General features: G+C 36.3%; 2 protein-coding genes and 2 pseudogenes across 2 annotated transcripts; 2 read left to right on the forward strand and 2 right to left on the reverse strand.

Moving 5' to 3' along the window:
- Positions 1-4687: 4687 nt before the first annotated feature.
- On the reverse strand, positions 4688-6610 carry LOC130463063 (protein FAR1-RELATED SEQUENCE 11-like). Its single transcript, XM_056832087.1, has 5 exons — positions 6469-6610; positions 6128-6249; positions 6010-6017; positions 5268-5410; positions 4688-4950 (listed from the first exon to the last, which is right to left on the reverse strand). Exons 1-5 carry the CDS (start codon positions 6608-6610, stop codon positions 4688-4690), a joined length of 678 nt encoding a protein of 225 aa, XP_056688065.1.
- A 20863-nt stretch (positions 6611-27473) lies between these two features.
- Positions 27474-48857, forward strand: LOC110777236 (uncharacterized; annotated as a pseudogene).
- Positions 48396-53036, forward strand: LOC110777235 (putative disease resistance protein RGA3; annotated as a pseudogene).
- Positions 53037-53318: 282 nt separating this feature from the next.
- Positions 53319-59549, reverse strand: LOC110777233 (transcription factor SRM1-like). The gene is made up of 2 exons (XM_056832088.1): positions 59272-59549; positions 53319-53796 (listed from the first exon to the last, which is right to left on the reverse strand). The coding sequence occupies exons 1-2, from the start codon at positions 59547-59549 to the stop codon at positions 53319-53321; spliced, it is 756 nt and encodes a 251-aa protein (XP_056688066.1).
- Positions 59550-72089: the final 12540 nt, after the last annotated feature.

The raw sequence follows: 72089 nt of genomic DNA on the forward strand, positions 1-72089 counted from the left end.
GCAACGAGACTGTTGTATAGTGTGATGAACCTCCTATTGTTGATGCTATCGCTGATCCAACTCAGCAGACCAATGCAGGTGCAACTTTAACTTTAATATTTCAGTTTACTATATATTGAAAAGTTAGAAATATCAATAAAAACTTTAACCTTTTTACATTAAATGATAAGAAATCATTTATTCTACTACAGACCCAACTCTGGAGGTTGATGTACAACCAAACTTATCTGAGCAGCCGGCTGCACCTTTTCCAAGTGTTGCCCCTCTTCCAAGTCATGAAACTGCTTCAAAAGAATTAAAAGTTTACGATCCAACCATCGGTTACCATTCCATTATTCACTCTTCTTTTTGTAATGGCAAGGCTAAAGTTGGAATTCCATGTGGTAAGGTTAATGTTGAACCATTCCTTGTCGGAAATTTCATGCGTTTTTACAAGAGGAACATGAAACGTATGCTTGAGTTGTATCAAGAAGTTGCTGATTATTGCCTTCTGGATGATTCTTTCGTAGTGGATGCAGAGTAAGTCTTTTAATTGTTTTATATAATGTAACTTAATTTTGACCAAGTGAAGGCTAACGTTTAATACATAATCCTAACTTTAAGTACAAAAAGCATAACTTTAACTTAATAAAGCATAACTTTGATTTTTGATTTTTTTTTTAGGGAAACTTTGGTCTGGTTTGATCCAGTACATATGATACAAAAAGAGGATATGTTGTCACTTGCTGAAGATCAAGAGATCTATCTGTCCATTATTGAGTGTTGGGCGTTAATGATAAATGCGAATGAAATGCGGAATGCCTCACCTCCTTCCAAATTCTGTTTTGGTGTCCGCCAAAGTGTGAGTTTCTTAAAATTGTGTAGTAGTTCAGTAAAAGTTAAGGTATTTTTAGGTAAAGTTATCAAATATTTATTAAAAGTTATGAAATGTTTATGTTGTACTAATTTGTTTGTTTTCTTTTTTAGGAAATTCTGGAACTTCTTTGTCAAGATTCAACTAACGCGGATGCTATGGATCAGCTTCTGGTTTGTTGGAAAGAGTGGACTGATATTCACAACACTGGCTTTTACATCACCTGTGTTGAACTGGTCAGTTACTACTTGTGCATCACCTCAAAATTTAATTAAGGATTCTAAAGTTAAAGTTAAGGATTCTAAAGTTAAAGTTGAGGATTCTAAAGTTAAAGTTAAGGTTTCTGAAGTTAAAGTTTAGGATTCTAAAAAAAAAAAAAGTTAAAGTTAAAGTTGAGGATTCTAAAGTTAAGTTAATATTTTTGAAGTTAAAGTTTTTGATTCTAAAGTTAATATATATATATATATATTAACTATCTTTAAAACTAACTTTTAATTTTAAAAGCTTAACTTTAACTGCTAAAGGTGTTACTTTAACATTTTACCTTTCTTCATTTGATGTGTGTCTTCTAATCGGTTCTAAAGTTAAAGTTAAGGATTCTAAAGTTAAATTTGAGGATTGTACAATTAAAGTTAAGGTTTCTGAAGTTAAAGTTTAGGATTCTAAAGTTAAAGTTTAGGCATCTGAAGTTAAAGTTTAGCATTCTGAAGTTAAAGTTAAGGTTTCCGAAGATATAGTTTAGGATTCTGAAGTTAAAGTTTACTTTCAGTAGTCTAAGTTTTGTTTTTGTGTAACTATTAACTTCATAATATGTTTATATTTTTGTAGGTTTTTGTTCCTGTTTTTCGAGAACGCCACTTTTTCCTATTGATTTTGATTGATTTTTTCTTAGTGATTGGAAAGTGGTGAATTTGAGAAACAAAACAATGCAACACGTGGACAATCTTGTGTATAATGAAGCTCAAATCATTGACTTTGAAAAATTTTCAACAACTCTGGTAATTTCTTCCTGTCAAGTTAAGAATGTTGAATTCCCGGTTCAACTTATTTTTTTCTGTTGTAAACCACTAAATGTGTTTAATTTTGTTTTAAGTGTGATCTCCTGGGTAGTTTCCTTGATGAGAAAGGCCATAATCATAAAGGTGATATTGGAACGTACGCCATGGAGGAGGTTGAGTTTGATTGGAAGAATCCCAAAGGTTCTGACCTTGATTGTGGAATTTATACGATGATAAGTATGTTGACATTTGAAGGGATCAAATGTAGCTGTCCTGATTTGAAAAAGGTTAGATTTTTTCGAATCATAACTTTAATGTCAAAATTCCTAACTTTTACTTTTAGAATCATAACTTTTACCCTAATTCCTAACTTTTAGAATCATAACTTTTATGTCAAAATTCCTAACTTTTACTGCAATTAGCTTAACTTTAATAAGCTTAATTTTTTTTTGAAACTTTAAAGTGATGCTGATAATGCTATTCCTTTTTTTTCAAACAATATAGCCCCGCAAAAGGATTGTTATGCGTGCTGAAATATGTGCCACACTTGTGCTATCAGACATGAATGACAAACGGCCATAAGTTCTCAAGAATGTTGTTGATTTCAATCCCAAACGAGCAGTTGTCCTTCCGGATGTGTTGTTAAGGAGGGAGAAAAAATTGGCAGAGCAGAAGAAGGGTGAAAAGTTGAAGAAAGAAGCTGCTAAAAAGAAGGAACTTGAGAAGAATGCCAATGAGAATGAGCAACCAGAGAAGAATGACAAAGAGAAAGAGCAACTGGAGAAGAATGACAAAGAGAAAGAGCAACTGGAGAAGAATGACAATGAGGCAGAGGGCGACAAAGTACCGTTGAAGACTTTTATTTCAAGCAAATATCTGAAGAGGAAATTAAATGTTTCATCTGACCCACAAAATGACGAACTAGCAGTGAAGAAACTTGCTCTTGTCAAACGGACGACAAAGAAACCTACAGCTTGAAAAATTAATATTATTTTACGTAACTTTTATTATATAAAGGTTAACTTAAGTACAATAATCCCTTTTTTTGTGTATGTATGGGATATAATATTGGCTTTTGGTGATGTTCAGTAGAAGTTAGAAAACATGTATTCAAATTTTTTGATTCTATGCTAAAAGTTAAGCAATTTTGACTCAACGTTTACTGCCTCAAGCCTGACTTTTAGTATAAAAACGATAACTTTAACAGATACCTTTATTTTGAGTTTTTCCATATGTGAAAAGTTAGGAATATCACAATTAAAGTTAGCCCTGTTGTTGTTATAGTTAAGAAATTTTAATATTAGTTTACCTAACTTTTATTACAAAAAGGTTAACTTTAAGTACAAAAATCTCAACTTTAAGTATGATATTGGTTTTTGTCTATGTTACTCCAACTCTTCATTTTACATGAAGTATCCGTGTCGTACCCTCGACACTCCGACATGGGTTCAAACACTCTAAAACTTCATTTTCGACTTAAATCCTGGAAATTTTTCACAATTTAGCCAGGTCAGACACTTGGACACGTACCCGTGTCCAACACTAGTACCCAAGTCAGTCTAAGTAACATGGGGTTTTTGGTGATTTTTAGTAGAAGTTAGGAAACATATATTAAAAGTTGTCAATTTTATGCTAAAAGTTAAGCAAATGTAACTCAACTTTTACTGCATCAAGCTTGACTTTTAGTATTAAAACGATAACTTTAACTTATTGTACTTAAAACAGCTACCTTTCTTTTGAGGTTTCCCATATGTGAAAAGTTAGGAAAATCACAATAAAGTTAGCTCATTTGTTGTTATAGTTAAGAAATTTTAATATTAGTTTACCTAACTTTTACTACATAAAGGTCAACTTTAAGTATATACATCTCAACTTTTACATTTTTACACAAAAGGCAGATCAAAAAAAAAATACACTTGAGGTAAAAATCATACTTCACTAAATTTTAATGCATATATTTGAACTTTCAATGTAAAAAAAAAACTTTTACTAAGTTCTCAAGTCTAGTAAACTTATCACAAATACTATTATGATTCAAATGAAAATATAAATTCTATTTTTGATAAGAAACATTAATTGAATCAAAATAATCTCAAATTTGGAGTTATTGTTCCAAAGTCAGCTGTTGGAGGCGCTGCAGTTTTCCCCTTCTTCTTTTTGTCAAGCGGTCCTCGTTGTCTTTTGTTCCTTCCTTTTGTTGTGCAACGTGCAGGATCCAGCACCATAGGAGGTTCAGTTGCTGTGTTTGTTGCAGGTTCAGAACTTGTTGCAGCTTATTGTACACTTGTAGCACTTGCTGTTGTTGCATTAGTACCTATAAACATTTAACTTTTACTTATAAAACCCAAACTTTTACTTATAAAACCCAAACTTTTACCTATAAAACCCTAACTTTTACATATTTTCCTTTTTCAGCTAATGTGAGTTCCAATCTGTTTTTATTTCAAACATTGTAGTTTTTTGTTTTAAAGTTGTAGTTCTGTATGTTTAAGTTATGAAATTTGTTCAAAAGTTAAGACAGACTTCCCTCATCTCCAACCTAACTTTAACTGTCAATAACTTAACTTTTATTAAAAAAAACAATAACTTTTACCTGTTGGTGCTGTATTTGTTTCCGGTGCTCGTGATGTGCTTGTTTCAGGTGCTGCTATTGCACTTGTTTGTGTGGTTGAAGCACCTTCAGTTTTAAAAGATTTAATGATTCTAGAAGTTCATCAACCAGAGACACACTAGCGGCATAACCATTCTCCATAAGGGTTCTTGTCTCCTCATTTGATTGGCTTTTCAAGATAGGGTTGTAGTATTTCCTAGCCATGGTTTGGCGCCAAAGTGTGTACTAGACCTCTTCCGGCTTTTCATTTTCTAATTTGTTCCAAACCGATGACTTGGCAGATTTTGTCCACCTCTTTTTTATGTACTGTTCTGGAATCCGGTTAACCGAATGAAGGTGCAATATCCTAATGTAGTGGTAGCACAACCATCCCGAAGCTTCAAAGTTTTTACACGTACATGATACTATCTGGCTCTCGTGGATGTATGTTACTCTCTGTGCAGACCAAGGTTCTTCATCGATGGACACAACATAGAACTGAGTATTACCTGCATTAGTAGTAGTATATTGTAAAGTAAGGAAAATCAATATAAAAGTTACCCCTGGTGTACTTAAAGTTAAAAAACTTAATTTTTCAGGTTACATAACTTTTAAAACAAAAAACCTAACTTTAACTTTTTAGCCCTAAAATGTTAACTTTAGCTTCTCATATTCAGTAAGATGGAAAGTTAGGAAAATATGTATAAAAGTTAGCCCTGGTGAAGTAAGTTAAGAAACTTTATATTTCAGTTTACCTAACTTTTACAACAAAAAGACTAACTTTATAATTTTTTCAAAAATGGAAACTTTAACTTCTGATATTTACCTTGTGTCCAAATTAATTTTTTTGTTGTTGCAATCGAATATCCAAATTCCTCCTCAAAGTCTCTGAATAGTGACAACGTGTAAACTTCTGATGCATGTTTTAGCAATCCAGATAGTGGTAAAGCCGATGATGCAACTGATTTACTACAAGAGAATTCAGCTTATTGTTTTTCTGTACTTCTCCAACGATGTATTGTTCCTTTGAAAAATCTATAGAAATCAGTTAAACTTGTTGTTCTGTTTTCTCTAAATCCGATGGCGTAATTAGTGCTTTCACTTCGTTGTGAAGACAAAATCCCAGCTGAAAATAAGTCTTTACTTAGGGTAGGGCACCATTTTTCTCTCTAATCGTATACGTACATTTGTAAACCATTCTTCCCCTATCAACTCATATGCTTGCAGCATTGATCTCCAATTGGTTTCAAATTCAACTATTGTGACACACTTATACAAGAAATAGTGGAATGTCTTCTTAAAAGTTGGATCTCGTTTCAATGCCCCAAATCTTATAATAGCAATTTGATGCAAATGCCATACACATTATATGTGTCTTGCATCTGGAAAGACCTGCATATACAACCCAATCTTAAGTAAAATGTTTTATTCAAGTTTTCCTAAATTTTACTACATCAATCCTGACTTTTAATACAAAAAGGCAAACTTTAATTTTTGTACTCAAAACTGCATAACTTTAACATTTCAGGTTCCCCTCAAGTTAATAGTTAGCAATATCAATATAAAACTTAGTACACTGTAATAAAAATTAAGAAAAGGTCTTTACCAGTTTAACTAACTTTTGGTAATTACATTATAACTTTAGCACATAAAACTACAACTTTAAGAATATATCTTGGATTTTACCTGACTGATGACATTGTTCATTGTTGCATCCTGATCTGTAAAGATTGATATTGGACTTTTTCCCCCCATTGACTTTTTGAAAGTTTGTAGAAGCCACACAAACAACTCAATCTTTTCATCTCCTGTGAATGCACAACCAAACAGGCAATTGTTCCAGTGGTTGTTTATTCCAACTATTGGAACACAAATTAGGTTATACCTGTTTGTTCTATACGTTGTGTCAAAAGCCACTATATCTCCAAAAATTCCATAGTCTTCCCTCATCATAGAGTCCCTTCAAAACAAACTCCACAATTTTCCTTTTTCATCCTATCTAAATCTAAAAAAGAAGTTTGGGTCACCTTCAAGCTCTAAATACATTATGTCGGTTACTTCTTGTGCATCATCTCCTTCTATTTGCTTCATTTTTAACCTTGTGCAGTAATTTAGATGGTCTTTCTTCAAGTGCCCTAAATTTTCTTCACCTCCAGCTTCAATTGCCATGTAGTTAAAAGAAGCCGTGGATGACAGACCTTTCAGTTGTGCATAAAAGAATGTAAATAAAATAAAATTTTAGGCAAAAGGTTTTATTTAACTTTACTCAAAATTTACTTCTTCAGGCCTGACTTTTTGTACAAAAAGGGTAACTTTAACTTTTTTTTCTTTTAAAGTTTTAGTTCTTTATGTCAAAGTAATGGAAAATGTTCTAAAGTTAAGACAAAATTCCTCATCTCAAACCTGACTTTAATTGTTAATAACTTAACTTTAACTGATAAAAGTCTAACTTTTACATTTTTACCTTTCTTCAGCAAATGTCTGTAAGGCAATTTGTTTTATTTCACACCTTGTAGTTTTCTGTGTTAAAGTTGTAGTTATGTAGGTTAAAGTTAAGGAAATTGTTGTCAAAGTTAAATACTGTCTTCATTCATCTCTAACCTAACTTTTACTTTAAGAAGCTTAACTTTAACTGAGATGAGTGTGACTTTTATATTTCCAACTTTTTTCATCTTCAAAGGTGATTGCAGTAACACAAGCATGAGTATCAAAACAATAACTTTTACACAGAATAACATTTTTACTACTAAAAATGTAAGTTTAACTATCATAATGTAACTTTTACCAGATTTTTGCATAGTTTCAATTGCCTCCCCCTTCTCTTCCGTTATTTGCCTTTCAGATCTATGAAAGTAGTGCCATTGACTTCTAGTTAAGCCATGGTTGTGAATTATCACGTGATTAACAACCGCATATATGCCTTCAGAACTCATTTTCACCCTCAAGCATGCCCTACATCGAGTTCTTGTGATTGGAACTTGCCTTGGTTTTCTCTCTTTTTTGGGCACAACAGGAACAACTGTATGCACTTTTTTCTTTTTGTTCTTTCCATTGTTTGTTACTCCTACTGCTGAACAAAGAAATGTCTTTTCAAGCACGATTATTGTCCCAACTTTGAATCTCGTGTTTCCTTTCCTTATGGAAAATCCAACTGCACTAGCATGTTTTTCGTAGAAACCTAGAAGTTCCTCCACTGTTTCTGCATAACCCATCAGCGTTCCAACAATATCTTGATCAGGTTCTGTTATTGCAATTATTAAAAATCAGCAGAAATTTTAATCATAAAACCCTAACTTTTACGCATAATACTATAACTTTTACTAAAACAAGGCCAACTTTTACTAAAGCAAGTCTAACTTCTATGCATATAACTATAACTTTTACTAAAACAAGGCTAACTTTTACTAAAACAAGGCTAACGCATAAAACTATAACTTTTACTAAAACAAGACTTATCTCTATTAAAACAAGGCTAAATTTTACGCATAAAACCACAACTTTTACGCATGAAACTATATCTTTTACTAAAACAAGGCCAACTTTTACTAAAACAAGTATAACTTCTACGCATAAAACTATAACTTTTACTAAAATAAGGCTAACTTTTACTAAAATAAGTCTAACTTTTACGCATAAAACTATAACTTTTACTAAAACAAGCCTTATCTCTATTAAAACAAGGCTAACTTTTATGCATCAAACTATAACTTTTACGTATAAAACCACAACTGTAAATTCTCTAATAAAATCATGTTAAAAATCTAAGCAAATATTCTAAACTTTACATTTCACATACTTAACTTTTACTCTGAAAATCTCAACTTTAACTTTGACATCTGTAACTTTTTCAAACACCAATATTACAGCCAATCCAACACATTTACATAACTTTTACAGGAATATCTCTAAGTTTTCCATTCATAACTATAACTTTAACTTCGAACGTATAATTAATTTTTCCAACGCATAATTATTCATACCTTCATAATCAGAAATAATTTGTTGTTCTTCAGCTTCGATTTTGTTATTTGACTCTTCTTCTTCACGTTCCTCCGCAAAGCATTATTTTCTATGCAATTGTTGGGAACGTCCTCCATTGTTGCATCTTGAATATCAGGTTCAACCGGAGCTTGAATTCTTTGAGTTGATTGAATCACACTTCGAATTAGTTCTTCCATTAGATTTCGATCTCTCACAATTTTGATCTCTTGCGATTTCAGAGATTTCGATCTCTCACGATTTCACAATTTCGATTTCTCTTGTCTAGGTTGTTTCTCTCCCCTCTTTCTACATTTCAATTTCGATTTCTTTGGTGTATGTTCTTTCTCTCTCCTCTTTCTGCGTTTTTTTTCCTTCTCTCCTCTTTCTGCGATTTTTTTTCTTGTCTTTTCTTGTTTGCGCAATCTGTGGACTATGGACCGTGGTGCACATAGAGCATGGTGCACCAAAAGAACATACGTGCATAAGCAAAAGAACATGACACTACGGAAAAAGAACATGCAATATAATATTTCACTTTTTTGTTATAAAAATAATATATTATTTTACTATTTATTAAAAACCTAAATAAAAAAAATCATGTTCTTTTCTCGTAACCAGATGTTCTTTCAATTATATACTAGTGTTCTTAAGATGCACCATGTTTTATGTGCGCCATGGTCCACCTTCTAAATTGCGTTGTTTTGCGAGACTTTTCTTTCGCAGGCTCATTAATTCGCACGTGTGAGAGTATTAATGTGCACCTGTTGCACCCAAGACCTTTTGAATTAACTTTGGCTATAAAATTAAGAGAGTTCCGACCGAAAAAGTGAAAAGTGAGGTCTCAAATCTCCATGACCACGATTATGGAGTTAATGTTAGCTAAATAAGTAATTGGAACGACTTAACTGGATATTGCGTAATACGAACTGAACTATTTGTCGCGTCGTGGCCGGACCACTGCTCTAAAAGACAATTCCGCGCTACCTCCGATGCAGTAGAACTCTTGTGGTTGCCCTCCAGGGTTTACACGACACCAAGGATTGTGTGCACTCACAAGCCTCGGTTGGAGACCAGAATATTTGCCTAGAAAATATAAGAAGAGTGTTTAGAATTTGAGAGAGAACAGTAGAAGAGAATGCTTTCTGATTGTGTTTTGAGAGAAACTGTAGAGAGTCATTTATAGGGAAGCTGCAACACCCATAAACGGCTAGTAGTGGGAGGTTACGGGATTAGTGGGCAGTTAAAACGGCTATTAAGTGGAGTTAATGGGGCAGTTACGGAATTAGTGGTTTGACTAATTATTTCTGACCGTTAGAAAATAATTAATCCCACCACTTACCAAGTACCAAGTACCAAGTACCAAGTACCAAGGCCCAAGGCCCACGGCCCACGGCCCGGCCCGCGCGTGCGCGTGTGTGTTGTCTGTCCACCCATGCCACTCACATGCTTTCTTAACAAATGATTCCCTCAAGTCCCCAAATATAAACATATGATTTGTGTTTTTCCCATGTGGGACTTTTCATATTCCCACATTTTCCCACTTCCCACTCATTTTCTTTTGTATTCTCACTAGGATTTCCAACAATCCCCCACAGGTCCGAAGATGAGAAGAAAAAAAAAGAAAAAAAGGAATTGAATTTCTGGGCAAAACAAACAATTGAATAGGTGTCAATGTCTTGCGACTTGAATTAACACTTAGTGACATTCAAGCTAGAATCTCTTTCCTACCAAGTGACTTTCGTTTTGAACTTAATAGGAGGTTAGAAACTCATTACTCAAAGCACACAATTGAACATGTATGATATTCTGAATCTCCACCAATAAAAGTGACGCATTATACTGGCCATACGTCCAAAACCCTGGATGCTCATAGGTGCTCTAGAGAATAGCCCATGCAATTCTCATAGGAAGTGGCCTCACTTCCACACCTAAGTAGGTGAATCCCATCAAGTGTGAGCTACATCACACCACCAATAATATGGATATGGGTTCATTAAGAGCCGTATGCTCAACCTCGTTCAATAATAGCAAGCACATCATAAACATCTAAGGGATGGACAAAAAATAAAATGTGTGCTTCTGAATTATTACATAATGTTCCCCTTTGAACTCATAGTGAGTAGGAGTTCATTACCTTACAATTCATCCAATGGGCCTCAAGCCCATCCCCTCCGACGTTTCCAAAACTAGTTTCTTACATAGGCCTTTCGTTAACGGATCCGCGATGTTCTTTTCGGACTTGACATAGTCCAGTGATATCACTCCACTTGACAACAATTCTTTGACATCCTTGTGCCTCAAACGAATGTGTCTTTTCTTCCCATTGTAGGCTTGGTTGTTTGCCACGGCAATAGCAGATTGTGAATCACAATGAAGTGCAACTGAGGGAGCTGGCTTCCCCCACAGTGGAATATCTGCCAATTCAAGAGCAATAAACTCAGATTCCATAATAGACATAGCAATACAAGATTGCTTACAGGATTTCCAAGAAACAGCTCCACCCCCTAGGGTGAAGATATAACCACTAGTGGAGTTGACTTCATCATTTCCGAATACCCAGTTGGCATCACAATAACCCTCCAATGCTCCTGGAAACTTGGAGTAGTGCAATCCCCAATCCATGGTACCCCTTAGGTACCTAAGCAATCGCCTTAAAGCACCCCCAATGCTCATTGCTTGGGTTATGAGTGTACCTGCTCAATCTACTTACAGAATAGGCAATGTCAGGTCTAGTATAGTTCATGAGAAACATAACACTACCAATAATTTTAGCATACTCAGATTTACAAACATGATCACCTTTGTTTTTCTTTAAATAAATGATTATATCATAAGGGGTCTTGATTGGATCGACATCAAATGAATCAAACTTTTTAAGAATCTTTTCAACATAGTGAGCTTGGCTGAGACAGATGTCATTTGGAGTTCTAATAATTTTCACTCCCAAAATCACATCTGCCTCACCCATATCTTTCATTTCAAATTTTAAACTCAAAAATTCTTTTGTTTCATTCACTCGATCCAAATCAGTACCAAAAATTAGCATATCATCCACATAAAGACAAATAATCACACAACCAGAAGAATCATGTTTATAATAAACGCAAGAATCACCTTCATTTACATGATAGCCATTACTAGTCATTGTCTTGTCAAACTTGTCATGCCATTGCTTAGGCGCTTGCTTAATCCCATACAATGACTTGACCAGTTTACAAACTTTGTTTTCTTGACCTGGAACAACAAAACCTTCAGGTTGAACCATATAAATCTCTTCATCTAAATCACCATTCAAAAATGCAGTTTTCACATCCATTTGATGCACAACAAGATCATGAATGCATGCAAGAGCAATTAAGGTTCTAATGGTTGCAATTTTAGTTACAGGATAGTATGTATCAAAATAATCAATGCCATGTTTTTGAGTAAAACCCCTTACCACAATCCTGACCTTATACTTGTCAATGGATCCACATGATTTCAACTTTTTCCTAAAAATCCACTTACAGGTGATGGGTTTACAACCTCTAGGCAGATCAACCAATTCCCAAGTATTATTACTTAGGATTGACTGAAGCTCGCTATCAATGGCCTCTTTCCAGAAAACTGCATCAACTGACCTCATTGCCTCTTTATAGGTTCTAGGGTCGTCTTCTAGAATAAATACATACACAAAATCATCAGTAATCAAGAAAGGTCCAGTTAGGAAAGTAGTAACAAAATCATCACCAAAAGTTGTTTCCTTTCTTGCCCTTTTGCTTCTCCTTGGCTCTAAATCAGACTCATTATTAGTAGTGGAAGAAGGAGCAATGGGTAAAACATTAGAAGTGCTAGAAGATGGTACATCATTAATGCAAGAGATTTTCAAAGGAAAAGTGTTTTCAAAAAACTCAGCATCTCTTGCTTCAATAATGTTACCACTTGCATAGGAGTTGTTAGCACCCTTAACTAGAAAGCGATAAGCAGAACTTTGATAAGCATAACCAATAAAGATAGAATCAACCGTTTTGGGACCAATCTTGTCCCTTTTGAAACTAGGTAAGGCAACCTTTGCTAAGCACCCCCACACTTTCAAGTATTTCAGGCTTGGTGCTCGACCTTTCCATAGCTCATATGGGGTCTTGTCCAGTTTCTTATGAGGCACCCTGTTCAAAACATGACAAGCAGAAAGAATAGCTTCCCCCCACATATTATCAGGAAGCCCGGAACTAATAAGCATTGAATTCATCATAGTTTTTTCAAGTTCTATTTTTCCTTTTAGCAATCCCGTTTTGTTCGGGTGTGTAAGGAGCTGTTTTTTCGTGAACTATACCATTCTGTTCACAAAACGCCTTAAGGGTGTTAGGGTCAAACTCACCCCCTATCACTCCTAAGTCTCTTGATTTTCCTGTCTAGATGGTTTTCAACTTCAGCCTTGTACTTGAGGAACATCTCCTCGGCCTCATCCTTAGACCTGAGAAGATAAACCATGGTGAATCTAGAGCAGTCATAAACAAAAGTAATGTAATATCTTTTACCACCCCTGCTTTCATAGTTTTTAAAATCCCCCAAGTCACTATGAACAAGTTCTAGTACTTCTGTCTATCTATCTATTGATTTAAAGGGTTTCTTTGCAAATTTTGCTTCAACACATACTTCACATTTTGCAAAATCAGTTTTAGAAAAGCTTGGAATCATGTTCATTTGTTTAAGTCTTTTAATTGAAGCAGTATTAACATGACCCAATCTAGCATGCCATAAATCAATAGACTCAGCAATATAAGCAGAAGAAGTACTAGCTTTCTTATTCATAATTTCAATGGAAACATCAAGAGTAAACAACCCCCCATTACAAAAGCCCTTTCCCACAAATTCCCCATTGTGAGTAATAAGTAGTCTATCAGAATCAAAGGACAATTTCAAACCAACTTTCATAAGTAAACTACCAGAAATTAAGTTCCTACGCATTTCTGGACCATGTAAAACATTAGTTAAAGTGAGTGTTTTTCCAGAAGTGAGAGTGAGAACGATCTTCCCTTTGCCTTGGACAGTTGCGGAAGCAGAGTTACCCATGAATACATTTTCACCATCAGTTTTGTCATAGGAGGTGAACATTTCTTTGTTGGTGCAAATGTGCCTGGTTGCTCCTGTATCAACGATCCATTCAGCAACATCACCTGTCAAGTTAGCTTCTGAAACAACAGCAATAAAATTGTTAGGATCAGCAACTGCTTCAACAAGGTGAGCTTGATTCTGATCTGGCTTCTTCTTGACCCTGCAATCCCTGGACTTGTGACCAGCCTTCCCACATTCAAAACAATTACCCTTAAACTTATATTTCTGGATTTTCCCTTGAGGCTTGAACTGACTGCCCTTCCCCTTAAACTTATCAGAATAGAAATTGCCCTTAGGTTCAACCAGATTAGCTTTAGCAGAACCAGAAAATATAGATTGACCCTTATCCTTAATACGGTTCGCCTCCTCAATTTTTAGGTGACCTACGAGTTCCTCTAGGGTGATGTCTTTCTTCTTATGCATTAACTGGTTTCTAAAATCTTTCCATGAAGGTGGAAGTTTTTCAATTAAAACAATAGCAAGAGTGATATCACAAATGTTCAAACCCTCAGCAGCCATAGCAATGCAAATATTCTCATATGCATGAATCTGATCAATAATAGGTTTATCATCCTCAACTTGAAAGCCTAACCATTTACTAACACAAAAACGTTTAGTACCAGCATCATCAGTTCCATACTTTTTCTCTAAACCATCCCAAATATCCCTAGCATGATTATAGCCCATATAAATATCAAGCAAAGCATTCGACATATGATGCAACAACATTCCCTTACATGTTCTATCTGAAGGAAATAATGCCCTTGGTCCAAGTATGCATTCAATGTTAAGTCTAATAAATGCGGTTCAGTATTAATTAACAAGTTAATAATTCAGTGAGATCAAGTGAGCTGAATGCCTAGCTAGAGGCCGCTTCAGTTCAAGTGGAATTAATGATATTAATCCACAGCTTACTCTTGACTGAACCCGTAGGGTCACACAAATAGTACGTAAACGGATCAAGTATTTAATGGCATTAAATACTCCATCTATGGATATTCGAAATCGACGGATCTTGGTTTCAGTGGGAGCTGAGATCGTCACAGGCAAGAAATGAATACTCCGGAAACGATGATATTGCCGGAAACGGAAATATGGATCGTATCGGAAATATAAATATTATCCAAGTCGTAGATGTTGCCGGAAACGGAAACATGGTACGTATCGGAAAATATTATCGGAAATGGAAATATTGCCAGAATCGGAAATATTGCCGGAAACGGAAATATTGTCAGAATCGGAAATATTATCGGAATCGGAAAATAATTCCGGAAACGGAAATATTAAATATTTGTTCGAAACGGAAATTGATTCCGGAATCGGAAATATTAAATATTGTTCGTATCGGAAATGAATTCCGGAATCGGGAATTTAATCGGAAGCGTATCGTACGAATTAGCATCGGACGAGGCCCGCTAGACGAAGGCCCAGCACGAAGCCAGGCCGTCGCCCAGCGAGCCAACGCGCACCATCGCACGCCAAGCCTCGACCAGGCCCAGCGCAAGGCCAGGCCCACCCAAGGCCTTGGGCGCGCGCGCGAGAGCACAGCAGTGGGCCGAGCGCTGTGCGCCTAGCGTGGGCCGCAAGGCTTGCGCGGGTGTACGGTGCTCGTGCAATGCTTGTGCGGGAATCCTGAAGCAATCGGGATTCGAAGTGTGATTAAATCCTAAAACTATTAGATAATGATTATTTAATTAGAGTCCTAGTAGGGTTATAATTAAATAAATTAGTATCCTAATAGGATTCCAAAACCCTTTCCATAACTCTATAAATAGGTGCCTAGGGTCACATATTTTCATAGATTATTCAAGTATTCAAAGTGAGTTTTTGAGAGAAAGTTCAGACACATTCCTTGACTAAAAGTGCCGAAAATCTTTAGTACCTTAAGGGCGATTCTAGTTGGTCAATCTTAAGGCGGATCCGGACGTGCTGTGGACTATCTACGGAGGGACGACACTTGGAGTCCTAAAGACTTGTTCTTGTTCGGTTCGGGCGCAGCTAGGGAAGGCACGCAACAAAGAGTATGCATCTAAATTATGCTATATGATTATGTGTAAATAATATGTATTCCTGGCTAAATGGTTTTTCCGCATGATTTATGAATTGTCATATGTATCATAACCTAACAGTGGTATCAGAGCCTCTTATTATTTTCATAATCTAAATTGCATGAACATGGTTAAATATTACAAATTTGCAAGAATTAAAAGGGGTGATTAATTTTCGTAATTGTTAATTAATTGCAAATTGCGTTTATTTAATTATACGTACGCAGTTTTTCGGCAGTTTCTTCGTTACTCATCCAAATCGAGTGATTTTTGTGTCAATTCCGCATGTAAAAGGCATTCTAAAATTTTGACAAAATTTTTCAGCCGAACCCAGAATTCTCAAATTCGAAGCTTAACTATGACTTTTCGAAGGTTTTAGTTTTTCGAATGCAAAATTTCGTAAATTTAAGATGTTAAATTAAATATTTGCGATTCTTGTTGATAAATCTTGAATTTTTGATTGACCTACTGTATATGTTTAACAAGTTTGAATGCCTAGCCTTGTTAATTATGCAATCTAATTTGTAATTATGATTAATTAGTTGAAAATTAGAATAATTTAGAATTAATTTGATTTTCATAATTAATTATAATTTAATTAGAAACCTATGATTAAAAACCACCATAAAAATTGTAAATTTATGATAAATTTTGAATTTTTATGACCTAGGCTTGAATCCATGATAATCGGAAATCAATTGAATAATAAATTTTCGATTTTTCGCCCTAAAATTATGAAATTAATATTATTTATTAATTTGTCATTAATTTTAAATATAAATTTTAAATTTTTTATGCGATTCGTTCATATAACTTGCACGCACAAAGCAATGGACGCTTCGTGTTACCCTTAAGGGGTGTTGTATAGTGCGGGCATGCGACGACGAGCAAGGGAGCTCGTCGCCCATGCGGCACGAATGCAATGAGCAAGGGCAAGGTGCACGAGCACAAGGCAGCAGCCCTGCCTTGTGTCGTGGGCCACGAGCTATGGACGAATGGGCATGGGCGAAGGCAAGGCACGGCAGTCGCGTGTGGGCAGCAAGCGAGCTGCGCCACAACGCGCACTGCCTCGCGCAAGCGCGCGTAGCCTCGCGCGCAGCGAGCGCAAGCTCGCGTGCCACGAGCGCTGCGCCCAGCGTCGATCGCGCACAGCGAGCGATGGCTCGCGTGCATCGAGCGCTGGAGCGCGCGCAGCAAGCGCTGGCGAGCGCGCACAGCGAGCGATGGCTCGCGTGCATCGAGCGCTGGCGCGCGCGCAGCGAGCACCACTTGTGCGATGACTTGCGATGGGAAGATGCAGCAGCTATGCGACGAGCGCATGGGCTGCGCGCACATGGCCAGCGATGGCTGTGTGCGTGTGGCCCATGGGCGTGCGATGCGTAGGGTGTTTGCATTACGATTAGATCTTTTTGAATGTTTAGTTTGAAATTTTCAGTTTACGTAATTTTAAATAATTTTAAAATTAATAATTTAAATTATTTTCTTGGATTTTAATTTTGAATATTGTAATTATAATAAATTTTATTTATTCTAATTATTTTACTAAAATTAAAATCATGAATTAATTTAAATACGACTGAAATCAAATTAAAATTTTGGATTCAATTATAAATTTATATGGGCTTTAAATTTTAATTAAATTTGTATGTTTCCGGTTAGACTTGAAATACATTTTTATGTTTAAAATTAGTAAAGCATATGAATTTATTGGTTTAAGTGGGAGCCCTTTTAGTCGTAAACTCTTGATTAGGTTTACAAATCCTTAAGGTTAAAACAACTTGATTAGAATTAATAAGGACTGAATAATTGGTAGATTATTGGTGCCCTTGATTAATTGCTGCAAATGTTTACGTGATGCATAATGTGTTATACTAACCAGCTATGTGGGCCATTCATGATAATGAATGGGTGAATGGTATATATTGTATATGTACTGTTTTGCAGGTTATGAAGTGACTAGTATGGCCCAAATAGGATAGAAAATATGGTCTGTGTACCATTAATTTGAATGTAATTGGTCTAAAGTACCAAAGTCGTTTTTCAATTCAAATATGGTCTGCGTACCATCAAATAGTTGTAATTAGTTTTAATTATAGCTTATCCTATTTGAAGAAAATGGTGCCTCCCACGGAGATTTTCAAGACGGACTTTGAAGTCAATGCTTCAAGATGAAGTCGGGCCATACTAGATCACATTTATCTTATGCATGCTTTAAGTTATTTATTGCTTTAAATATGTCTTAATTATGCATGAGATTGTGGCTTGATTATGTTGCATGATTAAGGATTTTAGTTCACTTAAAATCTAACCAACATAGTAAGAGCCTTAAGTTCCAAACTTAAAAATTGAGTTAAAAGGTGCCATGCCAAAATATTCACTTGCTTGGATATCCTTTACATCAATCTAGTAATAGTTTTCGCTCAGCGAGGTGTTACTTATTGGTCCTAAAGGGGCAAGGTACACAAATAATTGTGAGTACATGTTAGTTTTGGTGAAACTCAACGATATAAGTAAGGAGTCCTTTTATGTCGTGGAAAAATCGATAGGTTTACCTAATAAGTTCTTAGATGTACCTATCAACCAAGAGTAGTTTCTAGACTATTAGCAAAAAGGCTTTTGCTTACCTAAAATGTTTTAGAATTGAGTCGACAAACTGTGCTTAATTCTTCAATGGTTTTAGGGTCTTGGAATCATTTTATTCACACCTGCCGGAACACATAATTCGAATAAAATGCTAATGACTTGTTTAAATTGCATGATTGCTTTCATTTTCAAGTTATTATTCATGATAAATGTTTAGACTTTGCATGCTTCAATGTATGTTTTAAATTAAATATCTTGCACTGCAATAAATCCTTTTAGAAAGGTAACAGTAAATTTCCTCGATTGGTAGTGAATCCAAGAACGATTCACGGAAATGAGAGAAAGTGAGCAATTTAAAATGTACGTTTCTTATAGCGACTTTTATGGTTGTTTTCGAACATCAAAATCGAATGGCAAACCAATTGGTGCTTGTGAATTCAAAATACAATGTAGTTTTGAGATCATAAAGCATTGAGCTTAAAACGCTCAGCTTTACCAATGGTTAACAACCTAATATCTTTGTCAATTTAATTCTCGAATGAGTCTAGTCCCTAGACATTCGAATAAATCGATGCTTAGAGAGCTTTAGAAGCTTCTGGAAAGATCATCTAGTTGAAGCAAAATATTCAACATAAATTAAAATGGTAAAAACCTTGTTGGTGACATTGGACATGTCTAACAAAGTATAAAAGTCAACACTAAAGAAATCAATTCTTAAGACTATAAGAAAGGGTACAAGAAATAGGAAAACGAGGAACGAATGAAAGGAATTTACGATTCCGTTTCTACCTATAAGTTTATGTTTAAAGAGAAGTGACCTAGCAATCAAACTTCCTTGGTATCATATACCGCTTGAGGTTCTTACTTCGGTAATAACTCAAACAATGGAAGCTAGGATACACTAATGACCTACAAGTGGGAAATGAAGCATGGCAATGCTACATTAGTTGTAGGGTCATCTAGTTTGTTTTAAGTCCTTTCAAAGGCTGGAACTTAATGGCTATTTTGTTCCATAATCAACATACCTAAATTTCTGTTTTCAAACACAGAAAGACTCACATTCAAGAAAAACAAAAACAATGTTTGTTTGTTTATTTGAATGAAATGGTCAATTACAGGTTGAGTCAATATGCTTGATTAAAACAAACAACTCTTTAAAGAACTTTACTAGGTTCAAATCAACCCCTTGATTTGAGTTCCACTAATCTTTGGCATTGTTGCTTAGACCATATCAACAAGTTAACATTCAAAAGCTCTATTTTTATAGACTTTTGAAAGTTCATTGATTTCTAGATCAATTTAAGACGACTAGTCTTACTTATTGAAAGTAACAAAAGATATGAACTATTGTTAGAACTCCTAGACAATAGAGTTCAAAGCTAAAGAAAGATTTTATGACTTTATTATTTCACATGGATTTGAGTGAATATAGGTTTATTTACTCAAATGTGATATAAGTTGAATCTGTTTGGCTAGTTCAAAGATTCAGAAGTATAAAATCCACTTGGCAAGAAATCATAAAGATCTAGGTTAGATCATGTTGATGATTACTTGAGACCAAATATGATCATCAATGATTGTGTGTTGTAATTTCACAATCTAGGTCCATAAGATATGGCATATCTTAGTTGGAATAATCGAAGTCAATTAGTACTTGATTCAATCAATGATGGATCATAAAGACTTTTCCTATAATTTCTAAAACAAAATGCTCAACTACCACCAAACTAAACCAAATTCGTCAAAGCTATTGAAAAGTAATTTCAAAATAACTTTTCATAAAATATATCTAAAGAGTTGCAAAACTCAGTGTGAGCTTAGTGTTTGTCATTCGACAAACTAAGGCTCAAGTATAGATATATGTTTCATTATGATTTATTCAAATGAAACACAAGGGTATTGTTTCTACCATGAATTTTTGAGAACATAATGTTTGTTTGCTCGAAATAATGTCCTTTTGGAGATTCGTTTCCAAAATGACAAGTGGGAGAAAATAGACCTCGAAAGTCTTCGAGGCGAACAACAAACATAAACGGACATTCCGGAGGCTTTTTCGAAGTGCTTCAGAAAATCCGAACTTATTCTTTAAGGACTTTAGAAGTGGCTTTAAAGAATAGACATCTCTTAGAAGACTTTACAAGTGCTTCAAGGAGAACAGAATATTCAAAGGACTTTCAAGTGGCTATTGATATTCTATTGTTTGATGTTCTATACCCTAGTAGGCATAGAGTTCAAGTCACTGGAACTATGAGATTCTTCTATTGGATAGTGAAGAAACATGGAGTTCAGGTCATTGAAGCTATGCGATTCTTCCATTAGATAGTGAAGAAACCTACAACTTGCAGTCAAACTATTATCATGTAGATTAATGAGTTTGTGACTTGTAAGAAAGCTATGACGAAACCCAGATTCCCTAAAATGGTTAGAGGCCATATATAGACTCAAATGTTTTAAATGGTTAGAGGCCATAAAACATACTCAATGTTTTGATGACAAAATTGAAATTTTGTTGATTTGCAAGAATAGTTTCACACCTATTGGTTGCAAGTTTGTTTTAAGGATAAAAACCATCAAACATGGAATTGTGTTCACACACAAAGCTAGATTAGTTGCTAAAGGTTACAAGCAAATTCATGGCATGGATTGTGTTGAAACCTCATGCAAAATCATAATGCTTAAGTCTATAATTCAAGCAATGATTGCATATTGGTACATATGGCAATTGGATGACAAAACGTATTCCTCAATCAAATGTTGGAAGAAAACTATGTACATGGTATATCATAGGATTTGTGGATCCAAATAAATGCTTGAAAGAGAAAGCTAGCTTATAAAATCTAAGTACAGATTTAAGCAAGCAATTGGGAATTGGAATTGTATTTTAAGTGAAGCTAATAAGCATTTTAGTTTCATAAAATATACATGATTCTTATAGATATATAAGAAGTTTAGTGGGAGTACTTAAAACTTAATTGGTCCTATGTGTATTACACACATATCTCTCTATTGTGAAACAACATTCAAATGCTAATGACTTAGATTTGAAATTATTCATCAATGATGGACCATGGCGAAACTTAGTACATACTGGGTATTAAGATCTATTTACAAAGATCTTATGATATTGTTTTGGATTAAGTAATGGCATTTACTAAATCAAACACGAAAGTCTCCATTGGAGATATTCGACCCATGTGAATAAATTTAAGTAAAGGATGTTTGAACTATGTATAAGCATTTACTAAGTTAAACATCAAAGGATCTAAATAAGATTCTTAACCTATATTATATGTCAAAGAATTTAGCTGAATTTAGTATCTACTGAAACTAGATAAGCTAAAGTTACATGAATAGAATTCAATTGGGAATTATTCTGCAAAAGAATTTATCATGTATGATATAATATGAGGATCGCCAAAAACGTATCGTATGACTTTAGCCATGACGAACATATACCAATCTCTACTGATCTAAGTAAAGATCAACTAGATTGAGATCAAGAATACTTATGGTACTTGAAAAGGTACATAGGAATAGTTCTTGATTCAAGGAAATAAAGATATGCTAAATATTGATGCTACACGCATAAACACTGGCAAAGGATCAAGCAAGACCCTTTGGAGTTAACCATTGATAAGGACGAGCTATAGAGCATCGTGTTTTGAAATGGCAACATGGGTTGGAGACCATGAGTTGTTGCGTGGGAAATTAAAATAATAATTTCTATGTTCTAAGATATAGTTGGAGAATCTTCCACATATCTATGAACTGCCTGGATAGGTAAATCCAAACAAAGCATCACTAGCAACCTATACAGTTGAAGTAAAAGTAATTATTGCCTAAGAAGCAATAAAACAGGGTTGTTTAAAGTTCTTCACTGAACTTGGGTAGATCACCTATCTGCTGGCTTGATGGTTCTTCATTGAAAAATGCGTAGAACCACTCTTGAAGCAAGAAAAACGTCTGCTAACTTGATGGTTCTTCATTGCAAAATGAGTAAAACCACCATCGTAGTAAGAAAGACTAGATCACATAATAAACAAACTCGAAAAGATCTTATCATCATATCTCGAAGAACATTCGATGAAAAGGATATTAAGATTGGCAAAGCATGATAACTAAACCTATGCAACAAGTGAGAAGCAACACTCACGTTGTAGCACTGGAAATCAAGCATAGCTTTGAATTCCATGAACTGTTTTAAAGATGGGTTTGAGGCCCATGGTTATAAAACAATGGGGTTGAACATTTATCATATATGAAATGTATTTTCATATTCCATTTAATCCTGGTTTAGTATTAAATGATGAGTCCCTTCAATTTGACGATATATTCAAGATAGACTGTCAGGACCAGTCCTGTGACTAAGAAATGTCTATCAAGTGAACTTGAATGTCAAAGGTTGAAAATGGTCCCTAGTCGGAGTTTTCTATAAAATTGGACGCATAGAAAATGTTAGACGACTAGAATGCAAGATGACTAGTAGTTCTGTTTCTTGAACTATGTGGACATGGCAATGTCATAATCATTTGCATAGATACTTACTTTGGGAAGACTAGTATCGGAAAAGACCTATGAAACTTTACTGTAAGAGATGAAAATCTGTCATAAGTAAATTTCATTAAAATTATTAGACACTAAATCCTCAATACCTGAGTGATTTGAGATTACTTGTTTGAGAACTGGTTACTTTGACGTTGACCAACCGTCGCACCGTAAAAGGAGGCTATAAAGGCAACGCTCAGGTAATCACCTATCAAACGAAGTCTAATCTCAAGATCGCAAGATTGGGATTGTCCTCCCATAAATCGGGATGAGATGCTTAAAAGTTGTACAAGGCCACTCGGAGAGCTAGAAACTATGAAATGCATGGCCGTGCTCGGATGAATCATAGTCTATGATTATCTGTTTATTTGATCAGTTGAACTCTGAAACCGAGAAACACCTCTGGACATAATAAGGATGACAACTCTTACCTTATGTTCAAGAGCAAGCATCGAGCGACAAAGGAATTAGGAAATGCACACTTGTCCCTAAGGACAAGTGGGAGACTGAAGGAAATAATGCCCTTGGTCCAAGTATGCATTCAATGTTAAGTCTAATAAATGCGGTTCAGTATTAATTAACAAGTTAATAATTCAGTGAGATCAAGTGAGCTGAATGCCTAGCTAGAGGCCGCTTCAGTTCAAGTGGAATTAATGATATTAATCCACAGCTTACTCTTGACTGAACCCGTAGGGTCACACAAATAGTACGTAAACAGATCAAGTATTTAATGGCATTAAATACTCCATCTATGGATATTCGGAATCGACGGATCTTGGTTTCAGTGGGAGCTGAGATCGTCATAGGCAAGAAATGAATACTCCGGAAACGATGATATTGCCGGAAACGGAAATATGGATCGTATCGGAAATATAAATATTATCCAAGTCGTAGATGTTGCCGGAAACGGAAACATGGTACGTATCGGAAAATATTATCGGAAATGGAAATATTGCCAGAATCGGAAATATTGCCGGAAACGGAAATATTGTCAGAATCGGAAATATTATCGGAATCGGAAAATAATTCCGGAAACGGAAATATTAAATATTTGTTCGAAACGGAAATTGATTCCGGAATCGGAAATATTAAATATTGTTCGTATCGGAAATGAATTCCGGAATCGGGAATTTAATCGGAAGCGTATCGTACGAATTAGCATCGGACGAGGCCCACTAGACGAAGGCCCAACACGAAGCCAGGCCGTCGCCCAGCGAGCCAACGCGCACCATCGCACGCCAAGCCTCGACCAGGCCCAGCGCAAGGCCAGGCCCAGCCAAGGCCTTGGGCGCGCGCGCGAGAGCATAGCAGTGGGCCGAGCGCTGTGCGCCTAGCGTGGGCCGCAAGGCTTGCGCGGGTGTACGGTGCTCGTGCAATGCTTGTGCGGGAATCCCGAAGCAATCGGGATTCGAAGTGTGATTAAATCCTAAAACTATTAGATAATGATTATTTAATTAGAGTCCTAGTAGGGTTATAATTAAATAAATTAGTATCCTAATAGGATTCCAAAACCCTTTCCATAACTCTATAAATAGGTGCCTAGGGTCACATATTTTCATAGATTATTCAAGTATTCAAAGTGAGTTTTTGAGAGAAAGTTCAGACACATTCCTTGACTAAAAGTGCCGAAAATCTTTAGTACCTTAAGGGCGATTCTAGTTGGTCAATCTTAAGGCGGATCCGGACGTGCTGTGGACTATCTACGGAGGGACGACACTTGGAGTCCTAAAGACTTGTTCTTGTTCGGTTCGGGCGCAGCTAGGGAAGGCACGCAACAAAGAGTATGCATCTAAATTATGCTATATGATTATGTGTAAATAATATGTATTCCTGGCTAAATGGTTTTTCCGCATGATTTATGAATTGTCATATGTATCATAACCTAACACTATCATCCTTAGCAAACTTAACCTCAAAATCATGAAATTCATCATCATCATCAGGTTTCACAACATCAGAAATAACATACGCAACATCAACTTGCTCCAAATAAAATCTCATCCTAATAGCCCAGCGTTTATAATTTTTCCCATCAAGAGGTTCCAATTTCGACATATCAGGAATAAGAAATTTCGACATATTCATAGCCATAACAGAATAGTTGTCTTTTAGATTGTTGGCTAAATAAGTAATTGGAACGACTTAACTGGATATTGCGTAATACGAACTGAACTATTTGTCGCGCCGTGGCCGGACCACTGCTCTAAAAGACAATTCCGCGCTACCTCCGATGCAGTAGAACTCTTGCGGTTTCCCTCCATGGTTTACACGACACCAAGGATTGTGTGCACTCACAAGCCTCGGTTGGAGACCAGAATATTTGCCCAGAAAATAGAAGAAGAGTGTTTAGAATTTGAGAGAGAACAGTAGAAGAGAATGCTTTCTGATTGTGTTTTGAGAGAAACTGTAGAGAGGCATTTATAGGGAAGCTGCAACATGGGGCAGTTACGGAATTAGTGGTTTGACTAATTATTTCTGACCGTTAGAAAATAATTAATCCCACCACTTACCAAAAATAAAGACCCGGACCACAAAACCCACCCCACGCCCGCGAACCGCATTCGCCAAGTACCAAGGCCCAAGGCCCGGCCCGCACGCGCGTGTGTGTTGTGTGTCCACCCATGCCACTCACATGCTTTCTTAACAAATGATTCCCTCAAGTCCCCAAATATAAACATTGAATATGGTTTGCGTTTTTCCCATGTGGGACTTTTCATATTCCCACATTTTCCCACTTCCCACTCATTTTCTTTTGTATTCTCACTAGGATTTCCAACAGTTAACTAATAAAAAAGTAACTAGCTTTTGGCCCGTTCTACGCACGGGCTACATTTTAAAAAACTCAATTTAAAAAAATGGTAAATTGACATACCAAAATGTTAAAGGTATAAATGTATAATACTTCACTAAAAACTTTCACTAATAATTTTGATAGTACGTAGACATAGTAAAATTCCCAAGATATATTGGGTGGAAGCATTACTTTTATGGAATATATTATGAGCTCCCCAAGACCACAAATACATTCTTAGTTTAGGAGTATACTCCCCCCGTCCCTTAATCCTCGACCCGGTTTGACTTTTTGCACTATTCATATAATTCACTTTGACCCTATTTTATTTCTAGTATATGAAAACAAATGTTAGTATATAATATATTGTTGGCTTCATCTTAATTTATATTTTTAAAATATTAATATTTTTATAAGTTTTTATAATATGTAGTTAAAGAAATTGGTGGTCAAAGTTGTGCATTGGCAAGCTTGCGGTCAAAACAGGTCGAGTATTAAGGGACGGAGAGAATATCTTTTTATCCAAGGGGTTTAAAAAATGAGAATAAGAGAAATATGCTAGTATGGAGTAACTAAGTTAAGCATATGTATTCTTTGAATTAAACCAAAGAAATCAACAAATCTTCAATATGCTAAGAAATTCACCATTGTTGTTTGTTGGATTAAAAACTATGTTTCAGTTGCCAAGTATATGTGAAGTTTCGCACCCTATCCTTTGCATCACAATCAAGAAAAATACCCAAAAGGAAAATGACCTAAGAATTAAGAGTTGTGATCAAGAACGACACGTGATATGTCAAAATTCTGGAAAATATCAAAGACTAAACCATTTTTTTAAAACTCAAAATTATACTTATAGAGTTGGGGGTGTGGTAGTAGTAGATGTCATACAGATTTCAAAACAAAAATGCATCCATGTTTGTCGGTTTTTAAGTTGTTTGTAAAAGAACTTGAAATATGATGACGCTTGAGGCAAGTCAGACAACAGGATGCAAAGAAGATGCACCGTTGATTTAAATGGGCTAAAAAAATGAATATAATGATAGCTTTAACTAATACCAACCTCATTAGGAAAAATATTTTTTCGATCCAAAAAACAATGTGGTGGACATGAATTAGAAGTTCACAACATAATTTTAACTTCCACCCACCTATAGAAAAATAAAATTCTTCAAAATGAAGAAATTTAGCAAAATAAGTCAGGGAGGAATATCGGTCTATAAAAAATTGTAAACATGTAGGTTTAATAAATAGTCAAATTCATTAACCAGAGAATTATAACCATATGAAACGTTTCTCATTCTTGATTCACCATAACCGTCAATGTATTAATCGATGTCTCTAATTAAATTGTTCTAAACGGTGGTAAACTAAAATTGGAAAGGGAAGGATGAAAGGTTGAGGTGACTTATTATGTTTTAAATGAAGAATTGATTATGTATTCTTGGCCACATGCCTTCCAAGTGGTCATAATTATGTGTCCGCCACGTGTCTTCAAAATGGTGTTGCTTACGTGTCGTAAAAAGGAAGTTGGTTTTCTTTTTTAAATACTAGGTACTCCCTCCGTTCCTAAATACGTGTCCACTTTGGACATTTACACGGTAATTAATAAAATTGAATGGTGTGTAAGAGGTAATGACTGTGAATGTTTTTTTTGGGAAAGGAAAAAATAGATAATTGTTTATTAATAAAGTATATATAAAAGTGGATGTGGTAATTGAAAAGTGGTAAAAGTGTAGAATGTGTAAGAAAAAGTAATAATGATTTATAGAAAAGTGGAAAAAATGTGTGGAAAAGTGGGAAAAGTGTATGGAAAAGTGGGGAAGGTGTATGTCCAAAAATGGAAACTGGACACTTATAAGGGAACGCTATTTATGGGAACTGGACACGTATTTAGGAACGGAGGGAGCATTGATTAATGGACAATAGATTAATTTTGATTCGTGTACATTCGAGTTCTGGATCCTCAGTTCCTCACAACAGTCACATTGACTCACAAGAGAGAAGAAACAAAGTGCCAAAGCCAATTAGCCAGCCATGGAAGCAGGTATATTCGAATCTCTAATCCCATCTCGCTATGTTTCATTTACTCTTCCAACTCATTCTCTCTCTTGCCCAATTGATTAATTTTACACCAAAATTCTTCAAATTTCTGTTCTTGATTCACCTTTACAACCCATGAGTTCCCCCAAAATTGCAGCCATGTTAGTCCCAAAACACCGCGAAAATGATTGGATTTTCGCCACAGAATCTGGGCATCTCCAGCTGTTGTTGGGTTCTCCTGGAATTTCTAGGTTAATTTTGATTGGTAATGTTCCAAATAATGATATAAATGTTGGAAATTTATATAAAAGGTCAATAGAAATGTGCTCAATTTATAGAGAGAAATTGGAGGGAAGTTTGTACCCTTTGTTGATGGCTTTATTACCCAAGGAAATAGCTCAACTGGCCAATTTTGAAGTACCCTTTTTGAGTTATGAGGATAGTGTGATTAGTAGTGTTGTATTAGAGAGGTGCTTTGGGTCTTGTGTGGGGGAAATGCTGGTTGAAGATGTTGAAATTGAGGGTTCGAGGAGGGAGTTTAGGAGGCGGTTGAGGTTTAAGAGAATGCCCAATTTGATACAGACTGAAATAAGCATTGTTCCATGTAATGGAATTGATGATACGAGGTTGAATTCCTTATGTATTGAAGAGGTAGAGTTTTGTCCGGAATTAGGGGTGTTGGTTCATCCTTACTTGGCACCGATGGTGGCCGGTTTGTCTTTGATTGGCGGGTATATTCAAGAGTGTTTTGACTCCGAGGTCAGGCCAAGAGGGCTTTGCATTGGTGTTGGAGGTGGGGCATTGCTTAGTTTTATATCATTCCAATTAGGTTTTGAGGTTGTAGGTGTTGAGATGGATGATGTAGTTTTGAGGGTTGCAAAGCAATATTTTGCGCTACAAACTGGCAATGATATTCAGCTTTGTCTTGGTGATGGGATTGAAATTTTAAAGAAGGTAGCATTGTTTGACCGCGACAGTAAATCAAGTCCTTCGGTTGCCGATAATGTACGAGAGGATCATTGTAAGGATTATTTTGAATTGTTTGTGTCCAAATTTCTTGTTATCATGGTTGACCTGGATTCTGGTGACCCAAAAATGGGTATTAGCGCCCCTGCATTAGAGTTTTTGCAAAAAGATGTACTTCTAGCAGCCAAATCGTGTCTGTCTGAGCAGGGAATTCTAGTTTTGAATGTAATTCCTTCGAGTAAGTCATTCTATGGTATGTTGATACTTGAATTGAAAGAAGTGTTTGTGGATTTGCATGAGATAGATTGTGGAAATGGAGAGAATTTCGTTCTTATAGCATCAAATACATCTGCGGCTTTAAATTTTGGTGAAACTGAAAATGCATTTCTGAGAAAGCTGAAGTCTGTTATTTCAGAACCACTTGTGGATTCGATCAGGAAAATATGAAGTTTATAATAGATTTTTTTGCGGGATTCTAACTTCTAATACTGCTTCATGGAGTTATGACTTGATTGAGAAACTCCGCTTTTGTCAAGCTGTTAATGGCTGCAATTCTTGAATTTTTTCTCGGTAGTTTTTAAATCAGAATGCTATATGTTGTCTATATTCAAGATATGAGCTTGATCTCATAGGGCATGGTTAACTTGAAGTTAGAACTCGTCCGTATCCTTGTGTGGGCTGAAGAAGGTCTTCAATTTGGTATAAGGTCTGATATGAAGTGAGACAAAGAGTAGGAGAATTTTCTAAGGTAATATAGCAGTCTTATGAGTTTGATTCTTATCATTTTCTTTCTTATTATGTCATAGTTATGTCAAAACATGTAGGTTCGTGTTTTTCATGTCATTTACTGTTTTGAAATGCCTTTATTTTATCCACTTTGCGTGGGTAAGTTGATGCTTGCTTCATTTCTTATACTCCGATTATTTAATTCTTCTGACTACAAATTGTTTACAACTATCCTTCTATTCAAAAGTGAATTCTGTTACTTCGGAAGTATACATGCATTCTGTCATGAAAACATGAATTTTATTCTCTGAACTTTTATCTGGTATCTAACTTCTAAACTCCGCCATGGAGCTATAACTGAGAAACTTTTATAATATTCACCATACTGTAATGGCTGCACTTTATCTGTTCCTAGTGGATTATGAGGAAAGCAGAGTGCTGCATGTGATGTACATGAGTGAGTAGTCTACATCTAATAGTATGCCATTTTCCACTTGTTTTCTGATCTCCAGGACTTTAGTTCATCCAGAATTTGGAATACTTCTGTTTTCAGTGGGTAATAAGATGTGTTCTGAACTGAAACTAAGCATTAGGGGAAGTTTTCCCTAATCTGTTACCAAAATCTGTCTTCTTTTTCAAGTTCTTATTTGAAGCAGGTTGGCCATATTATGTATACATTCATGTTATTGGATCATTCTCTTGGACCGTTGATGTTCCTTTTCTGCGCTTTGCCTTTGTAGGTGTGTCCCTACACGCGTGTTTGGTCTGTGGTTGCTTCATTCCGTAAATCTTTTGTTTCTCTTTCGGGCACAACTAGTTTCTTTTGTAGTGAATGATTTACAGAACATAATTGTTATAAAGGTACATATGTTTTCCGTATGTTCGTCACACTTGTAGCTAAGTCTCTACATTGCATCTTAGTATCTATCTTTGCATACTATACATATGAAGTTGATAACATTCATCTTCTATTCCTCTTTTTCTCATAAAACCATGTCAATGATTCATATAGGCTTAAGCTATTTATCAACTTAGAAATGATGTACATACATGGGACTGGGGTGTGCGTGAACTAGCACTTTTTAAACGTCTGGTGTTTCATTTTCATGTTATTAAATGATTGCTCTGAATCAGCTTGGTTTTTTATTTGAATATTTGCATACGTAACGAAGGTGTCCGAGGACATCTAAGTCAGAGTCCAGAAGATAGTAACTTTCAAGCGATATTGCCTGCTATGCACTTTCTTTTTAAGTACACAGTCAAACATGTATTTTCATGTGCTGGTCTGATAATTTTCTGAACTACTAATTCTCCTGAAAGATCTTGGTCATGTGGAAATGAATGTGTAGGCAATTTTCTTAGACATGGGATGCTTGATTGGTATAATTGGGAAATACAGTTAGAATCTTTGTTATGCCGTCTATCTTGCTATAGATATGACTGCAATTGATGTCTCTAAAATAACCTCAAATGCAGCCCAAATCAGTTTGAAGAACTTCTTCATCTTCATTACGCAACTATCAAAATATTCCTTAAGGGCTTGAGGCTCGGGCTCGGGCTCAAGTGTTATCTCAAAGGCTCAAAATATGCCTTGAGCACTTGAAAGAAACTGAGGTTTCATTCGTATGGAGTCGGTAGCGAGTAGTATATACAAAGATCAATGCCAAGATAATCAACCAAAAAAAACAACCCCAATTCGCCACAATAATTCACAAAAATAATTCACCAAGCCTAACCAATAAATGGCAGAAAATATAGTCAATTTGGAAATATTACAAACAACACACGAGAATCATACGCAGAAAATACCTTTCATATGAAGCGTAAAGACCCCGAGACTTATGAAGGGTCCACCCTTTCCTTTTCTTATTAAGATCTCTATATAATTGAGGATTACCAAACCTAACTTCAGTTCCCCAAGGGTTTACAACCCATCAACAAGCGTCATAGAATGAGAGATTAACAAAAGATACAAAAGTGAAGAATATCATCGAAAACATTGGTGTTTGTTTGGAAACAACAACTAACCATCTAGGGCTTAAAACGAGAATAACACCATCTTAGATGAACCTTGTATGTCCTCGATAAGCTGCCCAAAATCAGACAAAATCCGACCATGTTTGTACCTTGATTGGATTACTTGAGCGTGAGAAAGTAAAATTCCAAAAATTGTTGCACTTTTGTAAACTCCCACTCAAATCTCTATGTTGCCATATTTTCATGTGTGTAAAATTCTGATGTCCTCATTACTTTTGGACACTTCTAATACACCTCAAAGCTTTTGTTGAAGCAACCTCAAAATTTTCAAAATGGACCAAATCATGTTAGATTGTATATTAGCACAAGTTTATAGAGACTTATGCACAAAAGTGCGTGAGATCCACAACAACCTCCCCCGTTATCCCATCATGGATAAGATAGGATCACTTCCAAAATCATCTCCGACTAGCTTATTACATTAGCTAAGCTTGCTATCAGATGCCACCTTTGTCAACATATTTTGCTCGCTTCCGTTGTTGCATTATACTTTTTCTGTGCCTTGGTTTTGAACAATGCTACACATCTTTGTAGCCATGAATTTTTTTGTTATCAAGATCAGTTGTCATGCCTGTATATCCTTCTAAGTATTGGTATAGGTTTGCCACTTTTATAACACAAACTTAATTTGAAAGTGCCTTAATCCACTTCAATACTTCCATTAACTCTTACCCGAATTGGATGATTGCCTGCTCACAAAACCAACAACAAATATTTGGTCTTGAACACACCATAACATACATCAAAGGACCAATAAGGAAAAGAAGAGTAAGGATTTGGTGACATACTTGCTTTCTCCTTCCCTGTTGTAGGAGTTGCTAATGGTGTACTAAAAAGACTTGGCATGCTACATATTGAACCTTTGAAGCACCCGTTCTGTTTTTTTCCCCTTGTGATTCCTACAATGTCACGAGCAATCTTCATGCCTATGGACTCAAGTCTTTCGTGTTAAATGATTTGGAGATTTTGTACAAGTCTTTTTGGAATTTAGAATCATCTCTACATTTTGTCCAACCCTTGTTTGTCATGGGAATGTGGGATATGTTGATAGTTGGAGAGATGCATAGACGGTTTGAAGTAGGATGAGTATGAATCAATGATTGGTTGCAAAATATGTTCAAGCCCTTTAAGGAAAAGAAAATTAAAGCAGAATGGTGCATATATGTTGATAAAGGTGGTTCCCAGAAGCATGTGCTTTGTAGTATGCTTCTTGGGATGAGTTCGAGTGATACATCTAGCGGGGGGGATTGTTGTGGGTCCAGTCTACTTTTGGCTGTAAGTCTTAATAAACCTGTTCTAGTATATTAACCCAAAATATTGTCTTATGTATTTTGGTCCACTTTGGACATTCCAAGAGAATCTTTTAGGGGTATTAGTTGTCTAAAATGTAGGACATCAGATTTTTCCGCACGAGACACAGAGTTGACTAAGAATTTCCAAGTGTAATCCAATCGAGGGGCAAACATGGCCTATATGGCTAATTTTGGGCAGCTTGTTGGGGACATAGGACTATAGGAGGCTTCATTTTAGATGGCGTGATTTTTGAGTCCCGCATGGTGAGTTATTGTTGCTGGACAAAACACCTATGTTTGTGGTGATATTCTTTACCTTTGTCTTTAATTTCTTATTGTTAGGATGCTTGTTAGTGGGTTGTAAACGTTTGTGGAACTTATGACTTTGGGTTTATTTCTTTTCAGCTTTATGGAGTAGCACTAGGAGAAGTTTTTCCAAGGTATACCTTTGTTTTGAAAGTTATTTCTCTTATTTTCCTTTCTCCACATATTATTTATTCATATATGTAATTGATCATTCTCTTGGAATGTTGTTCCTTTCTACTGTCTGCCTGTTTGAGTGGTTGTGTTTATGCGTGTGATCACTGATCAGTGCATGATTGTTTCATTTTGTATATCTATTGTATCTCTTCTGACTGCAACAAGTATCCTTCACAGTTCTTAGATAAAATTAGATGTGTTTTTGTTTTCATCTCATTGAAGCTAAATCTGTACAATAACAGCTTGGTTTTTATCTAAGCATGCATGTAAGATGTGTAACATTCATCTTATGCTCCCCTCTTTCTTGATTATGTGAATGAATTATGTAGGCCTATCTTCTTGGATATGTTATCCATACCTAGCACTTTCTACTTGTCTGGGATTTCGGATAAGTGCTCTGAATCGGTTTAGTTTTTTATCCGAATATTTGTATTCATGTGACTTATGAGGATATTGCAATAATCCAGCCCAACCGTCGCCCGAACCTCAAGGAAGTTCGCCAAACTTTTCAAAAAGTTCGGACAAACTTCCCCTTGGTCCACCCGAACTGCGCTGCTGAATCGTTTTTTCCTTGTCTGATCCCAACTTTCTTCTCTCTCTCTCTCCTCTTATTCGGCTTCCCTTCATACAAACCCAACTCCCTCTCTCCATCTCCTACCTCTTTAATCTCCAGTTGTCTTAATTTCTACCACTACAAATTCATCTCCACCACTTTAAACACAGTTCATACCTCAAATTTTCTAAATTTCACAGCCACCCAAATTTCAATTACATTCAAGTAGTGGTGTTTCAAGTGGATTATTTTTTTGTGTTCTTCATTGCTTCTTAGAGTTGTGAGGAACATTTCCTCCCCATCCACTAGTTTTTGTTAATTTATGTTTTAAAATTCATGAATTAATATTTGCCCAAATTGATATTTTCATGCTTGATTCTTGCTTATCATTGGAATATTTAAGTAAAGCTTCCCAGCATTGAGGGGTATTGAAGTGGAGTAGTAGTATAGAAGGAGTGTTCTTGGGTGAATTTTTGGTTTTGGGAGATTGTTGGTCTGAACAAAAAAAAAATGGCTAGCCTATTTAAGAAAGGGAGCTACTGCTTCCGAAGAACCTACTTCCTCCCATCCTACACCAAGGGATGAGGTAGAGGAGCCGAAAGCTCCACGCCACCCAACCTTGAGACTTCTGGGTTTAAGTTCTCAAAGGCGAAGTTTTGGGAGTGTTTTTATACAAACAGGTAATATTGTGAGATTTTATTTGGTTGGCTTGGATGCTATTGGATCTTTTGATTGCTTAGTAGATTAATGATGAATATATTTATTGATTATTTGATGTTGTCAGTTGTTGAGATAGCTAGTATGTTGAGTGAATAGTTCTCTGCTAAGGAGGATAGGGTGATGGGATCAGATGATTAGGCCTACCCGCTTCTACGATGATGAGGCAGCGACGAAGTTAGGGATTAAGGAGAAAGCAAAGAGGTTGGCGGAAAATTTTGGGTGCTCGGATTTCCTTGAGGTGGCTGTGAACACTTGTGCTCGTATTGCCCGTCACTTTCTTTCATTTCTTGGAAAAGAGGTGGCTAAGGTCAATAAAGATGATGATGTGATCATAATCCATTTTAAGCTCTTCAACACAAAACACTCTCTCAACAATGAGGAACTCTCATCAATCCTCAAGCTTCGAGTGAAGATGTGGGGTGACTCATTTATTGTATGAGGTGAAGGTGAATAGGGTTGAGTACCACGAGCAACCTTGGTGAGTTGATGGAATCAAAGCTCCTCCTTCAAATCAGTCTTTCAAACAAATCAGTCAAGACATCCTCCATCATCCGTCCGGCATCAAGATATTATCAAGATTGCTTGCTATTCCGTGTTCTTCAAAGGTGGTCTGGGAAATGAAGGAAATGATGCCCTTGGTCCAAGTATGCATTCTATGTTAAGTCTAATAAATGCGGTTCAGTATTAATTAACAAGTTAATAATTCAGTGAGATCAAGTGAGCTGAATGCCTAGCTAGAGGCCGCTTCAGTTCAAGTGGAATTAATGATATTAATCCACAGCTTACTCTTGACTGAACCCGTAAGGTCACACAAATAGTACGTAAACGGATCAAGTATTTAATGGCATTAAATACTCCATCTATGGATATTCGGAATCGACGGATCTTGGTTTCAGTGGGAGCTGAGATCGTCACAGGCAAGAAATGAATACTCCGGAAACGATGATATTGCCGGAAACGGAAATATGGATCGTATCGGAAATATAAATATTATCCAAGTCGTAGATGTTGCCGGAAACGGAAACATGGTACGTATCGGAAAATATTATCGGAAATGGAAATATTGCCAGAATCGGAAATATTGCCGGAAACGGAAATATTGTCAGAATCGGAAATATTATCGGAATCGGAAAATAATTCCGGAAACGGAAATATTAAATATTTGTTCGAAACGGAAATTAATTCCGGAATCGGAAATGTTAAATATTGTTCGTATCGGAAATGAATTCCGGAATCGGAAATTTAATCGGAAGCGTATCGTACGAATAAGCATCGGACGAGGCCTGCCGGACGAGGGCCCAGCACGAAGCCAGGCCATCGCCCAGCAAGCCAAGCGCGCCACACGAACAGCCAAGGCCACGCCAGGCCCAGCGCAAGGCCAGGCCCAGCAGGCCGTGGCAGCGCGCACAGCGCGCGCAGCGCGCGCAGGTGCTTGCGTGGGCTTGTAGCTCGCGTAGGCCTCGCTGCGTGGGCTGCTGCTCGCACGCACGCGCATGGGCGGCCCATCGTGGCTGCCGTGTGTGTGTGCGTAAGTGTTTGTGTTCATGCACGATTCCTAAAACGTGCAGAGTTCGGTTAATGATTAAATTCCTAATTCTATTTGATAAATTAATTAATTAGAGTTCTTGCAGGATTCTAAGTTTAATTAATTCGTATCCTAATAGGATTCCAATTCTCTTTCCATACCCCTATAAATATGTGGCCTGGGTTCACAATTTATAACGAGTTTTAAAGTATTCAAAGTGAGTTTTTGAGAGAAAAATTCAGTCACACATCTTGCTCAAAAGTGCCGAAAATTCTAGTACCTTAAGGGCGATTCTAGTTGGTCAATCTTAAGGCGGATCCGGACGTGCTGTGGACTATCTACGGAGGGACGACACTTGGAGTCTTAAAGACTTGTTCTTGTTCGGTTCGGGCGCAGCTAGGGAGGGCACGCAACAAAGAGTATGCATCTAAATTATGCTATATGATTATGTGTAAATAATATGTATTCCTGGGTTAATGGTTGTTTCCGCATGATTTATGTAATATCATATGTATCATAACCTAACAGTGGTATCACGAGCCCCTTATTATTTTCATAATCTAAATTGCATGAACATGGTTAAATATTACAAATTTGCAAGAATTAAAAGGGGTGATTAATTTTCGTAATTGTTAATTAATTGCAAATTGCGTTTATTTAATTATACGTACGCAGTTTTTCGGCAGTTTCTTCGTTACTCATCCAAATCGAGTGATTTTTGTGTCAATTCCGCATGTAAAAGGCATTCTAAAATTTTGACAAAAATAGTATTTTTCTGCCGAACCCAGAATTCTCAAATTCGAAGCCTAACTATGACTTTTCGAAGGTTTTAGTTTTTCGAATGCAAAATTTCGTAAATTTAAGATGTTAAATTAAATATTTGCGATTCTTGTTGATAAATCTTGAATTTTTGATTGACCTACTGTATATGTTTAACAAGTTTGAATGCCTAGCCTTGTTAATTATGCAATCTAATTTGTAATTATGATTAATTTGTTGAAAATTAGAATAATTTAGAATTAATTTGATTTTCATAATTAATTATAATTTAATTAGAAACCTATGATTAAAAACCACCATAAAAATTGTAAATTTATAATAAATTTTAAATTTTTATGACCTAGACTTGAATCCATGTAAATCGGAAATCAATTGAATAATAAATTTTCGATTTTTCGCCCTAAAATTATGAAATTAATATTATTTATTAATTTGTCATTAATTTTAAATATAAATTTTAAATTTTTATGCGATTCGTTCATATAACTTGCACGCACAAAGCAATGGACGCTTCGTGTTACCCTTAAAGGGTGTTGTATAGTGCGGGCATGCGACGACGAGCAAGGGAGCTCGTCGCCCGTGCGGCACGAATGCAATGAGCAAGGGCGTGGTGCACGAGCACAAGGCAGCAGCCCTGCCTTGTGTCGTGGGCCACGAGCTATGAACAAATGGGCATGGGCGAAAGGCAAGCCAAGACAGTCGCGTGTGGGCAGCAAGCGAGCTGCGCCACAACGCGCACTGCCTCGCGCAAGAGCGCGCAGCCTCGCGCGCAGCGAGCGCAAGCTCGCGTGCCACGAGCACTGCGCCCAGCGTTGCTCGCGCGCGCAGCGAGCGATGTCGCGCGCCCAACGAGCGATGTCGCGCGCCCAGCAACGATGTCGCGCGCACAGCGAGCGATGGCTCGCGCGCACAGCGAGCAATGGCTCGCGCGCACGGCGAGCGCTGGCGAGCGCGCACTGCGAGCGATGGCTCGCGTGCGATGAGCGCTGGCGCGCGCGCAGCGAGCACCACAGCGTGCGATGGCTTGCGATGGGAGATGCAGCAGCTATGCGACGAGCGCATGGGCTGCGCGCACATGGCCAGCAATGGCTGTGTGCGTGCGGCCCATGGGCGTGCAATGCGTAGGGTGTTTGCGTTACGATTAGATCGTTTTGAATGTTTAATTCGAAAATTTCAGTTCACGTAATTTTAATTAATTTTAAAATTAATAATTTAAATTATTTTCTTGGATTTTAATTTTGAATATTGTAATTATAATAAATGTTATTTATTCTAATTATTTTACTAAAATTAAAATCATGAATTAATTTAAATAACGACTGAAATTAAATTAAACTTTTTGGATTCAATTGTAAATTTATATGAGCTTTAAATTTTAATTAAATTTGTATGTTTCCGGTTAGACTAGAAATACATTTTTATGTTTAAAATTAGTAAAGCATATGAATTTATTTATTTTTGCTAAGCAAGACACAAAGCCTATTACAAGGTTATAAACCAATCATAATCTCTCTTGCTCACAGCTTTTGGCAAAACTATTTGAATTCTGCCCTTAACCAACTGCTTCAAGCTACCCACAGTGTGACTAACAGTGGGGATGTGATTATCCCAAAAGCTTGCATTCCTGCTCTTCCAAATCAGGTACACAGCAGTACCAATAGCAGCAAAAATAACTTGTTTTCTGAACTTAGTAACTCTGCTATGACCAATCTTCCTTACCAACTGATGCAAGGTACCAGCCATAGGAACACCCAACCACTGCTGCATTGCCTGCATAATCTGATAGCTGAACTGACACTGAAAGAAAAGATGGTTGTGATCTTCATCCTGCAACCCACAAATCAAGCATAGAGCAGATTGACTAATCCCAATTCTAGCTAATATGAATTTATTGGTTTAAGTGGGAGCGCTATTTAGTCATAAACTCTTGATTAGGTCTGCAAATCCTTAAGGTTAAAACAACTTGATTAGAATTAATAAGGACTGAATAATTGGTAGATTATTGGTGCCCTTGATTAATTGCTGCAAATGTTTACATGATGCATAATGTGTTTTACTAACCAGCTATGTGGGCCATTCATGATAATGAATGGGTGAATCGTATATATTGTATATGTACTGTTTTGCAGGTTATGAAGTGACTAGTATGGCCCAAATAGGATAGAAAATATGGTCTGCGTACCATTAATTTGAATGTAATTGGTCTAAAGTACCAAAGTTATTTTTCAATTCAAATATGGTCTGCGAACCATCAAATAGTTGTAATTAGTTATAGCTTATCCTATTTGAAGAAAATGGTGCCTCCCACGGAGATTTTCAAGACGGACTTTGAAGTCAAAGCTTCAAGATGAAGTCGGGCCATACTAGATCACATTTATCTTATGCATGTTTTAAGTTATTTATTGCTTTTAAATATGTCTTAAAATGCATGAGATCAAAAGCTTGATTATGTTGCATGATTAAGGATTTTAGTTCACTTAAAATCTAACCAACATAGTAAGAGCCTTAAGTTCCAAACTTAAAAATTGAGTTAAAAGGTGCCATGCCAAAATATACACTTGCTTGGATATCCTTTACATCAATCTAGTAATAGTTTTCGCTCAGCGAGGTGTTACTTATTGGTCCTAAAGGGGCAAGGTACACAAACAATTGTGAGTACATGTTAGTTTTGGTGAAACTCAACGATATAAGTAAGGAGTCCTTTTATGTCGTGGCAAAATCGATAGGTTTACCTAATAAGTTCTTAGACGTACCTATCAACCAAGAATAGTTTCTAGACTATTAGCAAAAGGCTTTTGCTTACCTAAGATGTTCTAGGATTAAGTCGACAAACTGTGCTTAGTTTTTCAATGATTTTAGGATCTTGGAATCATTTTATTCACACCTGCCGGAACACATAACTTGAATAAAATGCTTAATAAACATTGAATTATGCATGTATGCTAGAATTTAAGTTTATTAAGAGAAACTGTGAATGGTTATTTATTTGTTTATTCTTTTCAATTGTAGTTTTTAATATGGCAAACAACAATTCATTCAACATTCGATCAATTCTCGAAAAGGAGAAGTTGAACGGGAAAAACTTCCTTGACTGGCAAAGGAACTTGCAAATAGTTCTTATGCAGGAAGAAAAGGAGTATGTCCTAGATGAGGCGATGCCCGAAGCTGCAGGCGACGGGGTCACTCGGGCAGCCCTCAATCGTTGGATTGATGCCAACAAGGATGTGAAATGTCTAATGCTCGCCACCATGAGTGCAGATCTGCAGAAAACGTTCATCAACTCAGATGCTTTCACAATCATCAGTGAGTTGAAGAACATGTTCCAAGATCTGGCTCGAGTCGAAAGATTCGAGACTCATAGGCAAATTCTTGAGACCAAGCTTAAGAAAGGCGAGCCCGTAAGTCCACATGTTCTCAAAATGATTGGACTCATTGAGAATATGAGTCGGCTGGATCAGCAATTTTCTCAGGAAATGGCTATAGACACCATCCTCCATTCTCTTCATAGCGGGTATGATCAGTTCAAACTGAACTACAGTATGAATAGTCTGGACAAAACGAAACGCTCACTGAGCTTCACGGTATGCTGAAGACCGCTGAAAAGACGCTCAAAAGTGATAAGCAGGATGTGCTTATGGTGCGTGGGGGCAAGTTCAAGAAATCTGGAAAGAAGAGGAATGCTAAGAAAGGTGGCAATAAGGCCAGCCCAACTAAGCAAACTGGCGCCAAATCTGTAAAGAGGAAGGTCAGTCAACCCACTTCTGAATCCGAATGCTTCTACTGCAAGAAGAAGGGGCATTGGAAGAGAGATTGCTTGAAGCTAAAGGAAGATCAGAAGAACGGAACAGTCGTTCCATCTTCAGGTATTTTCGTTATAGACTGTATACTTGCTAATTCAACTTCTTGGGTATTAGATACAGGTTGTGGCTCACACTTATGTTCCAATCCACAGGGACTAAGAAGAAGTAGAAAGTTAAGCAAGGGTGAAGTCGACCTACGAGTGGGAAATGGAGCACGGATTGCTGCATTAGCTGTAGGAACTTACTATTTGTCGTTGCCCTCCGGGCTAGTTTTGGAACTGGAAGAATGTTTTCATGTTCCAAGTCTTACTAAAAACATCATTTCAGTTTCTTGCTTAGATGCTAAGGGATTTTCCTTTTTAATAAAAGACAATAGTTGTTCGTTTTATTTTAAAGAGATGTTTTATGGATCTGCTAGATTAGTCAATGGACTTTATTTATTAGATCACGACAAACAAGTATATAACATAAATACCAAAAAGGCCAAAAAGGATGATTCAGATCTCACCTATCTGTGGCATTGTCGATTAGGCCATATAAACTTGAAACACTTAGAAAGACTTCAAAAGGAAGGAATTCTAGAACCATTTGACTTAGAGGATTATGGTAAATGCGAATCATGTTTACTTGGCAAAATGACAAAGCAACCTTTCTCTAAAGTTGGAGAAAGAGCAAATGAACTATTGGGTTTAATCCATACAGATGTATGTGGACCAATGAGTACAAATGCTAGAGGTGGTTTCAGCTACTTTATCACTTTCACTGATGACTTCAGTAGGTATGGTTATGTCTACCTAATGAAGCATAAGTCTGAATCCTTTGACAAATTCAAGGAATTTCAGAGTGAAGTAGAGAATCAATTAGGCAAGAAGATTAAGGCACTGCGGTCTGATAGAGGCGGTGAATATCTGAGCTATGAATTTGATGACCATCTGAAAGAATGTGGAATTCTATCAGAATTGACTCCTCCTGGAACACCACAATGGAATGGTGTGTCGGAACGGAGGAACAGAACCTTGCTAGACATGGTCAGGTCAATGATGGGTCAGGCCGAACTTCCATTAGAATTTTGGGGACATGCACTAAATACAGCTGCACTCACTATAAATAGAGCTCCGTCTAAAGCTGTCGAAAAGACTCCATACGAATTATGGTTTGGAAAGCCTCCAAATGTGTCTTTTCTTAAGATTTGGGGATGTGAAGTATACGTCAAGCGATTAATTTCAGACAAACTTCATCCAAAATCTGACAAATGTATCCTTGTGGGCTATCCAAAGGAAACAAAGGGGTATTACTTCTACAATACAATTGAGAACAAAGTGTTTGTTGCTCGAGATGGTGTCTTTTTGGAGAAAGATCACATTTCCAAAATGACAAGTGGGAGAAAAGTAGACCTCGAAGAAATTCGAGTCGAACAACAAACTCTAGAGAATGCTCAAGATGACATTCAGGATGAAACTCAGAGATCTTTGGAAGAATCTGGTGAGAATCATGGTCAATCTAGAAATGTTACCCCGCGTAGATCGCAAAGATATAGATCTCAACCGGAAAGGTACTTAGGTATTTTGACGAACGAGAGCTATGACGTTCTATTACTTGAAAGTGATGAACCTGCGACTTACAAACAAGCTATGACGAGCCCTAGCTCCAAGCAATGGCAAGAAGCCATGCAATCTGAATTAGACTCCATGTCTGAAAACCAAGTATGGGATTTGGTCGATTTGCCAGATGGCTACCAAGCCATTGGAAGCAAATGGGTTTTCAAACTGAAAAAGGACAAGGATGGGAAACTTGAAGTTTTCAAAGCTAGATTGGTTGCAAAAGGTTACAGACAAGTCCACGGTGTGGATTACGATGAAACTTTTTCACCAGTTGCAATGCTAAAGTCTATTCGGATAATGTTAGCAATCGCTGCATATTACGATTACGAAATATGGCAGATGGATGTCAAAACTGCTTTCTTAAACGGCGTTTTAACAGAAACTGTGTTTATGACACAGCCTGAAGGTTTTGAGGATCCAAAGAATGCTAAAAAGGTATGCAAGCTAAAGAAGTCAATCTACGGATTGAAGCAGGCATCCAGGAGCTGGAATATACGTTTTGATGAAGCAGTCAGTGACTTTGGTTTCATCAAGAACGCAGACGAATCTTGTGTATACAAGAAGGTTAGTGGGAGCAAAATTGCTTTCCTAGTATTATATGTCGACGACATATTACTTATCGGAAATGACATTCCTATGTTGAACTCTGTCAAGATTTGGCTTGGGAAATGTTTTTCGATGAAGGATCTAGGAGAAGCACAGTACATATTGGGCATCAAGATTTACAGAGATAGATCTAAAAGGATGATTGGACTTAGTCAAAGCACTTATATCAATAAGGTGCTTGATAGGTTCAAGATGGCGGACTCCAAGCGAGGCTACCTACCCATGTCTCATGGAATGACTCTAAGCAAGACTCAGTGCCCAAAAACACTTGATGAGCGTAGACGAATGAATGGGATTCCGTATGCATCATTGATTGGTTCAATAATGTATGCTATGATATGTACACGCCCGGATGTTGCGTACGCACTCAGTGCTACGAGCAGATACCAGTCAGACCCAGGAGAGGCGCATTGGACTGCTGCCAAGAACATTCTGAAGTACCTAAAAAGGCACAAAGATGACTTCCTGGTCTATGGTGGAGATGATGAATTAATTGTTAAAGGCTATACGGACGCAAGTTTCCAAACCGACAAAGATGATTTCAGATCACAGTCTGGGTTTGTCTTCTGCCTCAACGGAGGAGCAGTAAGCTGGAAAAGTGCTAAGCAAAGCACCATTGCGGATTCTACAACTGAAGCGGAGTACATTGCTGCACATGAAGCAGCAAAGGAAGCTATATGGCTAAGGAAGTTCATAGGTGAACTTGGTGTAGTCCCCTCCATTAAAGGACCAATAGCCCTGTATTGTGACAATAACGGAGCTATTGCACAGGCAAAAGAGCCTAGACACCACCAGAGAGTCAAGCATGTACTTCGTAGATTTCACCTTCTACGAGAGTTCGTTGAAAGAAAAGAAGTCGAGATAAGCAAAATTGGAACTGATGACAACATATCGGATCCATTAACTAAACCTCTGCCGCAAGCGAAGCACAACTCGCACACTGCAGCTATGGGAATCAAGCATATTGGAGAATGGCTTTGATGTCTCTATTTAATGTTTTAAAGTTTTAGAGTTTAAATCTTTGTAAAACATTATTGGTTAATCATTCACAATAAATGAAAAGAATTCATTTTTCCATTTAATTTGTGGTTTATTAAATGATGAGTCCCTTCAATTTGACGATATATTCAAGATAGACTGTCAGGACCAGTCCTGTGACTAAGAAATGTCTATCAAGTGAACTTGAATGTCAAAGGTTGAAAATGGTCCCTAGTCGGAGTTTTCTATAAAATTGGACGCATAGAAAACATTAGACGATTAGAATGCAAGATGACTAGTAGTTCTGTTTCTTGAACTATGTGGACATGGCAATGTCATAATCATTTGCATAGATACTTACTTTGGGAAGATTAGTATCGGACAAGACCTATGAAACTTTACTGTAAGAGATGAAAATCTGTCATAAGTAAATTTCATTAAAATTATTAGACACTAAATCCTCAATACCTGAGTGATTTGAGATTACTTGTTTGAGAACTGGTTGCTTTGACGTTGACCAACCGTCGCACCGTAAAAGGAGGCTATAAAGGCAACGCTCAGGTAATCACCTATCAAACGAAGTCTAATCTCAAGATCGCAAGATTGGGATTGTCCTCCCATAAATCGGGATGAGATGCTTAAAAGTTGTACAAGGCCACTCGGAGAGCTAGAAACTGTGAAATGCATGGCCGTGCTCGGATGAATCATAGGCTATGATTATCTGTTTATTTGATCAGTTGAACTCTGAAACCGAGAAACGCCTCTGGACATAATAAGGATGACAACTCTTACCTTATGTTCAAGAGCAAGCATCGAGCGACAAAGGAATTAGGAAATGCACACTTGTCCCTAAGGACAAGTGGGAGACTGAAGGAAATGATGCCCTTGGTCCAAGTATGCATTCTATGTTAAGTCTAATAAATGCGGTTCAGTATTAATTAACAAGTTAATAATTCAGTGAGATCAAGTGAGCTGAATGCCTAGCTAGAGGCCGCTTCAGTTCAAGTGGAATTAATGATATTAATCCACAGCTTACTCTTGACTGAACCCGTAGGGTCACACAAATAGTACGTAAACGGATCAAGTATTTAATGGCATTAAATACTCCATCTATGGATATTCGGAATCGACGGATCTTGGTTTCAGTGGGAGCTGAGATCGTCACAGGCAAGAAATGAATACTCCGGAAACGATGATATTGCCGGAAACGGAAATATGGATCGTATCGGAAATATAAATATTATCCAAGTCGTAGATGTTGCCGGAAACGGAAACATGGTACGTATCGGAAAATATTATCGGAAATGGAAATATTGCCAGAATCGGAAATATTGCCGGAAACGGAAATATTGTCAGAATCGGAAATATTATCGGAATCGGAAAATAATTCCGGAAACGGAAATATTAAATATTTGTTCGAAACGGAAATTAATTCCGGAATCGGAAATGTTAAATATTGTTCGTATCGGAAATGAATTCCGGAATCGGAAATTTAATCGGAAGCGTATCGTACGAATAAGCATCGGACGAGGCCTGCCGGACGAGGGCCCAGCACGAAGCCAGGCCATCGCCCAGCAAGCCAAGCGCGCCACACGAACAGCCAAGGCCACGCCAGGCCCAGCGCAAGGCCAGGCCCAGCAGGCCGTGGCAGCGCGCGCAGCGCGCGCAGGTGCTTGCGTGGGCTTGTAGCTCGCGTAGGCCTCGCTGCGTGGGCTGCTGCTCGCGCGCACGCGCATGGGCGGCCCATCGTGGCTGCCGTGTGTGTGTGCGTAAGTGTTTGTGTTCATGCATGATTCCTAAAACGTGCAGAGTTCGGTTAATGATTAAATTCCTAATTCTATTTGATAAATTAATTAATTAGAGTTCTTGCAGGATTCTAAGTTTAATTAATTCGTATCCTATTAGGATTCCAATTCTCTTTCCATACCCCTATAAATATGTGGCCTGGGTTCACAATTTATAACGAGTTTTAAAGTATTCAAAGTGAGTTTTTGAGAGAAAAATTCAGTCACACATCTTGCTCAAAAGTGCCGAAAATTCTAGTACCTTAAGGGCGATTCTAGTTGGTCAATCTTAAGGCGGATCCGGACGTGCTGTGGACTATCTACGGAGGGACGACACTTGGAGTCTTAAAGACTTGTTCTTGTTCGGTTCGGGCGCAGCTAGGGAGGGCACGCAACAAAGAGTATGCATCTAAATTATGCTATATGATTATGTGTAAATAATATGTATTCCTGGGTTAATGGTTGTTTCCGCATGATTTATGTAATATCATATGTATCATAACCTAACAGGAAACTGTGGTATTTGCTAGGATGAATGGAGATGAGAATGAGAGTTGTATGGAGTTTTTGAGGATTATGGAAGTTGTTGAGGTCCCTACTTTTGTGTTTATTAGGGATGGTAAGATTTGTGGGAGGTATGTTGGATCTGGTAAAGGTGAGTTTATTGGTGAGATTCTAAGGTATCAAGGCGTAAGGGTTACTTTATGTAAAAGACAAACCGAGATACTTGTGGTTGGTCGACCAACGTATGCGTACAAGTTTTGGAGGCATGATTGCATCGCTACGTTCATATCTCGTGTCTTGCAAACGAGGGATGACCTATTGGTAGTGATATCTTTTCTGTGGTTATTCTTCTCGTATTGGAACTACTACAGCAATTTACATTTAGAGTAGTGTACGTTTGTCAGCAATGGTACATCTATGTTATTACTTATTTTTTTTTATTCAGTTTATACGTGGAGTTTTTACATTCAAGTTTGGGAAATAGAATGCCTATGTAAGTATTTGCTTACGGTAGTGTACTATTTTGGAATACTGGTTAAAGGTATACTAGACAGATACAAGTGTAGTAACATAGTTGGCGCGCTGTAGCAAAAATCGCCAAGTCGGTGGGAGGACGATGTTTTAATGAATGTGAAATCTTTAGTTTAAAGAAGAAAAATAACCGTGAAGAGTTGAGGTACTGTGTTCTTTGTTCCTGCTGATTAATACAGGGGGATATAACTTAGCTGACTAAAAAAAGATTAAAAGTGTATCCGAGAAGGCGAGAAGTCTACGTCTTTTGTTTTTGAACAGCAGAAAAATAAAAGAGTTGATCAACAGAAATAAGATGTGTCATTTTGGGAGGGTTTTCCTTGTAAATGATGGAATAATGAAACATTTACGATGAAATTAGCCTCTTCCAAACAATTACTTAGTAAAACATGGATTATTCTTGTGCCCACATGTTGCATGATTTATTCCTTTCTTTAACCTACTAAAGTACCCAATTTTTTGTATGACATCTAAAGCAGTTGAGGAATGTGATATTTGGTGCTATATGAAGATAGTGGACGATATTGTCTTGACTAATTGAATGTCTATTAAAGTTTACTTGGCTACTATTATGCATTCTATCATCCAGCCAATGTTCATAGTTCATTTCCGGTCTCTTTAGAAGCCACTTTTCCATTTGATTTAGGAGATATTTTTTTGTTTATGTTTCGTATTTATCAGTGTAATTTTCTAATGATTAAACCCTTGTTCCTATGTGTCAGTGTAGTTATGAATATTTCTTCTAAGAGCTGGTTTAAATGGTTTTGTGTTTTGTTCTTGATACATGCAACATAATTTCCCCTCAACAATTTTACTGAATTTCATGTTTGATGGGCCATTAAATTTCTGAACGTGTATTGATATGAAGTGTTCAGGATAGCATGCTACTACATGTTTGATACAAGAAGTCAATGACTGATCTGTAATGGTAAACTATTTGAGACTGCTTTTTTTATCACAGTGGTTAGAGCATCAGATAAGAGCTTCAATTGCCGACATTGAGCTTCTAGAACCTAGACAGTGAGATAGGAAGGCACCCCCAAGCGAAGATCAGCTGGATAAATCAAGCGGAGGACAGGTATATGTTCTTACAAACTCTGATGTTCTCCCGTTTAAGTTTGGAGTGTCTTGATTTGTTGCAGGCTTCTTCCTTGGAATTTTTTTGTTATGCACCTAATTGGGTAGACTGTATATGCATATATTAAGTCTTGATACTATTTACAATCAGTTCTTATATATTACTCGTATAAAGCTTAAAATGGTTTGACGGATCAAGAAATATTTTTAAATGGGTCCATTTTTTATTATTTAGAAGTATTACTACTACACTGTTAAATATTAGCAAAATTTCCAATGTGTTGTTTTTACAGATTTTTTTCCCTTTGTATAGCAATGTCGGGTCTATTTTATATTTGGCGCTGTAATGGTGGGAAAAGTTGGTTGATGATCATAATGCTGATGCAAATTGTCAATAGAAAACGCAGTGGTTGGACCTAATCTTATTAAGACCTTTCTGAATCAAATCTTTGTAGATATCTAATGGAATAGCCATGTGTCATAACCATTTCACACTTATAATAGTTTGTAAAATACCGTTCTCCTTCCGCCCGTTAAACGGTGTCATATTTTTATTTTAGGTTGTCCTAAAATTATTTTCTAAATTGGTAAGTTAAACGGTGTCCTATTTTCCGTCCGTTAAACGGTGTCATATTTTCCCGTATTATCCTAATCACACTCTTGACTAAGAACTTCAAAAAAAAAAAAAAAACCAAAACCAAAAAATTAACACTTTTTTTTAATACAGTCGTAGGTGTTGCAGTACTTATAGGTGTGTAGGTTGGTCTCTTAGATTTTTTGAGCTTTCAGTGGCAGACCACATACAAAGGATTTAAGGATGGTGTATGGTATTAAAATTGGATGGGTGCCACCTATCATATCACTAATTAATTATTGATTATGGATAGGATCAAGTAACATGGGTAGGTAATATATTTGTATTTTGACTGTTGAGGGTTGACCTCTCAGGTCACACATCTCTTCAATAAGCTATCAAAACCACACAAATCCACAGATTTAAGTACTTCGTCCTTCCAAAAACCTTAACTTCAATCCTCAAAACACAAATGGCTTGGAGATTATTATATTTGTATTTTGACTGTTGAGGGTTGACCTCTCAGGTCACACATCTCTTCAATAAGCTATCAAAACCACACAAATCCACAGATTTAAGTACTTCGTCCTTCCAAAAACCTTAACTTCAATCCTCAAAACACAAATGGCTGATGTTGGAATTGTACTCACTGTTGCTCAGACATTATTTGCAGCACTGGAATGTTCTACCCTCAAGGAGATTTTCTCCATTTGGGGCTATAAATCTGAGTTGGAAGACCTCAAAGAAACGGTTTCTACCATCACGAAAGTGCTTCTTGATGCGGAGGCCAAGCAAGAGTTTTCCAACGAAGAACAATATTGGGTTGAGAAGCTCAAACATGTTGTTTATGATGCTGATGATTTGTTTGACGAGCTCCTTACTTTGGCTGGGCAAAAGCAGCAGAATGCTCGAAGTAAAGTCTTTGAAGAGGTGCGCGACTTCTTTTCTTCTAACAACCAATTCGGCTTGGCTTACTCAATGTCTCGACGGGTTAAAAAAATCAAGAAGAAGTTGGATGCTTTTACCGATAATCATAGAAAATTTGGCTTAGCTGCCGACTCCCACCACTCTATTTGGAGAAGAGTGGAAAGCTGTTCTTATGCTTATATGGGTGATGTGGTTGGGAGAGAGGATGACCTGAAGGATCTGTTGAACATGTTGGATTCTGATTTCAGGGATGATGTTGGTTTCCTTACTATTGTGGGAGTTGGAGGATTGGGGAAAACCACTCTAGCCCAATTAGTGTATCATGATGAAAGGGTTAAACATGAATTTTCTACGAGGTTGTGGGTGTGTATCTCTGATCAAAACGGGGAACTATTTAATGTGAAAACAATTCTTGCCAAGATTCTAGAATCAGCCACATCCAAGAAACATGAAGGCTTTGGATTTTGGAATGGATCAATTGCAAAGTGAGCTGCAAGAGGAGCTAGGAGGTAAGAAGTACTTGCTTGTTATGGATGATGTGTGGAATGAGGATCGCTACAAGTGGCTTGATTTAAGAAAATTCTTAATTCTAGGCGGAAGGGGAAGTAGGGTTGTTGTAACTTCACGCTCGAAAATGACAGCGTATATTGTAGGAAGTGAACATAGTACTTTTGAGTTAAAAGGTCTGTCCAAAGTAAATTCCTGGCGATTATTTGAGATGACAGCATTTGGCACGGGGGACAACCAAGATTACCCTGCTGAGTTAGTTGAGATTGGCGAGAAGATTATTGAGAATTGTCATAATGCACCTCTGGCAATAAAAGTGGTCGGAAGTCTTCTGTTTGGTCAAGACACAATCAAGTGGCGAACATTTCAAGAGAGTGGTCTAGCCAGAATTAGAAAAGGTGACAACGAGGTTATGTCGATATTAAAACTCAGTTATCATAATCTTGAAGCTCCGTTGAAAACTTGCTTTAGGTATTGTGGTTTGTTTCCCAAGAATTATGTCATATGCAAAAGAAAGTTGATTAGCCTTTGGATGGCACAACAGTACATTGTGCCATTTGATGAGGGCCAAAGCATAGAAGATGCAGGTGAGGAATATTTTTCTATTTTGTTGAGAAGGTGTTTCTTCCATAATGTAATAAAGGATGAATATGGGGAAGTCAAATCATGTGTAATTCATGACTTGATGCATGATGTTGCTGAAGATGCAGCAGGGAAGGAAATTTGTTTAACGAATTCCATCACAAGTAACTTGGCAGATACAACGCGTCATGTATTTCATATTGGAAATACATGTACAAAGAGTTTCTCTAAACTTAAAATCCGTACATATCTTAGAGATGGCTACAATCAGTTTCAGGTGAGTACACTATTATCAAGTTGGAGGTCGCTGAGGATATTGGACTTGCATGACTTGGGTATCAAATCTTTGCCTAATACAATAGGTAAATTGTTGCATTTAAGATATCTTGATCTATCTGAAAATAGAAATCTCATGGTCTTGCCCAATTCAATTACGAAGTTATATAATCTTCAAACTTTAAATTTAACCAATTGCTTTAGGCTGCACAAGTTGCCAGAAGACTTGAACAAACTAGTCAGTCTTAGATGCTTGCTCGTATACGGCTGCTCTTGGTTGTTGCATATGCCTCCAGGCCTTGATAAATTGACATGTCTTCATGCACTTTCTAAGTTTGTGGTGGGTAATGAAGATCTATATGGAAATCAATGTGTTGGGAAGCTGGAAGATCTTAAAGCTCTCAAGAATTTAAGAGGCAGCATTGATATCTCCATTTATACAAGTGGCTCGGATGTGAAGGAAAACGATAAAGACGAAGGATACTTGAATTGCATGGAACATCTCAAGGGGGTATCTATAACTTTTGAAGGTTGTCATTTACCAGACAAAGATTATGAACCTGTTGCTATTTACCATGAATCTCTGTTGAAAGACCTGCAGCCACATCATAATATCAGGGGCTTTGGATTGTCTGGGTTTCAAGGTGCAAACATCTTATTCTGGGGAAAAGAGTGGACGACCTTTCTCCCAAATCTGGTCAAGATCTATTTAGGATACTGCCATAAGCTGCAGATTCTCCCATCATTTAGCAAACTAAAACATCTAAAATCACTGGAACTTGTTGATATGCGGAGTTTGGAGTACATTGAGGATAAAAGCAGCACTAGAGATAATGCAGCAGAATTGGCCTTCTTCCCCTGCCTTGAATTTCTAGAAATCAGGGATCTGCCGAACTTGAAAGGATGGTGGAGAGTGGTGGAGTTGATAGGTGATCAGGTCGTTGATAGCTCAAAACCATCATTTCCATGTCTTTCTGTATTGTCCATTGAGAATTGTCATAACCTGACATTGTTTCCTCCCTGTCCAATCATGGAACAAATTTGTTTAATGGGTTTGAATAGAGCACTGCACATAAGAATGGGCGAGGATGATATAGGGTTCGTTTCCTCTTCATCCAGTTCCACGTCAGTGTTGCTGTCAGATACTGGAAGTTCACATCTGAAATTGAGGCATGTCACAATAGATGACGTGCGATATTTTAATGCAATTCCTGTGGAACGTCTTACTAGCATCTGCATCAGATTTGCTACGGAGCTGGAGAGTTTATCAGAAGTAGGAGAGCTATTCAAGAGATGTTCTTCTTTGCGGAAGCTTATGATTTGGTTTTGCTTCAAACTCAGGACTCTTTCGGGTGGTTTGGAGTATCTCACTTCTTTGGAGTCTCTATCAATTAACGCAACCCCAATTGAAAAGGATGATGATGGTTTACCTTGGAGATCCCTTGCTCGGAACCTCCATTCTCTGGAATTAAATCAGATAATGTGCTGGGAATTTCTACCTCAGGGGCTTCATTACTTAACCAGTCTCCAACACCTTAAAATTATTAGTTGTGTGAGTTTGAAGACCATACCAGAATGGATAGGCTGCCTATCATCTCTTCAATCCCTGATCCTAAATGGTTGCATTCTTGTCAACTCACTTCCCAATGCAATAAGGATACTCAACTCTCTCCAGCGACTTGAAATAAAGCGTTGTTCAAAGCTTCTACTCAAAAGATGTCAAAATCCCAAAGGGGAGGACTGGCCCAAAATCCAACACATTCCCTCCATCTCCATCAGTGAATAATTTATGAAAGGTGCTCCTCTCAGTTATCAAATTTTAGTTTCTTTAACTTAATACTTGTCACTATTTTTTTATTGTCTCTTTCAATTGTTTATGGGTTGCTATATTTAGACCAGTACCTGTGTTTACAGAAGCTGTGAAGCATAACTCAACAAGCAATGAAGAAAGCGACTGTATTTGGACCAGTACCTCTGGCTCTGTTTACAGAAGCTGTGAAGCATACTCAACAAGTATGAAACCACCTAATTTTCTGCAGCTCGGTTTTGGGATAGTGTTTGGTTCACTGTCTTTATGTTTATGTTCACAGAGCTTATTACAGAGTTCAAGTATAATGAATAGAAAATAGTGAAATTATCTGCCACCATGGCTTTTTCAAACAAGCTATAAATGAATCAGAAACAAAGGTGACAGAATTCCAAATCTTGCAACAAACATTGAATTGATATTGGTGCTGACAAAACTGTCCTTGAAACTTAACCCCCATTCCTTTTTTGCACTTCCTAAGAGGATGTGTTAACTCTCTTTGGCTTCTTCTGTTATTCAGATTGCCTAGCACATTCCGTAGTCCTTAGGTAGCTAATAAAGTTCATTGATCAGATCATTTGTTGCTGAGCTGGAGAATGGAGCTGATCAGCTCACACATTTAATGTAGAGATGTTATATTGAAGGCTCAAAACATTGATCGGGTTGATGAACTGTTGGGTATTACGATAATGGTTAGCATTACCATAACGTTATTCTGCTGAGATATGTCATCTACTAGTATAAAGTATTTAGCCAGATCTTTACTGTACTGAATGTTTTTTCCTTGAAAATTGTTGTTTGTGAAACCATGTAGAGTAGAAATTTATAGCCAAATGCACATTTCGTGCTGTTGCTGCAATTATTGGACTATTGTTCATCGTTTGTTTCTCTTCTGATGACATAGATGATAGAACAGCATCTTAATTCAGCTACTAACCGGCCACAATAATCAATATCCGTGACAGAAATATGAACCTAAACTTTTAAGGACTGCTCAAAAACTAGTTCAGTACATACGTACTAAATCGAAACATGTCTGTATCAAACTTAAAGTTGTTCATTGGAAATACAATTGATTAGAACAATATAGCTCAAAATGCTTAATTACGTACTTAAACACGCGCCCTAATTAGTACGTACTCCAATTAGGCCTAGAAACTTAAAAGGGCATATGATGAGTTCCTTGAGGAAACCAATCATATGGTGCTGAAAATAACTCATCAAAATTAGCACATTGATCATAATAACCCAAATCATTCCCCATAATCATTTGTGATGAGTTGTTGTTGTTGTTGTTGCTGCTGCTGCTGCTGCTTGTTAAAGTTGTCGCTTCGGCACTTAAACAATAATCATCCTGCTTATTGTTGTGAGTTGGTTGATTATGATGTTGAGGGATATGTGTAATTACAGAATGGCGATTGGGATTCCTTGCTGAGGTTTCGACAATGGAGGAGTTTAGAATACGAATGTCGTGGATGCTGTAACGACGTTTTTCAACAGGGGTACAACACTTGAGACGCCTGAAATACTTCTGCCCATGGCTTGCTACTTGGGATGGTGTCTTAGTTGGGACATAATACATTGATATGTTCTTCCATTCTCCTTTCCCTAACTTGTCTAGTCCTATCAGAAATAACCTGTATATATATACAATTCATACCATTTTGCAAATTAGTTTTAAATTTTGCGTTTTCAATTCCTCACACTTGACCAGACCACCCCAGAACCTATTTACGTTCTAATATATTTAGGTAATGTTGTATCACAAATTAAATACTCTTGCAATCGTAGCTAGTACTCCCTCCGTCTCAGAATACTTGAACCGGTTTGATCGGAACAAAATTTAATACAAAGTAATTGACTTATTAATTATTTAATTAGATGGTAGTTGATAGTAGTGTATTTTTTAATATAGAGATGAATATGTGTCAACTTTTTAAAGGAGGTAAGGGGTAGAGGGGATGGTGCATGGGACCACAAAATAACATGTGAAAGGGGGTGATTGATATAATATTAATAAAAGTTTGTCATTTATCCGAGACGGCTTTATAAGAAAAGCGGTGCAAGTATTCCGGGACTGATGGAGTATTTGCAATCGCTAACTGTTGTACCCGGGTACAGCCAGCTCTGGCTGTACCCCCCAAAAACGACACGCTCATATTGTTTGTTCATTCTTGTCGACTGTTTGTTCTTTTTTATTGTACTGTTTGTTCATTCTTATTGTACTGTTTGTTCTTTCTTGTTGTACTGTTTGTTCTTTCATGTTGTTTTTTAAATTCATCATCAAATTTTCATAATTGTTGTATATTTTGTTCTTTCTTCTGGAATTTTATGTTCTTTTCTTGTTTATTTGTTTGTTTATAATAATCATATGGTTAATGTTCATAATTAAACTCTTCATTAATCTTTTATTCTTTCTTTTTGTATTGTTTGTTCTTTGAATTTTATGTTCTTTTTTATATTGTTTGTTCTTTCTTGTTTATTTGTTTGTTTATAATAATCATATGGTACGTTAATGTTCATAATTAAACTCTTCATTAATCTTTTACTCTTTCTTCTTGTATTGTTTGTTCTTTCTTGTTGTACTGTTTGTTCTTTCTTGTTGTTTTTTAAATTCATTCATCAAACTTATTGTTGTATTGTTTGTTCTTTCATGTTGGCTTTAAAATTCATCATAAAATTGTTCATAATTGTTGTATTGTTTGTTCTTTTTTCTGGAATTTTATGTTCTTTTTTATATTGTTTGTTCTTTTTTGTTGAATTATTTGTTCTTTCTTGTTTATTTGTTTGTTCACAATAAATATATGGTTAATGTTCATAATGAAATTTTTCACTTCATTGGTCTTTTATGTTTTTACAAGCGCCTATATTGTTTATTTCCAAATAAATAAATAAATGTTCATTTTCAAAATAGTAAATGTTCATTCCAAATAAATAAATAAATGTTCAATTCCGAAATAGTAAATGTTCATTTCCGAAATAGTAAATGTTCATTTTTGTAGTTTATTTCCAAATAAATAAATAAATGTTCATTTTCAAAATAGTAAATGTTCATTCCAAATAAATAAATAAATGTTCAATACCGAAATAGTAAATGTTCATTTTCGAAATAGTAAATGTTCATTTTTGTAGTTTATTTCCAAATAAATAAATAAATGTTCATTTCCAAAATAGTAAATGTTCATTCCAAATAAATAAATAAATGTTCATTTCCGAAATAGTAAATGTTCATTTTTGTACCAGTATTTTTTCTTTCTTGTTGTATTGTTTGTTCTTTCATGTTGGCTTTAAAATTCATCATAAAATTATTCATAATTTTAGTATTGGCTGTTCTTTTTTCTGGAATTTTATGTTATTTTTTATATTGTTTGTTCTTTTTTGTTGAATTATTTGTTCTTTCTTGTTTATTGGTTTGTTCATAATAAATATATGGTTAATGTTCATAATGAAATTGTTCACTTCATTGGTCTTTTATGTTTTTACAAGCGCCTATATTGTTAATTTCCCAATAAATAAATAAATGTTCATTTCCAAAATAGTAAATGTTCATTCCAAATAAATAAATAAATATTCATTTCCGAAATAGTAAATGTTCATTTTTGTAGTTTATTTCCAAATAAATAAATAAATGTTCATTTCCAAAATAGTAAATGTTCATTCCAAATAAATAAATAAATGTTCATTTTCGAAATATTAAATGTTCATTTTTGTACCAGTATATTAATGTTCATTTTAAATAACACAAAACGACATCGTTTTGGATGGGGGTACAGCCAGCTTTGGCTGTACCCAGGTATAGCCAAAAATTTGCGGAGTACTTGATAACGGATTTGAGGAATTAAAGAAGGGAAAGGCCCAAATAATTAAGACGTATTCCGTACATCACATAAAATCTTTATTTTCCATGTATAATTGTTTGTACTGACATGACAGTATAACCCTTGTATATCACTAGTTATTTGGTTGGTACTCCCTCCGTCCCTTAATACTCACATTGATTTGATCGGTACAGAGTTTAAAATACTTGAATTAATTTATTAATTTGATGGGTAGTAGTCGATAGCGACATATTTTTTTAATATAGTTAGTAGGAAATTTGTAAGGGGATAGTGGGGATGTGAATTTTTAAAGGTTTTTTTGTAAGGAGTGGGTTAGTAGGTAAGTGTGAAAAATAATTTTCATTTATAGAAGCGGTGCAAGTATTAAGGAACGAAGGGAGTACACAATTTTATTCTCTTCATTACTCCGTATCTACTTATCTAATATAAACAATTTTTTTTGACGGTATCTAATTTAAACAATAGGAAATTTTGTGAAACACTACCTTTAAGTTTGGTGGTTTTGTGAATTGCTGCCTTATAAAAACTTTTTAAAATTTAACTACCTTACAAGTTTAGTTTGTTTGATTAACATTACTATTTGACGTTTTCCGTTAATGTTTTTCGTCGTGTATTTCTTCTATTCTTTTAAATATCTCTGTTCATTTGTCATATTAAATAACCATTGTAGTGAAGTTCAATGACGGAAAACATTTAACAAAAAACGTCAAATGATAGTGTTAGTCAAACAAACCAAATTTATAAGGTAGTAAAATATAATTTTCTTTTTAAAAGGTAGCAATTCAATAAGATCACATTTCCCAAACAATAAGATCAAATTTGATACACAATACGTTTTTATAGATCACTGATATAAGGTAACTCCAAATCGAACCTTAGGATTTGTAATTAAATCTTTATTGTTTAGAATGTTGATGACGATAAAAAAACTTACATTATCGTATATTCGTATTATCAAACCTGGTTTTTAATCCGTGTTATACACAGGTTTCTTAACTTATAATTTTGACTATATTGTCTAAATAGTATAGGAAATAATACGAAAATTATTAGACAATAAAGATGATGGATATGGAATGTGATAAAATTATTGAAATAAAAATGTGAAACAAATAAAATTATTTGTATTAGAAAACAAAATATTAAAGATAATAAGAGGAAAGGATAGGTAAAGAGGAAATAAAATATACTATTATACTACAAAATATTAATTAGCAAAAAGTTTTGCATGCACAAAGTGTATAATAAATTTATTGTGCACCAACATAACTTTTACCCAGTTTTCTCTAACTTTTAATCATTTTTCTCTAACTTTTATATTATTAAAAAAAAATTAATAGATAAACATTTTAAAGTGTTAAATGATTAATTTTATACATTATTAGTGATTTTGAATAAATATTTTATTAAAATCAAAAATTTTATTACTAAAAATAGATAACTTTTACATATATATAAGTGTAACTTTTAAGCATTTTACGTCAACGTTAAATTGGGTGTACAATATTTATCGGACACCCTATGTAAATAAGAATGTGATATCATTGTGTTAAAAATTTCTTGTTTTATTTTTTTTAATATATAGATTGGATAAGAGCAATATTTGGACAATAACCTTGTTTATAACAGAGCGATTTCCTTCAATATTGTTTGATGATTTGTAAATTTCTAAAATACGCTACTTTTTCACTTATTTCTCACTCTACCGTCCACGTCAGCAAGAAAGCCGGTCTAATTTTTTTTATAAAATCTACAATAAACCGCTATCTGAAACAACGATTTAAAGAGGTAAACCGCTATCTGAAATAGCGGCTTATAAAACCACGCGGTTTTATAAAGTTTTGTTTTAAAAGAAATCGCTATCTCAGATAGCGGTTTATACCATTGAACCGCCATCTGAGATAGCGGTTTGCTTTAAAACAAAACCGCCATCTCAGATGGCGGTTCAACGCTGAACCGAAAAAAAAAGCTTTTCTTTCTCCCTTGTTGACGTGGATGGTATGGTGGGAATTAAGTTAGAAAGTACTCCCTCCGTATTTATTTAAGAGATACACTTGGCCGGGCACGGGTATTAAGAAAAATAATTGAATGAAATAAAGTAATAAAACAAGTGGGGTTGAATAGATATTTTAATAAGAAAAACAAGTGGGGACCATGTCATTTTAGGGAGTGTGTGGTGGGGGTGATGGTGGGGGTAGGGTGTAGATATATTATTTAATTAGATGGTGGGGTTGATAAGTTACTAAAAATGGCAAGTGTATCTCTTAAATAAATACGGGCGGAAAAGGTAAGTGTATCCCTTAAATAAATACAGAGGGAGTACTTTTCTTTTGGGAATTATTGGATCTTTATGCAATATTAAAGGAAATCGCTCGTTTATAACACAATATTTAAAATTTCAAACTTCTTGATATTTGTTTATTTGTTTAGTTGTAATAATTAATTATGATTGTATTATTTTTCTCCCAAAAAAATTACTCTACTTAATTAGAAATTGAGTATTAGTATAAAAAAAAAGGGGTAAAATTTTATGAGCATCGATGACTTCCTTTGCGGCTCCCTAGTACATGAAACACATAACTTATTATACACCACCATAAAGATATAATTAAGAATTAAGGGGATACTTAATTCAGCTAATTGAGAAAATTGACGACAAAAATTGGACCATACAAGTATCTACGTACTCGTTACGTTCCACAATTTTTTTTTCACTTTTTCATTATGGACGATTTTCAATGCATTATTTTGACTATTAATATTTTTAGTTAGATATGACTATATGAGTATTAGTTAAAATTATTAAAAAATTGATATTTGAAATTATATTGAAAATATTTCAATGAGATACGATGACAAGCTAATGTTTTCTCTTATATTTAAACTAAAAGTTAGTTTTTTTAATTTGACCACGTGAATACTGAATAGTAATGTGAAGAACATCCTGGAACGGAGGAAATATAAAGTAATAATGAAATAGAGCATGAATATAAAGTTAAGTTACCTAGTATGATGTTCATTTGTCCATAATGCACTACTTTGACCATTAATATCCGATAATACGTATTAGATAAAGTTAAAAAAATATGATATTTTAAAAAGTTTACATTGAAACAAAAACAAAGAAATATATTCTCTTATATTTAAACTAACAATTATAATCAACGCTTTTAATCTTTAATCACGTGAATAGTAAATGTAAAAAACAAAATGCAGTGGAAGAATTATGAAGTAATAGTGAAATTAATAGGGCGTATATGAAAGTTAAATTACCTATGCTCTTCATCTGTCCACGGTACACCCTTACGTTTCTTATCAACATCAGCTCCATTTGGGAAACAAAATTCACCCATCTCAATCATCGCAATATCAGCAATAAGTTTTTCATAATGGCTCTTGATTTGTTCAAGAGATTTCCATGGCATTTTAGCCATTATTTTTTCAAATAAACTAGGAGAGCTAACATCTAACTCAGCTAAAGCATTTTCAAACATCTTGTTTTCATAACGTGTCCACACTTGATTATTATTGTCCACATTTGAATAATTCATATTTGCTTTGATAATAATGTTATAATTTTGTTGATCGAACATTTGAGCTTACTTCTTACCATAAACGAGTGTAGTACGGTCTATATATACAAAATTCAAGCTACGCAAAATTAAGGTGTATAATATCGGTTAGGATCTTGTATTCTATTGTATTTGTCTCATTATATATGCATGAGACATATCATGCCATGTGTACCAATTATTGAGTATAATAAAGTACATATTAAATGACTAAGTTTAATTTTGTCACATGCATGTCACAAGTTAAGAAGAGGTGTGACACAAGATGGAACAAAATTAAACATATATAACCCCGCCCATAGAATAATGGTAAAGGGTAAGCATAATAACACACGCGAGTTTTCGTCATTTTGCTAATGATTGATATAATTTACTCCAAATCTGTTCGATTTGATATCCATTACGATTCCCTTAAAAAAAAAATTTAAAAAAACCTCATACAAATTAAAAATTGTTATATATGGTCGATATTGAAGATTTGAAGTAAATGTGGCACCTTTTATCTATCAAGTATCATCCACATTTAGGGGTCGTTTGGTTCGCAAAACTGGAATGGAATGGTATGGAGATCCATACCTGAGAGGAATGGATTCTAAACCCCATACCAATATGAAATTGTTTGGTTAAGTCGGGGAATGGTTTCAACATCCAATATATGTTGTTTGGTTCACTCTTGATTTTGGAATGGATTTCTTATGTAACAAATTTCTATTTATCTATATTTTTAAATCTTTTTTCCCCAACTTATGGAGCATTTCAATATTTCTTAGATAAAAAAATATATCCAACTTATAATTACTTTTTTTTACGGGATAATTAATATTCTTGTACATTTATTTATTTCCAAGTAAAAATTTTACAGAACCAAAAAGACTGAAAAATAAATATTAAATAAAGTTTAAAAAAGAAAAAATTGTATAAGCAAATTAACTCAGATCAGGAGGTTAGTGTAAAATATAATAGAGAAAGGGAAAAGCTTGAATTGGATTGATTGAGCAATGCTCATATTTATAGTACAATTACGTAAACCTCTCCTAATACAACAAGGCCTAGAACTTTATTTAATCTAAGAGATTATGCTCCTGCTATCTCTACGTAATTCCTAAATACTAAGACTTAGGAATAGGAGTTTATGCCAAACTCTAACTCTGGGTCTTACTGTATGTATTAGAATTATAGTGTAATTCTAATCCCTAACATGCACCCCCCTCAAGTTGGAGTATGGTGGGGAACTGGGGATCAAGAATGCCCAACTTGGACAACAAGTAATCAAACCGTTTCTTGCCTATTGCTTTAGTGAAAATATCGGCCAATTGGGATGTTGTATCAACGTATGATGGTGCAATTATACCCTCTGTCACTGCATCCCCGAACAAAATGACAGTCATTCTCGATATGCTTTGTGCGTTCATGGAAAAATGGATTTTTGGCGATGTGTAGGCAGACTGACTATCACAGAAAAGCGAAATAGCCTTAGGATGATGAACCCCTAGACTTAAAAGGAGCCCCTTTAACCATTTTAATTCGCATGTGATAGCCGCCATAGAACGATATTCGGCCTCTGCCGATGAACGAGAAACTGTATGTTGCTTCTTTATTTTCCATGAAATAGGAGAATGACCCAGAAAAACAAGCTAGCCGGATAGGGAACGACGAGTAATTGGGCAAGCAGCCCAATCTGAATCACACCAACCTTGAAGCGTTAGCTTGCTATCGGCTCGAAGTAGAATACCCTGACCTAGAGTGCCTTTGAGATAGCGATCAACCCGTAATGCAGCGTCCCAATGAGCCTCCCGGGGCTCCTATAAAAATTTGACAAAACATGTACGGAATAAGCAAGACCGGGACGTGTGACAGCCAAATAAACGAGGTGCCCAACAAGACGACGATATACCTCGGGATCCGGGAGAAGTGGACCATCTGCAAGAGCCAAACGATGATTTTGTTCAATCGGAAATCCACAAGGCTTACCGCCAGACAATCATGCTTCAGTGATAATATCCAGATTATACTTGCGTTGGCATAAAAATAATCCTGAAGCACTACGGGCCACTTCAACACCAAAGAAATAATTCAACGAGCCCAAATCCTTCATTTTGAAGCAGTCACTGAAATATGATTTGAAAGTAGCAATTGCAGTGGAATCATTCCCATAGATAATGAGATCATTAACATAAAAAAAACACATTAATTTGAACGGTGCCTTTAGTGTAGGTGAATAAAGAATAGCCGAATAGGATTGAAGAAAGAAATTTTTTTGGAGAGCTTGAAACAACTTTTCAAATCAACACCGAGGAGCCTGTTTTAATCCGTACAGAGACTTGCAAAGACGACATACCGGTTTTGGGTTGGAGCACATAAACCCAGGGGGTAATTTCATGTTAACTTCCTCTTCAAGGTCACCATGTAAAAGTACGTTATGTGAAGGAAATAATGCCCTTCATCCAAGTATGCATTTAATGATAAGTCTAATAAATGCGGTTCAGTATTAATTATACAAGTTAATAATTCAGTGAGTTCAAGTGAACTGAATGCCTAGCTAGAGGCCGCTTCAGTTCAAGTGGATTAATGATATTAATCCACAGCTTACTCTTGACTGAACCCGTTGGATCACACAAATAGTACGTAAACGGATCAAGTATTTAATGGCATTAAATACTCTATCTAATCAATATTCAGAATTGACGGATCTTGGTTTCAGTGGGAGCTGAGATCGTCAAAGGCAAGTAAATGAATACTCCGGAAACGATGATATTGCCGGAAACGGAAATATGGATCGTATCGGAAATATAAATATTATCCAAGTCGTAGATGTTGCCGAAAACGGAAACATGGTACGTATCGGAAAATATTATCGGAAATGGAAATATTGCCGGAATCAGAAATATTGCTGGAAACGGAAATATTGTCAGAATCGGAAATATTATCGGAATCGGAAAATAATTCTGGAAACGGAAATATTAAATATTTGTTCGAGACGGAAATTAATTCCGGAATCGGAAAAGTTAACTATTGTTCGTATCGGAAATGAATTTTGGAATAGGGAAATTAATCGGAAGTGCGTCGTACGAATTAGCATCGGACGAGCTTGCTAGACGAAGGCCCAGCACAAAGCCAGACCCACGTCCAGCAAGAGAAACGCGCACCACAACGCACCAGCCCAAGGCTGCGCCAGGCCCACCGCAAGGCAGTCCTAGCGCGCGCCCAAGGCTGCGGCAGCGTGTGGGCTTCGTGGCAGTGGGCTGCGAGTGCTCGTGGGCTGCTCGCGAGCGCATGGCGCCCCTCGTGGGCTGCTGTGCGTGCGTGTGTGTTTGTATTCACTTACGAAACCTAAAGCGTATAGGATTCATTTGTTGATTGAATTTCCTAATCCTAAAAGATAGATTAATTAATTTAGAATTCTGCTAGGATTCTAATTTAATTAATTCGTATCCTAGTAGGATTCGATTACTTATTCCATGGCCTATAAATATGAGTTAAGGGCTTATAATTTACAACGAGTTTCAAGTATTCAAAGGTAAGAATTTAAGAAAAAATTCAGCCAAACACTTACCCCATTATAGCCGAATATTACTAGTACCTTAAGGGTGATTCTAGTTGGTCAATCTTAAGGCGGATCCGGACGTGCTGTGGACTTTCTACGGAGGGACGACACTTGGAGTCCTAAAGACTTGTTCTTGTTCGGTTCGGGCGCAGCAAGGGAGGGCACGCTACAAAGTGTATGCATCTAAATTATGCTAATTGTTATGTGGCAATTAATTTGGAATCCTGGCATTTATGGTTATTTCCACATGATTTATATTCGTTTATATGTATCATAACCTAACAGTGGTATCACGAGCCTCTAATTAATTCCATAATAATTTCTTAACATGGTTAAATTTTAAAAAATTGCAAAGAATTGAAAGGGGTGATTAATTTTCGTAATTGTTAATTAATTGCAAATTACGTTTATTTAATTATATGTACGCAGTTTTTCGGCAGTTTCTTCGTTACTCAACGAAATCGAGTGATTTTTGTGTCAATTTCGCATGTAAAAGGCATTCCAAAATTTTGACGAAAACACTATTTTTCGGCCGAACTCAGAATTCCCAAATTCGTAGCCTAACTATGACTTTTCGGACGTTTTAATTTTTCGAACACAAAAGTTTGTAATTTTAAGATGTTAAATTGAATATTTGCGATTCTTGTTGTTAAATCTTGAAATTTTGATTGACCTACTGTATATGTTTAACAAATTTGAATGCCTAAGCTTGTTAATTATACAACCTAATTTGTAATTGTAATTAATTTGTTGAAATTCGAATAATTTAGAATTTGATTTGATTTTCATAATTAATTAACGATTTAATTAGGTATCCATGATTAAAAACCTCCATAAAAATTGTTAATTTATGATAAATTTTAAATTTTTATGACCTAGATTTGAATCCATGATAATCGGAAATTAATTGATTAATAAATTTTCGATTTTTCGCCCTAAAATTATGAAATTAATATCATTTATTAATTTGTCATTAATTTTAAAATAAAAGTTTTAATTTTTATGCAATTCGCTCATAAAACTTGCACGCACAAAGCAATGGACGCTACGTGTTACCCTTAAGGGGTGTTGTATAGTGCGGGCATGCGACAACGAGCAAGGGAGCTCGTCGCCCGTGCGGTACAATGCAGCGAGCAAGGGCCATGGCACACAAGCACAAGGTAGCACGCTGCCCTTGTGTCAAGTGTTGTATGCAGCGTGGGCGAAGGGGCAAGGGCGAGGGCGATGGGCACAGGCGCAAGCCATGCGAGCAGTCGCGTGTGGGCAGCAAGCGTGCTGCGCCACAGCGCGCTGCCGCGCCCAGCAAAGCAAGCAGACGCGACGAGTGAGCGGGCTGCGCGCAGCGTGGCCTGGGCTTGCTGCGTTGCGTGTGGCCTGCTTGCTTGATGCTGTACGATCAGTCGAGGGCCGATGCAGCCTCGTGCACTCGACGGGGCTTGGGTGCAAGCCCAAGTGCCTCGTCTTGTTACGATTGATGCGTTTTAATTTTAATTTTAAATTTCAGTTCGGAAACGTTTTTTAATTAATTTTAAAATTCGTAATTTAAATTGTTTTCTCGGAATTTAATTTTGAATAATCTAATTATTATAAATTTTAATTTATACTAATTATTTTACTAAAATTAAAACCTTGAATTAATTTAAATTCATTTTAATTCAACTGAAAATAAATTAAATGGATTCAATTATAAATTTATATGAGCTTTAAATTTTAATTAAATTTGTATGTTTCCGGTTCGACTAGGAAATACATTTTTATGTTTAAAATTAGTAAAGCATGTGAATTTATTGGTTTAAGTGGGAGCATTTTAGTCATAAATCTTGATTAGGTCTACATTCCTTTAAGGTTAAACAACTTGATTAGAATTAATAAGGACTGAATAATTGGTAGATTATTGGTGCCCTTGATTAATTGCTGCAAATTTTTATGTGATGCATAACATGTTCTACTAACCAGCTATGTGGGCCATTCATGATAATGAATGGGTGAATGGTATATATTGTATATGTACTGTTTTGCAGGTTATTGAAAAGTGACTAGTATGGCCCAAATAGGATTGAAAATATGGTCTGCGTACCATTAATTTGAATGTAATATTGGTCTAAAGTACCAAATTTTATTGCTTTTAAATATGGTCTGCGTACCATCAAATAGTTGTAATTAGTTTAATTATAGATGATCCTATTTGAGTTTTAAGTTATTTATTGCTTTATATATGTCTTAATTATGCATGAGATTATGGCTTGATTATGTTGCATGATTAAGGATTTTAGTTCACTTAAAATCTAACCAACATAGTAAGAGCCTTAAGTTCCAAACTTAAAAATTGAGTTAAAAGGTGCCATGCCAAAATAACACTTACTTGGATAACCTTTACATCAATCTTAGTAATAGTTTTCCGCCATAGCGAGGTGTTACTTATTGATTCTAACGGGGTAAGGTACACAAATAATTGTGAGTACATGTTAGTTTTGGTGAAACTCAACGATATAAGTAAGGAGTCCTTTTATGTCGTGGCAAAATCGATAGGTTTACCTAATAAGTTCTTAGACGTACTTATCAACCAAGAGTAATTTATAGACTATTAGCAAAAGGCTTTTGCTTACCTAAAATATTTTAGAATTGAGTCAAAATACATAATGTGCTTAATTCTTCAATGATTTAAGGATCTTGGAATCATTTTATTCACACCTGCCGGAACACATAACTTGAATAAAATGCTCAATAAATGATAAATTATGCATGTTTGCTAGACTTTAAATTTATTAAGAGAAACTGTGAATGGTTATTTATTTGTTTATTCTTTTTCTATTGTAGTTTTACTATGGCAAACAACAATTAAAAGATCATCATGGGTTCTGCGCTTATGGTCAAGCTGAACCTAACGAATTTTCTTGAATGGGAAGCTAAGCTTGTTTAAATAGTCAGACTCAATGGACTTGAGTATGTACTGTTACATCCCATGCCAAGCTACTATGCCAGAGATATTACCCCTGAAAGATTTTTCGCCTGGGATGCGGATCTCAAAAAGGTTATGAGTCTCATGCTGAACAATATCCCTGATGAATGGGCTAGAAGATTTGTAGCTTACGAACCTTTTACGCTCATCAAGAATCTGAGGGATATCTGTCGTGGAAACACAGAGGACAGGGACCTAAATGTCCATGAGTTGATTGAATCAATGTCTGGTCTAAAGGTTGGTTCTCCTAACAGGTGTTATAGGATGGAGGTCCAAGAAACACATGTTCAGCTCCTTCGCACTAAATAGAGGGTAGGCGTCCCACTGAGGTTCCATGTGGAGCTTATGCTTTCATATTTTGATCGCCTAAGTCTGCTAGGAACACCGATAAGCACAAGGATGGCAGTCTCTATCTATCTTAATGCACTGCACAGTGGGTTTGGTCGCTTCAAGCAACTATACCTAAGTGAACCAAGAGAAGAAACAGTTGCAGAGTTTGTTCACCTTGTCAGAAAGGCTGAGATAATACTCGACTGTGAAGCCAAAGATTTACTCAAGGCTAAAGGGAGACCCTTCAAGAAAGGTGGAAAGTCGAAGGGCAATGCTAAAACAAAGCAGGACAAGTCCACGTCAAGCTGTCTTTATTGTGATGGAATAGGCCATTACAAGAGAGAATGTCCAAAGCTTAAGGAAGATCAGAAAAACGGAACAGTCGTTCCATCTTCAGGTATTTTCGTTATAGACTGTATACTTGCTAATTCAACTTCTTGGGTATTAGATACAGGTTGTGGCTCACACTTATGTTCCAATTCACAGGGACTAAGAAGAAGTAGAAGGTTAAGCAAGGGTGAAGTCGACCTACGAGTGGGAAATGGAGCACGGATTGCTGCATTAGCTGTAGGAACTTATTATTTGTCGTTGCCCTCTGGGCTAGTTTTGGAACTGGAAGACTGTTTCCATGTTCCAAGTCTTACTAAAAACATCATTTCTGTTTCTTGCTTAGATGCTAAGGGATTTTCCTTTTTAATAAAAGACAATAGTTGTTCGTTTTATTTTAAAGAGATGTTTTAGTGATCTGCTAGATTAGTCAATGGACTATATTTATTAGATCACGACAAACAAGTTTATAACATAAATACCAAAAAGGCCAAAAAGGATGATTCAGATCTCACCTATCTGTGGCATTGTAGATTAGCCCATATTAACTTGAAACGCATAGAAAGACTTCAAAAGGAAAGAATTATAGAACCATTTGACTTAGAGGATTATGGTAAGTGCGAATCATGTTTACTTGGCAAAATGACAAAGCAACCTTTCTCTAAAGTTGGAGAAAGAGCAACTGAACTATTGGGTTTAATCCATACAGATGTATGTGGACCAATGAGTACAAATGCTAGAGGTGGTTTCAACTGAAGGAAATAATGCCCTTGGTCCAAGTATGCATTCTATGTTAAGTCTAATAAATGCGGTTCAGTATTAATTGACAAGTTAATAATTCAGTGAGATCAAGTGAGCTGAATGCCTAGCTAGAGGCCGCTTCAGTTCAAGTGGAATTAATGATATTAATCCACAGCTTACTCTTGACTGAACCCGTAGGGTCACACAAATAGTACGTAAACGGATCAAGTATCTAATGGCATTAGATACTCTATCTATGAATATTCGGAACCGACGGATCTTGGTTTCAGTGGGAGCTAAGATCGTCACAGGCAAGAAATGAATACTCCGGAAACGATGATATTGCCGGAAACGGAAATATGGATCGTATCGGAAATATAAATATTATCCAAGTCGTAGATGTTGCCGGAAACGGAAACATGGTACGTATCGGAAAATATTATCGGAAATGGAAATATTGCCAGAATCGGAAATATTGCCGGAAACGGAAATATTGTCAGAATCGGAAATATTACCGGAATCGGAAAATAATTCCGGAAACGGAAATATTAAATATTTGTTCGAAACGGAAATTAATTCCGGAATCGGAAATATTAAATATTGTTCGTATCGGAAATGAATTCCGGAATCGGAAAATTTAATCGGAAGCGCATCGTACGAATAAGCATCGGACGAGGCCTGCCGGACGAGGCCCAGCACGAAGCCAGGCCATCGCCCAGCAAGCCAAGCGCGCCGCACAAACAGCAAGGCCAGGCCCAGCAGGCTGCGCACAGCGCGCGCAGCGCGCAGCGCGCGCGGGCGCTGAGTGGGCTGCTGCTCGCGCGCACGCATGAGGCCCATCGTGGGTGTCGTGCGTGTGTGTGCAAGTGTTTGTGTTCGTGCACGTTTCCTAAAACATGCAGAGTTCGGTTAATGATTAAATTCCTAATTCTATTTGATAAATTAATTAAATTAGAGTTCTTGTAGGATTCTAGGTTTGATTAATTTGTATCTGAATAGGATTTCGATTCCCTTTCCATACCGCTATAAATATGAGGCTAGGGCTCACAATTTATAACAGAAGTTTCAAAGTATTCAAAGTGAGTTTTTGAGAGAAAATTCAAACACACATCTTGCTCAAACTGCCGAAATTTTCTAGTACCTTAAGGGCGATTCTAGTTGGTCAATCTTAAGGCGGATCCGGACGTGCTGTGGACTATCTACGGAGGGACGACACTTGGAGTCCTAAAGACTTGTTCTTGTTCGGTTCGGGCGCAGCTAGGGAAGGCACGCAACAAAGAGTATGCATCTAATCTATGCTAAATGATTATGTGTAAATAATATGTATTCCTGGGTTTATGGTTTTTCCGCATGATTTATGAATTGTCATATGTATCATAACCTAACAGTGGTATCACGAGCCCCTTATTATTTTCATAATCTAAATTGCATGAACATGGTTAAATATTACAAATTTGCAAGAATTAAAAGGGGTGATTAATTTTCGTAATTGTTAATTAATTGCAAATTGCGTTTATTTAATTATACGTACGCAGTTTTTCGGCAGTTTCTTCGTTACTCATCCGAATTGAGTGATTTTTGTGTCAATTCCGCATGTAAAAGGCATTCTAAAATTTTGACAAAAATAATATTTTTCTGCCGAACCCAGAATTCTCAAATTCGAAGCCTAACTATGACTTTTCGAAGGTTTTAGTTTTTCGAATGCAAAATTTCGTAAATTTAAGATGTTAAATTAAATATTTGCGATTCTTGTTGATAAATCTTGAATTTTTGATTGACCTACTGCATATGTTTAACAAGTTTGAATGCCTAGTCTTGTTAATTATGCAATCTAATTTGTAATTATGATTAATTTGTTGAAAATTAGAATAATTTAGAATTAATTTGATTTTCATAATTAATTGTAATTTAATTAGAAACCTATGATTAAAAACCACCATAAAAATTATAAATTTACGATAAATTTTAAATTTTTATGACCTAGACTTGAATCCATATCAATCGGAAATCAATTGGATAATAAATTTTCGATTTTTCGCCCTAAAATTATGAAATTAATATTATTTATTAATTTGTCATTAATTTTAAATATAAATTTTAAATTTTTATGCGATTCGTTCATATAACTTGCACGCACAAAGCAATGGACGCTTCGTGTTACCCTTAAGGGGTGTTGTATAATGCGGGCATGCGACGACGAGCAAGGGAGCTCGTCGCCCGTGCGGCACGAATGCAATGAGCAAGGGCGTAGTGCACGAGCACAAGGCAGCAGCCCTGCCTTGTGTCGTGTGCCACGAGCAATGAACGAATGGGCATGGGCGAAGAGCGAGCCAAGGCAGTCGCGTGTGGGCAGCAAGCGAGCTGCGCCACAACGCGCGCTGCCTCGCACAAGAGCGCGCAGCCTCGCGCGCAGCGAGCGCAAGCTCGCGTGCCACGAGCGCTGCGCCCAGCATTACTCGCGCGCACAGCGAGCGATGTCGCCCGCCCAGCGAGCGATGTCGCGCCCCAGCGAGCGATGGCTCGCGCGCACAGCGAGCGATGTCGCGCGCCCAGCGAGCGATGGCTCGCGCGCCCAGCGAGCGATGTCGCGCGCCCAGCGAGCGATGTCGCGCGCGCGCACTGCGAGCGATAGCTCGCGTGCGATGAGCGCTGGCGCGCGCAGCGAGCACCAATACGTGCGGAGGCTTGCGATAGGGAAGCAGCAGCTATGCGACGAGCGCATGGGCTGCGCGCACATGGCCAGCAATGGCTATGTGCGTACGGCCCATGGGCGTGCAACGCGTAGGGTATTTGCGTTACGATTAGATCGTTTTGAATGTTTAATTTGAAAATTTCAGTTCACGTAATTTTAATTAATTTAAAAATTAATAATTTGAATTATTTTCTTGGATTTTAATTTTGAATATTATAATTATAATAAATGTTATTTATTCTAATTATTTTACTAAAATTAAAATCATGAATTAATTTAAATACGACTGAAATTAAATTAAACTTTGCGGATTCAATTATAAATTGATATGAGCTTTAAATTTTAATTAAATTTGTATGTTTCCGGTTGGACTAGAAATACATTTTTATGTTTAAAATTGGTAAAGCATATGAATTTATTGGTTTAAGTGGGAGCGCTTTTTAGTCATAAACTCTTGATTAGGTCTACAAATCCTTAAGGTTAAAACAACTTGATTAGAATTAATAAGGACTGAATAATTGGTAGATTATTGGTGCCCTTGATTAATTGCTGCAAATGTTTACGTGATGCATAATGTGTTTTACTAACCAGCTATGTGGGCCATTCATGATAATGAATGGGTGAATGGTATATATTGTATATGTACTGTTTTGCAGGTTATGAAGTGACTAGTATGGCCCAAATAGGATAGAAAATATGGTCTGCGTACCATTAATTTGAATGTAATTGGTCTAAAGTACCAAAGTTATTTTTCAATTCAAATATGGTCTGCGAACCATCAAATAGTTGTAATTAGTTATAGCTTATCCTATTTGAAGAAAATGGTGCCTCCCACGGAGATTTTCAAGACGGACTTTGAAGTCAAAGCTTCAAGATGAAGTCGGGCCATACTAGATCACAAATATCTTATGCATGTTTTAAGTTATTTATTGTTTTAAATATGTCTTAAAATGCATGAGATCAAAAGCTTGATTATGTTGCATGATTAAGGATTTTTAGTTCACTTAAAATCTAACCAACATAGTAAGAGCCTTAAGTTCCAAACTTAAAAATTGAGTTAAAAGGTGCCATGCCAAAATATACACTTGCTTGGATATCCTTTACATCAATCTAGTAATAGTTTTCGCTCAGCGAGGTGTTACTTATTGGTCCTAAAGGGGCAAGGTACACAAATAATTGTGAGTACATGTTAGTTTTGGTGAAACTCAACGATATAAGTAAGGAGTCCTTTTATGTCGTGGCAAATTCGATAGGTTTACCTAATAAGTTCTTAGACGTACCTATCAACCAAGAATAGTTTCTAGACTATTAGCAAAAGGCTTTTGCTTACCTAAGATGTTCTAGGATTAAGTCGACAAACTGTGCTTAGTTCTTCAATGATTTTAGGATCTTGGAATCATTTTATTCACACCTGCCGGAACACATAACTTGAATAAAATGCTTAATAAACATTGAATTATGCATGTATGCTAGAATTTAAGTTTATTAAGAGAAACTGTGAATGGTTATTTATTTGTTTATTCTTTTCAATTGTAGTTTTTAATATGGAAAACAACAATTCATTCAACATTCGATCAATTCTCGAAAAGGAGAAGTTGAACGGGAAAAACTTCCTTGACTGGCAAAGGAACTTGCAAATAGTTCTTATGCAGGAAGAAAAGGAGTATGTCCTAGATGAGGCGATGCCCGAAGCTGCAGGCGACGGGGTCACTCAGGCAGCCCTCAATCGTTGGATTGATGCCAACAAGGATGTGAAATGTCTAATGCTCGCCACCATGAGTGCGGATCTGCAGAAAACGTTCATCAACTCAGATGCTTTCACAATCATCAGTGAGTTGAAGAACATGTTCCAAGATCTGGCTCGAGTCGAAAGATTCGAGACTCATAGGCAAATTCTTGAGACCAAGCTTAAGAAAGGCGAGCCCG

This window comes from Spinacia oleracea, chromosome 6 (genome assembly GCF_020520425.1).
Source record: "Spinacia oleracea cultivar Varoflay chromosome 6, BTI_SOV_V1, whole genome shotgun sequence".
NCBI classification, from domain to species: domain Eukaryota; kingdom Viridiplantae; phylum Streptophyta; class Magnoliopsida; order Caryophyllales; family Amaranthaceae; genus Spinacia; species Spinacia oleracea.

Coding starts and splice junctions, on each gene's coding strand:
- LOC110777233 (XM_056832088.1), bottom strand. CDS start 59,549: ATGAATTATTCAAATGTGGACAATAATAATCAAGTGTGGACACGTTAT. Junction 53,797..59,271: donor TGGACAGATGAAGAGCATAG/GTAATTTAACTT, acceptor ATATATATACAG/GTTATTTCTGATAGGACTAG.
- LOC130463063 (XM_056832087.1), bottom strand. CDS start 6,610: ATGGCAATTGAAGCTGGAGGTGAAGAAAATTTAGGGCACTTGAAGAAA. Junction 6,250..6,468: donor AATGTATTTAGAGCTTGAAG/GTGACCCAAACT, acceptor GTGCATTCACAG/GAGATGAAAAGATTGAGTTG. Junction 4,951..5,267: donor AAAATTAATTTGGACACAAG/GTAAATATCAGA, acceptor CTACTAATGCAG/GTAATACTCAGTTCTATGTT.